Source organism: Triticum aestivum, chromosome 5B (assembly GCF_018294505.1).
Source record: "Triticum aestivum cultivar Chinese Spring chromosome 5B, IWGSC CS RefSeq v2.1, whole genome shotgun sequence".
Classification (NCBI taxonomy): domain Eukaryota; kingdom Viridiplantae; phylum Streptophyta; class Magnoliopsida; order Poales; family Poaceae; genus Triticum; species Triticum aestivum.
In genome coordinates, this window is record NC_057807.1 from 713,472,064 (window position 1) to 713,544,152 (window position 72,089).

A 72,089-nucleotide genomic window follows, 5' to 3' on the forward strand; every position below is an offset into this window, starting at 1 on the left:
CTTGATCTCGTGGTAGATCTACTCTTGTACTACCCATATCATCAATATTAATCAAGCAGGACGTAGGGTTTTACCTCCATCGAGAGGGCCCGAACCTGGGTAAAAACATTGTGTCCCTCGTCTCCTGTTACCATCCGCCTAGACGCACAGTTCGGGACCCCCTACCCGAGATCCGCCGGTTTTGACACCGACAGTTAGGGTTACACAGAGTCGGTTACAATGGTAGGAGATCTACATATCCGTATCGCCAAGCTTGCCTTCCACGCCAAGGAAAGTCCCATCCGGACACGGGACGAAGTCTTCAATCTTGTATCTTCATAGTCCAGGAGTCCGGCCAAAGGCTATAGTTCGGCTATCCGGACACCCCCTAATCCGGGACTCCCTCACACGTGACGAAGAACCTTTGCGTGAACCTGCTAGGCTTCTTGGGCGTGTATGGGAAGACAAAAGATACACCTGAGGCACGGGAGGACCTGCAACGCTTGCACGAAAAAGAGGGCATGCCTCTGAAGCAGTATGAAGGTCATGCCAGCTACGCTCTTACGAAAGAAGAGAAAGAAATCTTCTTTGAATGCCTACTCAGTATGAAGGTCCCGACTGGCTTCTCGTCGAATATAAAGGGAATAACAAATATGCCAGAGAAAAAGTTCCAGAACCTATAGTCTCATGACTGCCACGTGATTATGACGCAACTGCTTTCGGTTGCATTGAGGGGGCTTCTACCGAAAAACGTCCGATTAGCCATTGTGAAGCTATGTGCATTCCTCAATGCAATATCTCAGAAGGTGATCGATCCAGAAATCATACCAACGCTAAGGAGTGATGTGGCGCAATGTCTTGTCAGTTTCGAGCTGGTGTTCCCAACATCCTTCTTCAATATCATGACGCACGTCCTAGTTCATCTAGTCAACGAGATTATCATTCTGGGGCCCGTATTTCTACACAATATGTTCCCCTTTCAGAGGTTCATGGGAGTCCTAAAGAAATATGTCTGTAACCGCGCTAGGCCAGAAGGAAGCATCTCCATGGGCCATCAAACGGAGGATGTCATCGGGTTTTGTGTTGACTTCATTCCTGGCCTTAAGAAGATAGGTCTCCCTAAATCGCGGTATGAGGGGAGACTGACTGGAAAAGGCACGCTTGGAAGGGACTCAATAATATGTAGGGACGGATATTCTTGGTCTCAAGCACACTACACAGTTCTACAGAACTCTACCTTGGTGACCCCGTATGTCGATGAACACAAGAACAGTCTGCGCTCCAAACACCCGGAGCAGTGCGACGGCTGGATTACATGTGAACACATCAGGACTTTCAGTAGTTGGTTGGAAACACGTCTCAGAGGTGACAGCACTGTTTGTGATGAGTTGTACTTGTTGTCTAGGGGACCATCTTCGACTGTAATGATTTGGAAAGGATACGAGATAAATGGGAATACATTTTACATGATTAACCAAGATCAAAAGAGCACCAACCAAAACAGCGGTGTCCGCTTTGATGCAACAACCGACAGGGGAAAGGACACATATTATGGTTACATAGTGGACATGAACTTGACTACGGAGTAGATTTTAAGGTCCCTTTGTTTAAGTGCAAATGGGTCAATCTGTCAGGAGGCGGGGTACAGGTAGACCCACAGTATGGAATGACAACAGTGGATCTGAAAAATCTTGGGTACACTGACGAACCGTTCGTCCTAGCCAATGATGTGGCACAGGTTATCTATGTGAAGGACATGTCTACCAGAGCGACAAAAAGAAAAGATAAGGAAGTGAATACATCATACGATGAGCCAAAGCGCCACATAGTTCTTTCAGGAAAGAGGGACATCCTGGGAGTGGAGGGCAAGACAGAAATGTCTGAAGAGTATGAAAAGTTTCATGAAATTCCTCCCTTCAAAGTCAAGGCTGACCCAAGCATCCTGATAAACCATGAAGATTATCCATGGTTACGGCGCAATAAGAAATGACACAAGCAAAGAAAAAGTGAAGACTTTCTCCCGCAACTATTATGATGATACAATGCCAACTTTGTAACAGACGAGTATGATACCATTGTCCGTTTTGTACATGCACATGCTATGCCAACTTTTTTAGAGTTCATTTGAAAACTATGAATTTAGGTCGAATTTTCAAAGAATTCAAATTTTAACTATTCAAATTTGAAAACTAATGGCACAAACAGAAAGTTTATAATTTTTCTAAAACTAATGGCACTAACAAAAAGTTTATAATTTTGCTGACCTAAAAGCAAAAAGAATTAAAAAATAAAGCAAAAAACCAAAAGAAAATAAATAATGCAGAAAACAAAACAAAAAAAACTGGAAAAAAATAAAAATAGCAACAATAAGTATTCTGTTGTAAGTAGAAACAAAATAAAATAAATAAAGCAACAAAGAAAACAAAAAAAGTGTTTTCAAATTTGAAAACTAATGGCACTAACAGAAAGTTTATAATTTTTCTAAAACTAAAAGCAAAAAAAAATAAAAATAATGCAAAAAACAAAAGAAAATAAATAATGCAGAAAACAAAACAAAAAAACTGGAAAAAAATAAAAATAGCAACAATAAGTATTTTGTTGTAAGTAGAAACAAAATAAAATAAATAAAGCAACAAAGAAAACAAAAAAAAGTGATTTCAAATTTGAAAACTAATGGCACTAACAAAAAGTTTATAATTTTTCTAAAACTAAAAGCAAAAAAAATAAAAATAATGCAAAAAACAAAAGAAAATAAATAATGCAGAAAACAAAACAAAAAAACTGGAAAAAAATAAATATAGCAACAATAAGTATTTTGTTGTAAGCAGAAACAAAATAAACTAAATAAAGCAACAAAGAAAACAAAAAAAACAAAAAAAGTGCCACCTAATGGGCCCCCACGGCCTGAATACGACTAGAAACCCTACCATGGGTCAGGATTCAGGCCCGCGGGAGGCCCAGTAGGCCCACAGGCACACATTGCACGGTTAGGCCCGAAAGCCTGCTTTAGAGAGGAGCTCGAGAGGGAAGGCGCACTAGACCTTATAAACAGGTGCGACTCCCTCTCAACTAGCAAGGTGGGACTAAACATCTGGGCGTGGGGCAGCACAAGGCCTTTGGTCCCGGTTGGTGGCACCAACCGGGACTAAAGGGGGGCATTGGTCCCGGTTGGTGGCACCAACCGGGACTAAAGGGGGGCACTGGTCCCGGTTCGTGGCACCAACCGGGACCAACGGCTTTGCTATATAAGCCAGCACTTAGGAAATTTCAGATTCCCCTCGCCAGTTTCCCCTGACGACGCTGAGCACATCGATGCCGCCAGGCTGCCCCGACGCCGCCCGCCGCCCCCGCCGTCGCCGTCGCCCGCGCCCGTCGTCGTCGTTGCCCGCGCCCTCGCCGGCGTCGCCCCCGCCGTTGCCGTCGCCCGCGCCCGCCGTCGCCGTCGCCCGCGCCCTCGCCGCCCGCCGCCCCCGCCGTCGCCGTCGCCCGCGCCCTCGCCAGCCGTGCCCGACGCCGTCGCCGCGCGCCGCCCCTGCCCCGCGCCATCGCCGCCCCGGTCCGCGCCTCCGGCACTACGGTCTGGGCCGGCCGCCTCCTCATATATGCATTTTTTCATATATATATGATGATGATGATATGATGATGTTGATGATATGATGATGTTTTTTTCATATATGCATTTTTTTTCATATATGTATTAATTTTTTAAGGTGTTAGTAGATATCGATTTTAGGTTCGTGCATTTTATCACTGATTTTAGGTTAGTTGATCGATTTAGTGCATTTTATGTTTGTTGCATTTTAGGTTAGTGCATTTTATGTTAGTGGAGAGGAAAAAGTAAAATAAGGAAAAGGAAGAAAAGAGGAAGGAAGAAGAAGGAAGAAGAAGAAAAAGAAGGAGAGGAAAAAGGAAAATAAGTAGAGAAAGAAGGAGAAGAAGAAGGAGAAGACGAGGAGAGGAAGAAGAGGAAGAAGAAGAAAAAAGAGGAGAAGAAGAAGGAATAGAGGAGCTTCTTCTCCTTTTTTTCTCCTCTTTTTTTTTCTTCTTCTTCTTATTCTTAATTTTTATCGGGAACGAGGGTGTCGAGGATCGCCGAGGGGTCGAGGGTCGGGAACTAGGGTAGAGGGTCGAGGGTCGTTAAGGGGTCAAGGGTCGAGGGTTTCAGGGTTGAGGGTTCGAGGGTTCTATAGGGTCGAGGGATCGAGGGTCGAGGGTTCCAGGGTCGTCTAGGGGTCGGGGGTTCCAGGGTCGTCGAGGGTTCGAGGGGTCGAGGATCGCCGAGGGGTCGAGAGAGGTTTCCTAGTGTCAAAGTATTGAAGAAATCCATGGCTTTATCATTAGCCGGAAGTAACCAGGGCATGATGGTACGAAGTCCTCCAAAGTTATTCTGGAATGGAGTCCCGGATAGGATAATTTGCCTTTTTGTACGAATTTCAGCAAAGGCCTTCCAAATAACGATATTCGGAAGGTTCTTGCTGAACTTTGTACCAAAAAGCGAATTATCCTATCTGGGACTCCGTTCCAAAATAACTTTGGAGAGCTTCGTACCATCATGCACCTATTACTTTCGCCTAATGATGAAGACATGGTTTTGTTGAATCCTTTGACACTAGGCAACCTCCCGACCCCACGGCGATCCTCGACCCCTTGACCCTCGACCGCTCGGCGATCCACGACCCTCTACCCTACCGCGGGCGTCGATGCCCACGTCACTTGCGGGACATAGATGTTTGTTCATATATAATGTAGATGTCTATGAATGTATGGAATGATATCGATGGATGTATGTTATCGGGGTTGAGGGTCGTCGAACATGAGAGGAAGAAGAGGATAAAAAAATAAGAGGAAGAAGAAAAAAAAGAAGAAGAAAGAATAGAGGAGTTCTTCTCCTCTATTCTTTCTTCTCCTCTTTTTTTTTCTTCTTCTTCCTCTTTTTTTATCAGGAACGAGGGTCGTCGAGGGTCGCCGAGCGGTAGAGGAAACCCTAATTAAATAGCAAGTATCGTCGGTGTGAGATACATGTGGCCGTCGGTGTTGGACACTACATCCACGTCCCACAAGTGACGCGGGCGTCGATGCCCATGTCACTTGTGGGACATAGATGTAGTGTCGTCATTGTGGTTGTCGATATACCCCCTCCCGATAGCTTCATGTATTTTTAAGAAGGAAAAAACAAGCATATTATTTTCCCATGTACGTATGTCGTTGTTGTCGATATACCCCCTCCCGATAGCTTCAACGCGTGGGGGGTGGGTGGGTCGATATTACCCCCTCCTTGAAGCGTTCTCGAGGCCACCCCTAACCCTTGAAGCGTTGTCGAGGCCACCCGAAACCCTAGAGAAGCAGCGTTGAGGCCACTAATTAATATGATTCTTATTGTGATTAGCTAGCTAGTTCTATGTTTGCCACTAATATATCCATATCTGTCATGTTTGAATAATAATTTCCATGTTGTAAATATTTGTAGAAACTTTGGACACCCCGTCCCGAGACGAAGCACAAGAAGCGTTGTTGAGGGACATAATCGCAGAAGGAAGTGATGTCGTTTGCTCGTTGATGTTTCTCAACGACACCGATGGTCTGGAAGGAGAGGGTGAAGAAGCAGCTGGCTATGATTATGATGGCTCCGATGACCCAATGCCGGTGGAAGAAGGAGAGGGTGAAGAAGTAGACCGTGAGGACGGCTCCGATGATCACCGAACCGAGTCCGGCGAGGTATATATATTAGTTAAGCCTGTGCTGACTAGCTAATTGATGCATTCATTGTTTTGGTATGTACACATATTAATTAACTCTCGTCTTTGTTTCCTTTTTCTAGCCCTCCGGATCGAGCACAACTTCGGTAAAGAGACGAGGCCCGAAGAAAAAGTTGAGCTCGGATGAAAGGTTTGAGATCATAGCAATCGTGCGCGACGGCCAACCGATTGAACCCATCCGGACAAAGAAGGCATTTGTTGCTCAGTGTGGGGTTCTGGTTAGGGACAAGATCCCGATCAGCATCCAGCAATAGTATAAGCCTAAGAACAAAGACCCTGAGGTGTCTTATGTCAATGATCTGCAAAAAAATGATCTTTGGACTGAGCTGAAGTCAAATTTCACCCTACCGCCAGAGGATGATCCGGAGAAGCCAATTAAAGAGCCATTAATCAAGTCTTTTGCTCTTAAGAAGATGGCAGACCTATTCAAGAATTGGAAGAAAGACCTGAATAAGTTTGTCGATAAAAAAGAGACACCAGAATTCAAGGGCAAATATGAAAAGATCAGAGATGACCGGCCCGCATTTGTGGCCCACAAGACATCGGAAAAGAGTAAAAAGATGTCGGCGACAAACAAACAAAATGCTGCGAAGAAGAAGCTTCACCATCGCACAGGGTCAGGTGGCTACCTCATAGCCCGGCCTAAGTGGGCCAAGGCTGAGAATGATCTGCTTGATAAAGGGATCAAACCAGAGACAATGAACTGGCCAGACCGTTGCCGGACTTGGTTCTTCGGGGCTGGCGGAACCTTGGACCATGTATCAGGGAAGTGCATTTGGACGGATGAACAATTGGACATACCAGTCAAGAGGCTTCAGCAATATATCAAAGCAGCGCAGCAAGGGACGTTCGTTCCTGACAGAGAGAACGACGAGCTCACAATGGCCCTCGGGAATCCTGAGCACCATGGACGGACACGAGGCACGCCAGGCTCCATTTCGTGGAAGGCTGGGTTTCCGGATGCAGGCGGTTACATATGCCAGGAGAGGAGGAAGAAAGTGTAGTAGACCAAACTGCAGGCGCTGCATGCAAGGGTACAAGCAATAGAGGAACGAGAAGCAAATCGCAGCAAACGACCTGCCGAAGCTTCCCCCGAAGCTACCCCGCCATCTCAGCGGAGAAGCAGCGTGGCTTCCACCGAGCTGCTTCAGCCGGAGCATGCCTTGACGGCTCCTGCCAGCTATCCCGTGGATGCTATCATGGAGGCTCAAAATTGCCAGCTTATGGTGGAATGGATGAATTTGAAGGTCAAGGCGGCTGTTGGCTCTGTTTATGCTACTAAACCCGATGCAACTTTTCACTGCCGGCCGATTCCAGAAGGATATGCTAGGGTGATGGTGGATGAAATAACGGAGGGATTTGAGGACCTCCGGCTTGACCACCCTACCGGTGAAGGGCAGACTCGGCTGGGTTCTGCTCTGAAGACTCCATGCCTATGGTGGAAGGATCTCATCAACCTTCCGAACTGGACGCCTCCGCCTCCTCCTCCTCCTCCGGCGAGTCAGGGCACTCCGCCTCCTCCACCGCCTCCTCCTCCGGCGAGTGAAGATCAGGGCACTCGGTCGGCTCCTTCTCCGCCGCGTGGCGGCACTCCGCCTCCTTCTCCGCCTACGTCGGCGCGCCCGAGCAGCCAGCCTCCTCCTTCTCCGCCTCGTCAGCAAGGGCGGAAGAGACCCGCCGCCGCTCCGGCTGCTCCGGCGCGTCGTAGTCCTTCTCTTCCGCCTCGTAAGCAAGGAAAGAAGACATCCGCTCCGTCTGCTCTACCGGCGTCTAGCAGTAGAGCCAAAGGCGGGAGGACATACAGATTCGGTCCTTCTCTGAAGACTCCAGAGAAGTTACCGTACGAGAGGACCCGGAGGAAAACGCGAAGATCGCGCGACCGAAGTGAAGGACTTCTTTGAAGGGTTGAAAGCAAAGAGACATCCACCTCCGGAGGAGAAGGTAGATCCGGTGAAAGCGAAGCGCACTCTGGCTGCCCTGACAAAACCACCCAAGTCTCCGCCGAAAGGCAACTATGAGCGCATTATTGGAAAGGCATTTGCCGAAGTGGAGAGTTCGGGAAGTACTAAAAGTGATCAAAGGATGAAAGAACGACGAGCTGGGAAACAAATTGCCCAGCTCGGCGAACAAGCGAAGCAATCGTGCCCCCCGCTCAAGGTGCCTGCTAGCGACATCGTCGATCCGAGGATGGTGCCCGGTTATAGCAATCCTGGAGATTACCTGCCCGACGATGTACATTATGATTTCTTGGAGGTGCAGATACAAAGATACGAGTACGGGAAGCCTCTCGTCAAAGATGAAAGATCTCTATCAACGATGATGCGAAGATTGCATGATTGGTACATGAAATTCTGCAGAGAGTCTGAGGGGAGGAGTACTTTGTATGTGAGAGTTAAAAAGGAGCATGACCTCGTTGGAATTGAACTGTTGCCTATTCCATTTGAGGAGTTCTATCAGTTTTTCAATCAATTGGCCCTCGATAAAGCAACGGTCACCTGCTACTGTCTGTAAGTAGTACTACTTTTGTCATTAAGTCTCTCTATATAACTCAGCTCTTTCATTGCATGTATTTATAATTATCCTCACTATATTATGCAGATTGAAGATCGCCGAATTGAAGAAAAGACAAGTGGGTGATATTGGGTTCATTAACACATATCTCATAGATGCAACTGAGGTTGAATTTCATGCCGAAAATACCGAGGCCAACTTGCTACAATCGTTGGTAATAAATGAACACAAAGATATAATACTCTTTCCTTACAACTTCAAGTGAGTGTTACTGTCTTGTGGCATATTCGGTTTCCCTTATTAGTCCAGGTTATAGTAATGTAATATTGATGAGTTATGCATGCGTGCGCAGGTACCACTATATTCTCCTAGAGATTAAGCTTGAGCAGGGAGTAGTAACTGTCTTAGACTCCAAACGAAAAGATCCCAAGGAGTATGCGGACATGACTGAAATGCTCGAGAAGTAAGTTAAATCGATCATTATCCACCATATCAGCAACTTTGTTCATTTCTGATATCAAGTAATTGTTTTCTTTGTATGGCAGGGTTGGAGAAAATTCACCAAAAAAAGCTCCGGGACTGCCGAAGAAGCTGCAATTTAGACACCCGAAAGTAAGTACTATAGTAGCATATTCCACGCATCTCCTAGTGATTCAAGCGCTAGTTTCATCAATAGCATTTAGCATGCTTGCTAATTATCAGTTTAATTGACCTCTATTTCTTGTAAAGTGGTTGTGGCAGGAACAAGGGAATGATTTCTGTGGATACTACATTTGCGAGTCCATCCGCCACACGACCTGTGAGCGGGGCTACTCTGACAAACAATATGAAGTGCGTAAATAACAATATTCACAATTTTATTTTATTACCATCATTTGTGTTGAGTTTCATTCATTCATATATATGTATTGTCCCCCTTCTTAAAATTAGATGTTTCGGATGCGGGATGAACTCCTAGCACCAGATCGCCTGCGAGCAATTCAAGAGGAATTGGCGGCATTCTTTCTTGACCACGTGATCGCTGAAGACGGAGAATACTATGTGGACCACGCGTCCGTATGTTAGGAGATTATATTTGTAAAAGATAATTATTGTATATATGTAGCCGGTAGTGTCGGATAGATATACGAGAACTTGTTGTTCGACCAATCTCTCGGAGAAGGAGAGGTGGTCGATATCACTTCTCTCTGTATGCATATATGTTCATGACGATCTTCTGTTTCCTTCGTTTGCTTACTAGCTAGCTAGCGTGTCTAGCTAGTCCTCTCTATACGTATGTATAGTACGTAGCGTCGACCAAGCACGGACAAAAGAGAGGACACTTCTCTCTATTAATTAGCTAGCTAACACAATATATGAAACACCTAAATTAACCCCCCAAAACCCCCAACCCCCCCCCCTTTCAAAAAAAAACCCAGCCACAGAAATGCTGATGCGTGGATGCCTATTGGTCCCAGTTGGTGCCACCAACCGGGACCAAAGGCCCTCCTGCCAGGGCTGAGCGCACAGGCCACGTGGAGGCCCATCTGTCCCGGTTCTGGATTGAACCGGGGACTAAAGGGCCAGGGCATTAGTACCTACCCTTTAGTCCCGGTTCAGGAACCGGGACTAAATGCCCTTACCAACCGGGACAATAGGCCCTTTTTCTACTAGTGAGAATATTCCGCGAATATACTCTTTTACGGATTCGTTTGGGGGCCGGGGTCTGCATCTGTGCCAGCCCGCGCCGGCCGCAAAAACTGTTTTGCGTGAACTGCAAACGCGTTTTGCAGGCTGGCGTTTTGCAGGGTCTGCTAGAGTTGCTCTAAGTGTCGTTGTGGCCTGATGGTTGGCACTTGTACACGATGCCATAGTATCAAACTGGGGCTTTCCCTTTTCAGCAAAACCTTTTGTCATTTTAATTTCTATTTTTATTCATGCAGTACGTGTTAAATAGCTTTAACTGTGCATTTTAGCATCAACTGTTAGTTTTTTTTTTTGAGGAAGCATCAATTGTTAGTTGGTCTCATGGCTCTCTATGCTAGGCGGATCGTGCTAGCTCCTCGGTTTGAATCCCATCATGCGCTGCAGCTTCTTTCATATTATTTGATGATTTTTTGTGTAAAAATAAATAGAATGTATGGGTCCTTTCTTACAAAAAAACAGCCTCAGCCACTGACGGTCAGTGGCCCTGCCACGTTGGCACCCGTAGGGATACACTTGGAAACACCGTATATGAACAAGATGACAAGTTAGATGACCAGAAACACGTATTTTATAAGTTTATACACTAAACTGAACATTGTGTGCAAGTTCTGTGACTTCTAGTGTATTTACCTCTTTCCTAATATCTCTATTCATGCTTTTGGCATATATATAAAAAGAGAATACTACCATTGTATATACATTTGACAGTTGTTTAATAAAGAGAAGACGATTGAAATCCCCGGCAAATATAAATAAAGAGAAGCTCTTTTTCAACATCAATTTTCATTTTCATTTTTTGCATTCACACGATGATGATGGACGGACCGAAGTCTTACGGGTTCATACACACGGAAAACAACAGGACAGTAGTATTGATTACTTTGCTGCTACCTACCACGACAGTAAATTTGGTGCCAAATAAATGCATAATAGGCTATTGCGAGTTTCCAAGCTGTTTCTCAAGTCATTCGCATTCACACAGCTGCTGCTCCATTCCATTTGGAAACAGTGACTTGTACAGTACTTAATCTGCTGCTTGAGTTCAACTTCAGCAAAGATTCTTCACCTATGAATTCGTTACAGCTTCACTGGCCCGCCAGAGGTGGTGGTTCAATTCATGGTTGTGATGTGCGGTCGTCCATGATTTTTCCTGCCAGACATGGAATAAATTCTGCCATATACTCCCTCTCTCTCAATTTACAGGGCGTGCGCGTACCCCTAGGTCGTTAATTTGACCAACCTAATACAAGTCATATATTACAAAAAATATACCAATATAAACTTCACATGTTCTATTTTCAAATGATATAATTTTTGTGTTATATAGTTTATATTAGCGTGATCAAATTGGCAACCTAGGTATACGCGTAGGACTTGTAAACTGAAACAGAGGGAGTACATGTGATCAGCACGACTCAGTCATCACTCACACTCGGTGAGAGGACGATGAGCTTTAATTTGGTTTGGAAGCCATCAGCAACATCTCACTGTGCTTCAAGCTTACCTGCGCGTTCCTAGGTACAATAAATGAAAGGGATGTATAGAGAGCCATTAACCAAGGAGTTATTATATCTTTTCAACACTGCCCCTCATTTCGTCCTTCTAGAAGCACTGTGCACACTCAGATCATATACAAACTGGAAGTAGCTAATCCGACACCCTATACGCCCGTGGACAGTGACCGGACGGGCATCAAAACTTGGCATTTGCAACCACGGACTCTATTTTCAAAATATCAAATCCATGCAAACACATGCACTTCGATCATTTTGGACAAACATAGCTTTGGTGCACAAAAATACAAAATAGTTCCAACTTAATAGTACATGATCTAAATATAGTTCAGACATAAATATTGTTCATAGTTCATAATTGATAAATTAGAGGCAAAATTTACTGATTTCCGGTGTGGACCCATATATGCTCCACATGATCATCCAGAAGTTGCATATCAACATGTTGATCTCGTAGTTGCCGATGCATCTCTAGAAAGTTGGCCATGCTCTCTGCCTCTTGTTCCGGGAGATGGACCTGAACAATGGGATTCTTGAAATCATGCATGCGTGCTGCCCCTTCACCGTCATCCTCGACAATCATGTTGTGTAAGATTTACACAACATGTCATGAGCTGCCAAAGTGTATCCGCTTCTCACATCATTGCAGCACCACGAACAATACCCCAACGAGCTTGGAGCAATTCAAACGCCCTCTCCATATCCTTCTTAGCTGCCTCTTTGTGTCATGGGTTTTTCACTGTAGATGTCCTCATGAAAGGACTAAGTCCGGAGGCCTTGAACGGGGTTGATCGGGACGAAGAACACAAGTTTACCCAAGTTTGGCCTCTCGTGTTGGAGGTAAAAGCCTACGTCCTGCTTGTTTGATATTGCTTGGAGATCTCGATTACAAGGATGCGGAATCGCCAACCTAGCTTTCGAGAGATTACAACTTAAGTCTTTCCGTCCTAAGGGCTCCCCTTTATAGGCCGAGTCCCTAGGTTTACAATAGGTTCCGGGTCATACCACAACCCGTGTTCTACTCTGCTCCTTATCTCCCAAGTAAGAAGAATCTTCATCTTTAGGCCTTCGTCAAGCCGCCCAGTGAAACATCTCCACGAGCCAGCCTCCATCTAGCCACGCTCTGGCCAGTGTTATTTTGCACCAAAACACGTTATTAGGAATTTCACGTGGGTTTCCTAATATCTCTATTCATGCTATGTAAACCCTTTTGGCGTATAAAAAGAAAATACTACCATTGTATATACATTTGACAGTTGTTTAATAAAGAGAAGATGGTTGAAATCCCCTGCAAATATAAATAAAGAGAAGCTCTTTTTCAACATCAATTTTCATTTTCATTTTTTGCATTCACATGATGATGATGGACGGACCGAAGTCTTACGGGTTCATACACACGGAAAACAACAGCACAGTAGTATTAATTACTTTGCTGCTACCTACCACGACAGTAAATTTGGTGCCAAATAAATGCATAATAGGCTGTTGCGAGTTTCCCAGTTGTTTCTCAAGTCATTCGCATTCACACAGCTACTGCTCCAGTCCATTTGGAAACAGTGACTTGTACAGTACTTAATCTGCTGCTTGAGTTCAACTTCAGCAAAGATTCTTCACCTATGAATTCGTTACAGCTTCACTGGCCCGCCAGAGGTGGTGGTTCAATTCATGGTTGTGATGTGCGGTCGTCCATGATTTGTCCTGCCAGACATGGAATAAATTCTGCCATATACTCCCTCTCTCTCAGTTTACAGGGCGTGCGCGTACCCCTAGGTCGTTAATTTGACCAACCTAATACAAGTCATATATTACAAAAAATATACCAATATATACTTCACATGTTCTATTTTCAAATGATATAATTTTTGTGTTATATAGTTTATATTAGCGTGATCAAATTGGCAACATAGGTATACGCGTAGGACTTGTAAACTGAAACGGAGGGAGTACATGTGATCAGCACGACTCAGTCATCACTCACACTCGGTGAGAGGACGATGAGCTTTAATTTGGTTTGGAAGCCATCAGCAACAGCTCACTGTGCTTCGAGCTTACCTGCGCGTTCCTAGGTACAATAAATGAAAGGGATGTATAGAGAACCATTAACCAAGGAGTTGTTATATCTTTTCAATACTGCCCCTCATTTCGCCCTTCTAGAAGCACTGTGCACACTCAGATCATATACAAACTGGAAGTAGCTAATCCGACACCCTATACGCCCGTGAACAGTGACCGGACGGGCATCAAAACTTGGCATTTGCAACCACGGACTCTATTTTCAAAACATCAAATCCATGCAAACACATGCACTTCGATCATTTTGGACAAACATAGCTTTGGTGCACAAAAATACAAAATAGTTCCAACTTAATAGTACATGATCTAAATATAGTTCGGACATAAATATTGTTCATAGTTCATAATTGATAAATTAGAGGCAAAATTTACTGATTTCCGGTGTGGACCCATATATGCTCCACAAGATCATCCAGAAGTTGCATATCAACATGTTGATCTCGTAGTTGCCGATGCATCTCTAGAAAGTTGGCCATGCTCTCTGCCTCTTGTTCCGGGAGATGGACCTGAACAATGGGATTCTTGAAATCATGCATGCACGCTGCCCCTTCACCGTCATCCTCGACAATCATGTTGTGTAAGATTTACACAACATGTCATGAGCTGCCAAAGTGTATCCGCTTCTCACATCATTGCAGCACCACGAACAATACCCCAATGAGCTTGGAGCAATTCAAACGCCCTCTCCATATCCTTCTTAGCTGCCTCTTTGTGTCATGGTTTTTTCACTGTAGATGTCCTCATGAAAAGACTAAGTCCGGAGGCCTTGAACGGGGTTGATCAGGAACGAAGAACACAAGTTTACCCAAGTTTGGCCTCTCGCGGTGGAGGTAAAAGCCTACGTCCTGCTTGTTTGATATTGCTTGGAGATCTCGATTACAAGGATGCGGAATCGCCAACCTAGCTTTCGAGAGATTACAACTTAAGTCTTTCCGTCCTAAGGGCTCCCCTTTATAGGCCGAGTCCCTAGGTTTACAATAGGTTCCGGGTCATACCACAACCCGTGTTCTACACTGCTGCTTATCTCCCAAGTAAGAAGAATCTTCATCTTTAGGCCTTCGTCAAGCCGCCCAGTGAAACATCTCCACGAGCCAGCCTCCATCTAGCCACGCTCTGGCCAGTGTTATTTTGCACCAAAACACGTTATTAGGAATTTCACGTGGGTTTCCTGATATCTCTATTCATGCTATGTAAACCCTTTTGGCGTATAAAAAGAAAATACTACCATTGTATATACATTTGACAGTTGTTTAATAAAGAGAAGATGATTGAAATCCCCTGCAAATATGAATAAAGAGAAGCTCTTTTTCAACATCAATTTTCATTTTCATTTTTTGCATTCACATGATGATGATGGACGGACCGAAGTCTTACGGGTTCATACACACGGAAAACAACAGGACAGTAGTATTAATTACTTTGCTGCTACCTACCACGACAGTAAAGTTGGTGCCAAATAAATGCATAATAGGCTGTTGCGAGTTTCCAAGCTGTTTCTCAAGTCATTCGCATTCACACAGCTGCTGCTCCATTCCATTTGGAAACAGTGACTTGTACAGTACTTAATCTGCTACTTGAGTTCAACTTCAACAAAGATTCTTCACCTATGAATTGGTTACAGCTTCACTGGCCCGCCAGAGGTGGTGGTTCAATTCATGGTTGTGATGTGCGGTCGTTCATGATTTGTCCTGCCAGACATGGAATGAATTCCGCCATATACTCCCTCGCTCTCAGTTTACAGGGCGTGCGCGTACCCCTAGGTCGTTAATTTGACCAACCTAATACAAGTCATATATTACAAAAAATATACCAATATATACTTCACATGTTCTATTTTCAAATGATATAATTTTTGTGTTATATAGTTTATATTAGCGTGATCAAATTGGCAACCTAGGTATACGCGTAGGACTTGTAAACTGAAACGGAGGGAGTACATGTGATCAGCACCACTCAGTCATCACTCACACTCGGTGAGAGGACGATGAGCTTTAATTTGGTTTGGAAGCCATCAGCAACAGCTCACTGTGCTTCGAGCTTACCTGCGCGTTCCTAGGTACAATAAATGAAAGGGATGTATAGAGAGCCATTAACCAAGGAGTTGTTATATCTTTTCAACACTGCCCCTCATTTCGCCCTTCTAGAAGCACTGTGCACACTCAGATCATATACAAACTGGAAGTAGCTAATCCGACACCCTATACGCCCGTGGACAGTGACCGGACGGGCATCAAAACTTGGCATTTGCAACCACGGACTCTATTTTCAAAACATCAAATCCATGCAAACACATGCACTTCGATCATTTTGGACAAACATAGCTTTGGTGCACAAAAATACAAAATAGTTCCAACTTAATAGTACATGATCTAAATATAGTTCAGACATAAATATTGTTCATAGTTCATAATTGATAAAATTAGAGGCAAAATTTACTGATTTCCGGTGTGGACCCATATATGCTCCACAAGATCATCCAGAAGTTGCATATCAACATGTTGATCTCGTAGTTGCCGATGCATCTCTAGAAAGTTGGCCATGCTCTCTGCCTCTTGTTCCGGGAGATGGACCTGAACAATGGGATTCTTGAAATCATGCATGCGCGCTGCCCCTTCACCGTCATCCTCGACAATCATGTTCTGTAAGATTTACACAACATGTCATGAGCTGCCAAAGTGTATCCGCTTCTCACATCATTGCAGCACCACGAACAATACCCCAACGAGCTTGGAGCAATTCAAACGCCCTCTCCATATCCTTCTTAGCTGCCTCTTTGTGTCATGGTTTTTTCACTGTAGATGTCCTCATGAAAGGACTAAGTCCGGAGGCCTTGAACGGGGTTGATCGGGAACGAAGAACACAAGTTTACCCAAGTTTGGCCTCTCGCGGTGGAGGTAAAAGCCTACGTCCTGCTTGTTTGATATTGCTTGGAGATCTCGATTACAAGGATGCGGAATCGCCAACCTAGCTTTCGAGAGATTACAACTTAAGTCTTTCCGTCCTAAGGGTTCCCCTTTATAGGCCGAGTCCCTAGGTTTACAATAGGTTCTGGGTCATACCACAACCCGTGTTCTACTCTGCTGCTTATCTCCCAAGTAAGAAGAATCTTCATCTTTAGGCCTTCGTCAAGCCGCCTAGTGAAACATCTCCACGAGCCAGCCTCCATCTAGCCACGCTCTGGCCAGTGTTATTTTGCACCAAAACACGTTATTAGGAATTTCACGTGGGTTTCCTAATATCTCTATTCATGCTATGTAAACCCTTTTGGCGTATGAAAAGAAAATACTACCATTGTATATACATTTGACAGTTGTTTAATAAAGAGAAGATGATTGAAATCCCCTGCAAATATAAATAAAGAGAAGCTCTTTTTCAACATCAATTTTCATTTTCATTTTTTGCATTCACATGATGATGATGGACGGACCGAAGTCTTACGGGTTCATACACACGGAAAACAACAGGACAGTAGTATTAATTACTTTGCTGCTACCTACCACGACAGTAAATTTGGTGCCAAATAAATGCATAATAGGCTGTTGCGAGTTTCCAAGTTGTTTCTCAAGTCATTCACATTCACACAGCTACTGCTCCATTCCATTTGGAAACAGTGACTTGTACAGTACTTAATCTGCTGCTTGAGTTCAACTTCAGCAAAGATTCTTCACCTATGAATTCGTTACAGCTTCACTGGCCCGCCAGAGGTGGTGGTTCAATTCATGGTTGTGATGTGCGGTCGTCCATGATTTGTCCTGCCAGACATGGAATAAATTCTGCCATATACTCCCTCTCTCTCAGTTTACAGGGCGTGCGCGTACCCCTAGGTCGTTAATTTGACCAACCTAATACAAGTCATATATTACAAAAAATATACCAATATATACTTCACATGTTCTATTTTCAAATGATATAATTTTTGTGTTATATAGTTTATATTAGCGTGATCAAATTGGCAACCTAGGTATACGCGTAGGACTTGTAAACTGAAACGGAGGGAGTACATGTGATCAGCACGACTCAGTCATCACTCACACTTGGTGAGAGGACGATGAGCTTTAATTTGGTTTGGAAGCCATCAGCAACAGCTCACTGTGCTTCGAGCTTACCTGCACGTTCCTAGGTACAATAAATGAAAGGGATGTATAGAGAACCATTAACCAAGGAGTTGTTATATCTTTTCAACACTGCCCCTCATTTCGCCCTTCTAGAAGCACTGTGCACACTCAGATCATATACAAACTGGAAGTAGCTAATCCGACACCCTATACGCCCGTGAACAGTGACCGGACGGGCATCAAAACTTGGCATTTGCAACCACGGACTCTATTTTCAAAACATCAAATCCATGCAAACACATGCACTTCGATCATTTTGGACAAACATAGCTTTGGTGCACAAAAATACAAAATAGTTCCAACTTAATAGTACATGATCTAAATATAGTTCAGACATAAATATTGTTCATAGTTCATAATTGATAAAATTAGAGGCAAAATTTACTGATTTCCGGTGTGGACCCATATATGCTCCACAAGATCATCCAGAAGTTGCATATCAACATGTTGATCTCGTAGTTGCCGATGCATCTCTAGAAAGTTGGCCATGCTCTCTGCCTCTTGTTCCGGGAGATGGACCTGAACAATGGGATTCTTGAAATCATGCATGCGCGCTGCCCCTTCACCGTCATCCTCGACAATCATGTTCTGTAAGATTTACACAACATGTCATGAGCTGCCAAAGTGTATCCGCTTCTCACATCATTGCAGCACCACGAACAATACCCCAACGAGCTTGGAGCAATTCAAACGCCCTCTCCATATCCTTCTTAGCTGCCTCTTTGTGTCATGGTTTTTTCACTGTAGATGTCCTCATGAAAGGACTAAGTCCGGAGGCCTTGAACGGGGTTGATCGGGAACGAAGAACACAAGTTTACCCAAGTTTGGCCTCTCGCGGTGGAGGTAAAAGCCTACGTCCTGCTTGTTTGATATTGCTTGGAGATCTCGATTACAAGGATGCGGAATCGCCAACCTAGCTTTCGAGAGATTACAACTTAAGTCTTTCCGTCCTAAGGGCTCCCCTTTATAGGCCGAGTCCCTAGGTTTACAATAGGTTCCGGGTCATACCACAACCCGTGTTCTACTCTGCTGCTTATCTCCCAAGTAAGAAGAATCTTCATCTTTAGGCCTTCGTCAAGCCGCCCAGTGAAACATCTCCACGAGCCAGCCTCCATCTAGCCACGCTCTGGCCAGTGTTATTTTACACCAAAACACGTTATTAGGAATTTCACGTGGGTTTCCTGATATCTCTATTCATGCTATGTAAACCCTTTTGGCGTATAAAAAGAAAATACTACCATTGTATATACATTTGACAGTTGTTTAATAAAGAGAAGATGATTGAAATCCCCTGCAAATATAAATAAAGATAAGCTCTTTTTCAACATCAATTTTCATTTTCATTTTTTGCATTCACATGATGATGATGGACGGACCGAAGTCTTACGGGTTCATACACACGGAAAACAACATGACAGTAGTATTAATTACTTTGCTGCTACCTACCACGACAGTAAAGTTGGTGCCAAATAAATGCATAATAGGCTGTTGCGAGTTTCCTCTGTAGTACTCCCTCCGTCATGGTTTAGAAGGCGCGCTTGGAAATTCTCTGGGACCTAGGTGGTTATCTATTGGTTGTGAGATGAGCTAAAAAATAGCATTCACGCTACGCATGCATATAGAAATAGTACTCCGAAGTACTAATTAGCTACTAGAAATAAATGCAATGCGCCCTAAACCTTGTCTATTGTGGAAACACACGCAAATTTAACTGCGCCTTCTAAACCGTGACGGAGGGAGTACTATAAATAAATGTTGAGTGAATACGCTCACCGTGGCAATTGTGTCACAGCAATCAAACGCAGCATAATCCCTCCCACCAAGAGTTGGCTTGGCTACCGTCAAAAAAAAAAAGAGTTGGCTTGGCTGGGAGCAGCCATGAGCATGCTGGGGAGTGTGATTGCAGGTGCCGTGGGGAAACAAATCTTGAGCAAGCTTTCGTCCGAGATCACTTTGCAGTGCGGGTACAGAGAGAAGGTGCTGGAGATGGAGGAGAAGATGAAAGGTGTCGAGGCCTTGCTAGGCGATGCCGACGACAGGTCTCGTCGACAAGGCCAAGGTGGTGGAAGAGTGTTTCAGCGTTGGCTTACCAAGTTTAAGCATGCCGCCTACGACATGGAGGACGTGCTGGATGAGCTGGACGCCAACAAGCTCATCAACAATACCCAACCCAAGGTAACTAACTCCTCTCCTATCTCCATATGCGACTTCCCATCTACGCTGGCGTACGCCGCTCCTGTTCTTCTTCTTCTTCAGTTCAACCCAAGGCTCCCGTTCTTCTTCTTCTTCTTCTTCTTCTTCTTCTTCTTCTTCTTCTTCTTTGATGTGTTGTGATAGATAGCGCATCAAGGGAGATGGGTATGAGACCCACATGAGTCCGGCAGGCCAGCGCAATCAGAGGACGATAAGCCGTCTCGTTCCTCTCTTCCATGCCACTAAAAACTAGTCTATATTATTTTCCTGCTATTGTTCTCTTCTGTAGTAGCTTTTTAAATATAGAACAATGCATGTGCATTGCAACAAGATATAAATATTCTACTACTGTTAGCTTGAGATTTAACTACTCAATTAACGTGGTTGTGCAAATAAATTTTATTATATCCTGCCCGTGATTGTACAAAAATGTTTACCAAATCATGCCGGTCATTATGTAAAAAAAAGTGTTTGGTAAGTAAGCTAAGGTGAAATTGGTGCACAAGGTGAGTAAATTAAGTTGATTGGCTAGCGTACGAGGAAGGTGCCAAATAAAGGGTGCGGTTGGACTAAAAACCGGTTGAACCAAAAAAAATATCAGTGAAAGGACATGGTGGGAGGAGGGGAGTTATTTACCCAAAACCACCACACTTGGGGTTAGGGTAACAACTTGGTACCACATCAGGGCACAAAAAACCACCGGTTCTGCGCCTAATGTGTAACGCGGAGCACTGATGCTCGAATTTGGTCGCCAAAACAGCGAAACCGAAGGTGGGGCCCGCCTATCGGGCTGACATGGCGTGCTTGAGTGGACAATTTGCTGAGTTGGACAAGGGCCCCACCTGTCAATGACTAGAATGTTTATCTTTTATCACTTTTTCTTTTTATTTCTCTCTCCAATTTTCGCATGGGCATTTCAACAAACACGTTATGGGTGTGTCTTCATCGACGCCACGACCAAGTGAGGCCGTGCAACAGCGCACCGGGGAACGGGTGATGCAGCTGCGACAAGGAGAAGCTCGGGCGAAGCCCATGGTGGTCTTCTCTGGCTGCGAAGGCGACGGTGGGCTCAGGAGCAGGGGAGGCCGATGGCGGACTCGCGACCGCGGCAGGACATGCCCTCCATGGCGCGCGGCCAGGGCCTCCCTGTGCACCGCCGCCGGCCACCGGGTACAATAGCTCCAGCAGTGCCGACGCGTGCTCCATCTTGGCACCCACCGGGCCCGACGCCGCAACCGCCTCCATTAGCCTTAGCCCGAGCAGGATCTCCCGCGTAGGAGACACCTAGGGGGCGACCCGATGCTTCTAGTTCACCGCCAGCCACTGCTCGTGGCGTTAGCCACTGCTCGTGCCGTCAGCCACTGCTCGCGCCGCCATTTCACCGCCAGCTCGGGCCGACAGTCACTGCTCGCGCCGCCAGGCAATGGTCGATGCAGCTCACTAATGCGTTCTTCCAGGGAAACATCTGGCGCGGCTCAACGCGGATTTTTGGTGGCCGGGGCGGCGGGGCTGCTCGTCGGTGGTGGGGTATCTCGCCGAGGTTGGGCTCCGGCGGTGGTGCGGGATAAGGCAGTGGTGGGAGGTGGTGGATTGGAGGGAGAGAGGGGAAGAAGAGAGAGGCCGACAGATGGGGCCTTCGGCCACCTCAGCAAATAATCTACATAGGCACGCCACGCCAGCGCGACAAGAAGGCCCCACCTGTCGGTTTTGCTGTTTTCGCGACCAAATTCGAGCATCAGTGCTCCGCATTACACATTAGGGGCAGAATCGATGGTTTTTTTGCCCTGGCTCAAATGTGGTATCAAGTTGTTAACCTAGCCCCAAGTGTGGTGGTTTTGGGTAAATAACTCAAAGGAGGGGGAACTGGTTGATGAAGTGTTTTGCTGACTGGAGAAGGAACGCTAGTTTCTTTTCATTAGTACTAGGACAGTCCATGCGTTGCAACGGGATATAAATTTATGTGTCCATATTAATGTGATGGTGTACATAAATGCTTATCAAATCACGCCCGTGATTTACATTATAGTTTGATGAGAAATTTGGTAAGTAAATTAAAGTGAAATTGGTTCAGAAGGTATAGTAAATTAAGATGATTGATTATCATACTGGGAATGTTGACCAAAGGGGTGGCGGAAATAAAAATAAATAATGGAACCTTACATTGTTTGTAAGTAGTAGAGGCTATGCTAACAGAAAAAAAATTAGGTCAGAATAGAATAGTACATGAACAATAAACTTTTTTATAGAACCCGAATTAGTCTTGTTGCCAAGAGCTACTCAGATGTTCAAATAATCTGAAATTTGAAAAGGATCTCACGCACCAAGTTATCTACCATGCAAAAAAAATGAAATTTTATGAATTTTTCTAGTATTTGTTTTGTTTTTTTTTAGCATGGGTGTTGATAAGCCTAGGAACCGAATCACTGCTCTCTCCCGCCCGCCCCAACTTTTATAAAGCAGAGGCTCCCGTACATAGGTTCTGCCTGCGTGATATACGAAGTGATAAGGGCATGACGTAATAATTTTTAAGAATTCATTGAGATTTTGATTCTTCTATATGTAATACTCCCTCCATTCCACAATGTAGTGTCTATAGATTTTTTTGAAAGTCAAACTTTATCAACTTTGACCAAGTGTATAGAGAAAAACTCTCTACACCTACAATACCAAACATGTACATTCTGAAAATATAACTTATGATGTATTCAATGATGTGCATTTGGTATTTCTAGATGTACCTACTTTTCTCCATAAATATGGTCAAAATTTTGTAATGTTTAACTTTTGAAAAAAATCTATAGGCACTAAATTGTGGAACGGAGGGAGTATGTATAAACAGATATGGTTCAATCATTTCATTATCATGTTTGGAGCAAATGTCTTTGTATATCTGATTATGCCATAACCCATCTTTATTATACCTTCCTTGACCAACTGAACATGTTGACTTCGCAATGTTCGCGTAGAGCACAGGACACCCCGTGCCCTCACGTCGGGCGACTCGGGAATGTTCACTCCAAGGCCCCCCCCCCCCCCCCCCCCCCCCCCCCCCGGCCGCCTCCCACTGCATTGCCACCGCCACAGCGACCCCTCCCCCTCCCAGATCTGTTCTGGCCCGGGGCGTCCCCTTTCTGCTGCTGCTTCTCCCCTGCTCGCTGGCGCGGCGGTGCGGCCTTGGCCCGCGGCAGCTCCTCCCTCGCCCCCTAGGACCCCCACGACTCGACGGCACAACATCTCTCTTGTTGCTGCTGCTGGTTGAGCGTTCGTGGGATGCTTTCGGCCGGGATGGCGGCGACCGGCCCTGCCTCGGGGCATGGCGGTGTCTCCGACGACATCGTCTTCCGGGCTGCATTGGCGGCTACAGCGAGATGGTTATGTGTGCTCACGGTGGTCTTTCTTGGCGGGCGTTTGGCTCTTCATGGTGGTTTCCTTGCCGGCGCTGCCTCGGTCCCGGTGGCCCTGGACCTGCATCCTCCAGCGTCCACGGCTCGTCAGCGTCCTCTGCCGGCGTAGTTCCTGCCCCGGCGCTGCGGGTGCTGCGTCCCTTCCAGCTCCTTTGGTCGTTGGTGGTTCGGTGACTCCGTACTCGGCAGCCCGGATCTGCGCTCCTTCTCCGGTTCCTTTGCTTGCCGGCGTTGCCGGTAGTTGCCACTTCCCTCACATCTCGGCTCTCTTCTCCACTGCCTCGACCCCGCCCACCTTGCCGCCTTGTAACTTGGCCTAATCCAAAGCTCGCATCTTTTCAACATCGCCAAGTGCCACCCTTCGACGGCAGATGCAGCCCTACCCCTCCTGTGGTGGCGGTCTTGACGAGTGGCCTGACTTCATCATCTTCGGAACCATGCTTCAGCGGCATTGGGATTGCTTGTACATAGGCCGGGGAGAAATCCCTGCTTGGCTTACCGATGCTGGCAGCGGCAACACCCACGGGTATCGTTTCCCTTCTTGGAGGCACTGCCATGGCCTTTATACGTACCCCTTTTCGAGCATGGGGAAACCGCGGGTCCGGTTCTTCGGACCGGATGGCGGCGGCACCTCCAGGTCGTTTCCCTTCTTGAGGGCGCTATCTTGTTTGCTTGAAGCGTCCCTATATTTGGTTTTCGAGATGCTGGATGTCGCACTGGTCCGGCTTGCCTCCTCAGTTCTAGGCTTCATGGGTTTAGCGGTGTTTTTTTTTTGTTTGGGCCGAGCATCCCTTGTCTCTGCTCCGGGTGCCATGCTCATGCCTTTGCGTTCGTGTCATGTGTTGTACCTCTTCTGTACTCAGTCTGCTTTCTCCTATCAATGAAATGATATGCAAACTTTGCGTATTCACGAAAAAAATTATCCCTTCCTTTTTTTGTAACTAACATGCATCCATTTTCTTCATCCTCGCAGCGGATGAGAATCTGAAACAAATCCTACAAAAGATGTGCTTGCAGCCTAAACTTGACTTCAACTTTTATATTTGCAGGTCAACTTGTGGTTTTCCAAACACAATCAACTCTTGCAGCGGGTAACAATGCCCCACAAGATGAAGAACGTGATGAAGAAAATAGACAAAATTGAAAAGGAGGGTGGTAGGGTGCTCAACCTTGTCCCTCAAGAAGCAAGGGGAGAAGGGAACAGAAATCAGGAAACTTTTGCAGCCAACTGGAATGGTGTTGGCATGCACACTAGAATGGTGGGGAGGGATATGGAGAAGGAGAAGATAATCAGCCTGCTACTCACAAGTGAAGCTAACCAGGATATCTCCATCATTTCAGTTGTTGGACTTGGTGGCATAGGCAAGACCACATTGGCTGAATCGGTTCTTGCAGACAAGAGGGTCAGTGTCTTTGACGCCTTAGTCTGGGTCCATGTGTCCAAGGAATTTGATTTGCACAAAATTGGGAGTGCCATCCTAAAAAGCTTGGTTAGCAACATCAACCTTAACAATTGTACTATGCAGTTTCTGTATGATAATCTGAGCAAAGAACTTGCTACTAGAAGATACTTGATTGTTCTGGATGATCTCTGGGAAGAAGACGCAGATAAACTTGAAAGTTTGAAGCGGATGTTACAGCATGGCCGCAAGGGTAGCAGGATTATAGTAACGACCCGAAACCAAAGCGTAGCGCAACAACTGCAAACTAGTTTTCTTGTTCTTGCGGCCAAGGCTCACGAAATCAACTTGGATGTTTTAGAACCTGGTGACTGTTGGGAATTAATGAAGCAAAAGGCATTCGGGCCTGATGATCATGACAGTCGCTTGGAAGAAATTGGAAAGCAGATTGCATGGAAGTGTGGGGGTTTACCGCTCGTGGCAAATGCTCTTGGGCAAGTAATGTCGGAGCTAAGGACCGTGGGGGCATGGGAAGATATAAGAGACTCCAAGGTTGATCTGGGCTTGAAAGGACATCAGAAAGAAACATTAGAGAGGCTAATGCTGAGCTATTACTACATGAAGATAGAATTCAAAATGCGTTTCACGTACTTGGCAGCCTTCCCCAAGGGCTTTGTCATGGATAGCAATCGTCTAATCCAGCAATGGAATGCCCTTGGATACATTTATCCAGAGTATGATGGTCAAAAGTGCATCAACTACCTTTTGGGGATGTCTTTTCTTCGGATTCCAGGGTCCTCTTCGGTTAGTACCCATTGACACCATTTCTCTTGTATGGCTATTTTATTTTTATGATTATGTTTTTTCAACTTCATAGCCAAGAGCACACTTTCACAAATTATATTCTACGATGGCTCTAGAAAAGGAACTATAGTTTGGTTTTAATTCCTCGTAATGCATGAATATGTCCATTTCTTAATTTATATTTATGTTTAGTACTAACAAGTTTCTATTTGTACTTAGTAGTCTATTGTTTGACTATGTTGGGTTTGCATATTATTTTTGTTTGAGATTCTTTCTTGTCCTTCGAGTCCTAGATCTAATGTATAGATTATGTGCCACAAAATTAAAATCTAAAATTTAATCAATATTTCTATCGAAATAATTTATTTATTTTCTTGATTTTTAATCAGAAATGTTACATTTATTTTAGACTCTTCGCTATAGATCTCTCAAGTAACATCACATATTGATGATTCAATGCTAGTTAGAGCCTGCCAAATTATGTGCATGGTACTATAGTTCTCTTGTGAGAATTTGTGGCATTCCTTGCAACCTGCCGCTTTTGTTTTTCAAAAAGGAAGATACATTTCTCTCCGTGCAACCCGCTAAATGAATATTAATTTAATAATTGTAGAAAATGTCATTTGCAATATCTGCCAGCATAACATTTCAACATAATAGTTTCACGGGAACAAACTTGGATCGACTTAAAAGTTCACAAACTTATTACAGAAACAAAGAAAATTACAGTTAAAGCACATTTGGTGGTCGTGTGTGTGACTATGACGACTAGTCCCTAAGCTCTACCCATGGCCCTTTAGTCCATATTCTTCAAGGTCTTCTGCTAGGGAGCCCACAGCATTATTGTGCCTCCAGTACAAGAGTGGAGAATATAGGGGAGAGGGTTGAGGGAGCATGGGAGGCTAGGCTCCAGGAGATGGATTTAAGTTTAGGCCTTCAAGGTTTCAAAGGAAGGCCCACATGTCCGGTGCCTCTTGGCGGTGGTGTCGAAATGGAGTAGAGAGGAATAAATGCCAACAGATGGTTTTTGTTCCTTTATGTGGTTTACATGAATTTGGTCTTAGATGGTTTGAGCACCTTCTCTCTCGAAGAGGCCTTGCCAGCCCCCAGATTACCATTTGGCTTCCATTTCCCCTCCCGGAGCTGTACGAATGCGAGGTCTCCCTACCACCTTTGGAGCGGGGCCCATCACCACCCTGGAGGCCTTGTTGGCGGTGTAAAGTGCATGCATGGGTGAACTTCTTGCGGTTAGAGTTAGGAACCCCAGTGCCGCCTAGGGAGTGGTTCTTTTAATAGCCACTCTTCATAATTTTTAGTTTGTAAGCAAGTTATCTAATTAGTTCAAACTTACTGAACTCGTTAGTAAATAAGTCCAGAAAATTTTCAAAAAATTAACAAAACATATGTGGAGAAGTATGTATAAAAACTGCACGTATACAACAATATGCATTATTAGCTTTACATGCTTTATTAGTTATCCAAATTTTAACGGCTTAAATACAATACATGAAAATCGATGGTTTCTGGTAAAAATTTGTGCCCAAGATAATTTTATTGTATGAGAGCTCCACAAGTTTTGAGAAAATTTTAATTTTACTACATCTTAGTGTCTTCTCTTAACTTTATTTTAACATTTCCTCTTCTCAAGGGGTTTTACATTTCTCTTTGTATTACTATTGATAGCAGTCATATGTGCAGGTTAGTCCAAGTCCATTGCATTCCAAAGCTCCTCCAGAACTCGTCATGCATGATTTGGTGCATGATCTTGCATCAATAATTGTTGCTGATGAATTAATTGATCTAGATGGAACCAAAAGCACCACCTGGAATAGAGCTCGTTACTGCCGACATGCGCAGTTAACAAACTTCAAGAATGATCCTAAAGTTTTCAAATATATTCCAAACAAGCTTAGATCCCTCCACTTTAGAGATTTGGGGGGACTGCAACTCCCGAAAAAGGCATTTTCTCGGTCCAATTACATACGTGTCTTGGACCTAAGTGGACATTCAGCGAATGGCCAATCTGCTCCAAGTAGCGTGATGCTGCCATCTTCCATTTGTCAGTTGAAGCTACTTAGGTATCTGTCGCCTCAGAAAACTTTGCTATTTGGACCTATCTGGTAGTAGCAAGCTTAGTAAGCTACCTGCATCACTAGGGGAGCTTTCCAAACTATTTTTCCTTAGTCTATCCGGGTGTTGTATACTCCAAGAGTTGCCCGAATCAATCTGTGACCTTACATGCTTGCACCACCTAGACATGTCAGATTGTTGTGCTCTTCATAAGCTCCCTGATAGATTTGGTGGCCTTCATAAACTCTCATTCCTAAATTTGTCAAGTTGTTCAAAGATCGCCAAACTACCTGACAATGTTAGATTTCCGTGTTTGGAGCATCTGAACCTATCAAGTTGCCATGAGCTAGAAAACCTGCCTACTGATTTTGGTCACCTTAGGACACTAGAGTTCTTGAACCTCTCTGGTTGCTACAAGGTATCAATGCTGCCAGGATCATTCTGCCAACTTACTCATTTGAAATACCTAGATCTTTCAGACTGTCATAACCTCAAAGAACTCCCCGAATGTTTCGGTGACCTCTCCAAGCTTGAAGATTTGAACCTAACAAGTTGTGCGAAGCTCAGACAATTGCCTGAGTCACTATGCAAGTTGTCTAAGTTGAAGTGTCTCTATTTGTCATACTGTCTGAGACTAAGTGAGCTCCCCTCCTCTTTTGGTGACCTTAAGATTCAAATACTGCACATGAATGGGCTTACGGAATTACAGGGCATCCCTGATAGCATCACTCGCATGACTAGTCTCACCCAGTTTCTGGTTGATAGTCTAGCGCCTGAATTGTTTGAACAGGTCCTCCCCATTAGAACACGTCTAAATCTTGTGGGCACAGTAACGCATAAGGTACATGAGATAGAGAGTAGAGGATGCAGCAGTATAGTGGATCTGGTGGGACTGACTTGTTCAGAGCTGATACTTGTCAGCCTTCAGAATGTCAGGAATCCGGAAGATGCAGGCAGAGTCAAACTGCGTGACAGATCAGATATTCGAGTACTAAATCTTATCTGGGAAAACGAAGGAGGTAAATCTGTGCTGGACAGGCTCGTACCTCCTCGGGGTCTTGAACACTTTTGGCTAGGAGGGTACACGAGCAAGGATTTCCCTGACTGGATGTTTGACATCCCGTCCTACCTCCCTTTTCTCAGCGAACTGACTCTTGATGGTTTGGAAGCATGTGATTGTCTTCCACCATTTGGGGCACTGCCAAAATTAAGAAGGTTGGTTCTGAAGAACATTCCCAACATTAGGAAAATTGGTAAGGAATTCTATGGAGAGGCTGGACCTTGTTCGAAACTGAGAGTAGTGCTATTGGGGTGGATGGAGAATTTGGAGGAGTGGTGGACAACAAAGTCAAGTGAGGAAAACGAAGAGTTTCTAATCCCTAATTTGCATCAGTTATTGGTAACGGACTGCCCAAAATTGAAGTTCCTGCCATATCCCCCAATAAGTATGGATTTGTGTTTGAGCAACAGCGAGACGGTTTTGCCAGAACGAGGATTCGGAAAGCTCTCGTCTTCCATTCGTCCTTCTAAGATGGTTCTAGATAGTTGTAGCTTCTCTCAAGACAAGTGGAGTAGACTTGAACACTTTCCCACCCTTGAGATATTTATTGTAAAATTCGTTAGTGGCTTGAGGACTTTGCCAGAGGTCATGCGATGCTTCACCTCTCTCACTGAACTAAATTTGATGTCGTTGAACGATCTAGAGACACTCCCAGTATGGTTGGGCCACCTCGGTTCTCTACAAGAACTTAGGATCGAAGATTGCCCCAACCTGACATGTTTGCCTGAAAGCACGAAGAACCTCACCGCTCTTAAAAAATTGTGGCTGGTAAAGTGCTATGGCCTCGAGATATTACCAGAATGCTTGGGAGAGGTGACTTGTCTAGAAGAACTTGCCATCGGCATTTGCCCCAACATAACATGCTTGCCTGAGTGCATACGGAGTCTCTCTGCTTTGAAGCTACTCAGAATTGCTCTGTGTCCAAGTCTGACTGCGAGCTGCCAAGGGGAGGATGCCCACAAGATCTGCCACATCCCTACAGTTGAATTCATGTAAGTCGTCACTTATGCAGAGCTTGTTCTCTGAGGTCATCGTTACTCCAACCTCCAAGTGGCTACATATATACATGGTGGCGTGGTGCTCTACTCTATACTCCATACGAGGGATCGGAGGTGCTAGAGTTGGTCCCGGCATCTGCTGCAGAGGAGGTGAGTGGCCTGGAGCCTATTTTTCAAGTGTTGGATTATACCATGCATTACCACTTATCCTTTCTTTCTGTACAGTTTTTCAAGGGAAGAATTGTACGTAGTTGCTTTCTTTTTTTCGGAAACATGTTGCAGTCTTAGTCTCAAAAGTATTACAGCTCACACAATGATGCATGGTTTTGCTTCTGCCAGAGGAGATTATTCGCCATCAGCTCTGACCCGTAAGCAAGATAATTTATTTCAGCTGATCCATTTTTTCTAGCAATGCATCATTCATTCATGTACTTATGTATTTTTTTTGTCTATTGTATTACCGCCTTTACTTTGTATACTTGTTAACGTGGCTATTGATTGTGTTCCAGTTTCAGATAGCGCACATCACCGCTCCTGCACATCTCAGTTTGCTGACGAGAATCTTGAGTTGCTGTGAAAGCATAGAGAGTTTCCCTGCTTTGAAGCTAGTAAAAATTGTTGAGTGCGAGCGCGAGGTGCATGCCAAGGGGAGGATGCTCATGCATAGTCTGATTCAGCTGTGCTAGCTGTTGTACAGTACAAAATTGGTGGTCTCTGATGCGTGCAGAGCTTGCTCCATGTGGATACCAGGAAGCTGTCCTCTGCTGCTGCAGAGGAGGTAAGCGGCCTGGATTATACTATGCATTTGTACCTTTTTTGTTCCTTTCTATACAAGTTCCCCAGATATATATTTTTTCAAGTTCAGTTTCTAAATGTTCAGCTTACTATAAGAAAACAACAACTATATATATTTAGCCTGATACTGAAAAATGCCTGTAGGACCAGAGCAATGAGAATTATGCATGCCTGGGGGCCGAGTACTGAAACTAGTGAACCCAGCTACATACAATCTTGCACGGAGATTGCATGCATACAGGTTTAGGTGTCATTGGCACTCACAGGTAATGGATGATTTGGTGTTTTTGAAGTTACCTTAGATAGAGTGCTTTGTTCATACTCTGTCTGACCCAAGTTCATTTATTCTACTCTACTTATTGGATTCTGCAGTCCCAGTGGTGAATTGAATTTCACAGCTGATTCAGAGCAAACAAACAGTACTGAAGCAATTGTGTTGATATGCTGAAAGGTCAGTACTTGACACTTTGTTCTCATATTTGTGTTTTCCCTACTTATACTAATATAATGGTCAAAAGTGTTGTACGTACTTGACACTTTGTTCTCATTTCATTTTTGGGGTTTCCCTACTACCTAATATAATGCTCAAAAGTGTTGTGCACAGTGCACTGAAACATACTCCCTCCGTCCGGAAATACTTGTCATTGAAATAGATGTATCTAGATGTATTTTAGTTTTAGATACATCCATTTTCATTCATTTTGATGACAAGTATTTCCGGACGGAGGGAGTACATTGTAATCTCTCTCTGAATTACTCGAAGCTGTCTGTCGCCACATTCCTCTTAAAGCACCAGCTGATATAATTGTGTTGCGTGTTTGCAGAATAGAATATCGACCTAAGTGATGGCTCGCAGTGGGATGTCCTTCCTTCCTTCCTTTAACCAAGACAAGAGAAGTGGGCTTTAATTTGTGGATGCAGCAGCAGCAGCAGCCAACAGAGCAGAGCATTCCAAGAAGAGAAGGGACATCCAAAGGTGCGAGGTGGTTATTGGGATTCAGCTTCAGCCTCGCACCACTTGACAAGAAATTTTTGTGTATTCGCCGGCCTCTGTAAATTAAATTGGTACGGTAGAATTGTGTTTTTTTTTCTTCTTCCCAGCAGTGTTCCGATCATGATTTTGTTCCGTGACCTGATCGACGCTGCCAATGTTGTTGGGTGTAACTGTCGTTAGCACAATGCATTCACTCTTGCTTGATGTCTAAGAAAGACTTGGCAGATTCACATGTGAATCTGATATTGAAGGCAAAAGTTGTGTGGTTAATTCCTCACTGGCAGCAATGTGTCTGCCTTCAGATTTGGGGCTTCTCCTAGCTTGCCATCAGCTGCAGCAGCAGTAGAGGATTTGTGTGCTTTAAAGGATCTCGCTGTTAATAAATCTATGTACATTTGAAACTTGTTGTTTACTACTGTATCTTTGTATGGTCATCTGTTTTGAATATGAGCATCCTTGTGCAACTTGAGTCAGCCTTTAATCAGTGATGCGCGCCTCTCGATGTACAAATTCAGTGTTACACAGATTTGATGGATTGGCTTTTGATTGATTATTGCTGGGAATGAGCACATTCATTGGGATATAATAATATCCGGCCGGGATGGATAGCATCTGCTTTTGTTTTTCAATCATCAAAATAAATAAATCAAGGTACACTTGAAATTTGCTATCTAGTACTTTCTTTGTATGGTCATTATGACTCATCTGCACATTCAGTCAGCCTTTAATCATTGATAATGCCTTTCAATGTTGATTGTTACAGTTTCATCAGGCCAGACCACAAGGGAAGAGATGGAACTATTTCGTCAGTCACATTCTGCTGTTGTTAGTGCTTGCAGAGATCCAACTATTTTCTCCATGGGACAAGCTTGAGCCAGCTAACTGCTGACAGATAGTCAAGGGGATTGGGGGTGTGATTGGGGAAGCAGATAGCTGCTGGGGATGCAGAAAGGAATGGGTGCTGCTTCTGCCCGCTGTATATTCCCCGTAAGTACTTTACGGTGATTAATTTCAACTGAATCACTTTTTGGGCAGTACGTGCCACTGCTATGCTCTCCTCTGTTTTCTTCTTGTAATTGAGCAAACAAAGCGTCAAAATTATATCTTCAGTTTCAGTCTTTGTGAAAAATCAATCCAACCACCAGTAGTGTACTCCTCGATCTGAGATGATTCATTTTCCGTATATGCGGTGCACTTCTGTTGGTACATACTATCTGATATGCTAGGTTTTTTTATGGAATAATACTGGAATTGCTTGAACCATATGTCGTAGCCTAGCCTTGTGGAGGGTACTTACTTGTTCATCTAGTTTTTTTAGGGCAAAAGGGCCACAGCCCCAGTTGGTCCATTAGTTACTAAGAATGAAACTTGACAGGTTTTACATCGTTTGTTATTACAGCTCCTGTTTGTTTCTCAAACTTTGCCAAACAAGAAGAACTGCTAATGTAGCAACAGAGAGATGAAAAAGAGTATATCAATCCCTTACTGCACCTTCCATATACAAATTAACATGATGATGTTAGTTTCGTCTTGCGATTTTATTGAGAAAGCCGTTTGCTGTTTCCTGGAGTATTTTCTTTGGATGGCTAACTTAATTGGTGATGACACCAATCCTAGATTTTTTTTCCTTTTCCGAAAAGGGGGAAGACCCCCGGCATCTGCATCATCATGATGCACACAGCCAAGCCTAGATACAAGTCATTGTTCTTGGTTAAATAATGCATTGTGGATTGATAATGGCGCGTCATGCCTCTGTTGTTTGAGATGCTACGCGAATTGGACTTTCCACCTCTCCGGCGTGTGCTAATCTATATTTACAGCTCCGGTTTTGCTGTACTAATTAACTATGCTAATTTTGCATTTTTTTCTTCTATACATACATTTCAAAATGGTTTAACTGTATATGCATCTTGGAAAAAATGTAAATGTGTTACATAACCTGTTCAAATAAAAAATGCAAAATTTTGTCGATGTGAGTTTTAAACAAGCATTCTCGTCTTTTCTTTTAATCTATTTTTAATCTACCTATGTCTCGCCTGTAGCAAGTAGAAGGGCGAGATCGCCCACGCGCGGCCCTACATGGGCAAGCCCGACAACGCAACATGGTTTTTCTATTTTTTTCTTTTCCCTTATATATATATTTCAAAATGGTCTAAATTTATATGAATTTTGAAAAAAATGCATAAACTGTTACATATCTAGTTAAAGTAAAATGCAATTTTTTATATAACTTTTAAAATAAGTGTTCTCGTAGCTTTTAACATGTTCATTAAATCAAGAAAATATAGTGTTTATGTTTTCTCTCTCTAAATGCTCATGTATATTTTAAAAAGGATCATATTCATGCATTGTCAAATAATGTCCACTTTATCATGTATTGAAAAAGATATTCACACATAATCAAATAATTTTTATTTAATAAATTTTTCTAGCTATTTAAAAAGAATTAATCATCATTTATTTAAAATAAGTGATGCGTCAACTCACAGAATGTGCATCGTTTGATGCATAGGCTCAGCTAGTTCATTTATCCTATCTACAAGTACTCCCTCCGTCCGGAAATACTTGTCATCAAAATGAATAAAAGGAGATGTATCTAGATGTATTTTAGTTTTAGATACATCCCTTTTTGTCCATTTTGATGACAAGTATTTTCGGACGGAGGGAGTACCAATCAAAGTCACTGGGCTTAATTCAGAGCAGGGTTGAGCATATAGGTCACTGTGCATCTGACTACCATTTGTCACGGGTTAGGCCTTTGTTTTTTTTGCATGCCTTTGTGCATTGCAGGGCCCAAAGAAAAGACGGGAACTCCGATATGACACACACTGTAGCACGTGTTTTCCCAGTAATTTAGTTTTCTTTTGCCAAAAGCACGCACGTTTTCGAAATTGTGAAAAACAAAACGTGAATATTTTAAAAATGTCCAACATTTTTTCAAAACAAAATTTGTTCTTAAAATTTCTGATCACTTTTTGAAAAAATACAAATATTTTTCGAGATTTCCATACAATTTTTAAAGAATGGGAACTATTTTTTATATCACGGACATGTTCTGAAAATACGAATATTTTGTAATTTGGACAAGTTTTTTTAAAATTTACGAAGTTATTTTTTGCAATTACCCTACATTTTTATAAAAAAAGGAACAAAAAACAAGTTCAAAAAACCGGAGCGGATGGACATGGTACCCATGCAGGAACCCGAAACACTTGCGCCTGCTCAATAAAAGTTTTCTGAACCTAATTCTTAACCTTGTGCTTGCTCAGTAAAAATTTGTATAAGGGTGTATAAATACAGTATAAATATGAAAAAAAGAAATACACATTAATAGTAATAGTAGCATGGGGTAACAACCAGCTCTGCTGCTATTTAGTAGTAGTGTGGGTCCTACCCCACACTATTGCTAACACAAGTAGTAGTAGCGCTGAGTCAGGCCCCCTCTACTACTAAAAGTTAGATGCAGCGCGATAGCTGTAGCGCCAGAGGCCATTACCCCCACGCTATTGCTACGGCGCGGTGATGGTAGCCTTGGAGAAAGAACGAGGATGGCGGCGGTGCTGCTCTGGTTGGACGGTAACGGTGTCATGGACTAGGGGGTACTAACCTGGTCGGCCTGTGCTCCTCGGATTGGGCCGATGGGACTTCATGCATTCTCAAGAGGGACTCCGGAGGCAGTGCGTAGGAGGCGTGATCGAGACTACCTTCACCGAGGACTTGTCGTATACTCCAAGATATCTCCTGCCGCCTTATGCCTAGATACCGACCTTGTAACCCTAGATACCCTACTGGGCGTATATATAAGCCGTGGGGTTTAGCCCGTAGAGGGGACATCAGCGCAGCATTATTCACCTAGCCTTAGAGTTAGACCACATCTTATGATCCTGAGGTAGATCAACTCTGTACTTGATACATCTCCATAATATAAACAAGAGCATGACGTATGATTTTACCTCCATTAAGAGGACCCGAACCTGGGTAAAACATCGTCTCTACGTTCCTGTTATCATCTGCCCGTGATCCACAGCTCGGGACCCCCTACCCCGAGATCTGCCGGTTTTGACACCGACACTGATGCTGATGCTTTCATTGAGAATTCTGAGGTGAGATCGATAGAAGGATCGATGGAATAAATACAAATTGCTTATGAAATAGAACATAAATACGCTTGCAACAATACGTCAAGGAAGCTACAAATTAGTTCGCACCATGTGCCATGCGTTAATGTATAATCCAACTTAAAGCTAACTGAGGAGAACCGAAATAAGCATACATAGCTCTTTGAATCTCTGACAGAGATACCTGTTCAGAGAAGCATTAGTGTCAAAATTTCAAAGTTCAAGGATAACCAAGTGAGTTTTTAGCATTACCAACTACCAAGCTTCTTTGCAGGTTTGTAGTGGTGTCTTCAGTATTAGCTGAGATAGTTATCATATACTGGATACATGCTGCACAAGAGTGATCATAGGGCATCCTACTGAATCTCGAAAATCTCAAAAACAGGTTCTGAAGACTACTTGCAATATTAACTAAATCCAACTTTTGATATTTTTTCTTTGCTAATGATAACCGGCTATAGGGCATCGAGAGATCTGCCTCGCCTGTATCCAGAGATTCTACTAGTCCAATGACGTAAATTGCTTGGCCTGACGAAGAACTAATCCAAAGTACCTCCTAATAATGTTCTGCTGATGCATTATAAAATGGAGCTACAAATGAATATAGGTTTTATGTGTGGAGGTGGGGGGGGGGGGCATGTGCCCCCTTGTCCATATTCAGCAAATATGAAAGTTATCACAAAAAGGGGGCATTGCCCTCATAAATGGGGTTACATATTGGCACGGTGTTGTGAAGCACAAGGCACATACTTTCTTTTTGCGTGGTGCTGTGAAGGACAAGGCACGTACTGTAATTCCTATAAATAGTGTTTTGTTAATGTGAAAATACACAAGAGTGCTCGTCCGCGCCAATGAGACGCTATTGATTCCATTCAATTGATTCCAAGACAAGTTCAGATTTATCAATCCATCAAGAGACGCTATTTCCTCTAGAATTTTACCGTTTAAATAGTTGCATGAGAAGTCAATGCTCGATATCTCCAAAACACCATTGCCTTTGTATTTAAGTTCTTGCCTCTTGATGACTACCGACATATCGATTGATGAAAATCGAAAAAAATCAATGCTGGCGTCAGGTTCCTGTACGTATGGCTTAACTGTTAGATTTGATAGATGATGAGGTATGGAACCTGATACTTCATTAGCTGCCAGATTCAGATGATAAAGATTTTCGAGACTTGTGATATTATTCGGAATATGCCCATAGAACATGTTGTTGCTCAGCCGTAGAAACCGTAGTTCCTCCAAGTTCCCAATCCACATTGGCAATGTTCCTGAGAATTTGTTCCTTGCCAGATCTAAAAAAGATAGCTCTGTGCAACTTTCTAGAAATGATGGAAACTTGCCAGAGAAGCTATTATTACTTAACAACAAAATTTGCATGTTTCTTGTTCTAAAACGTTGAGGAAGTTCTCCTTCAAGAAGATTGCTGGCCAAATCGAAGAAGGATAAGTTCAATTCACATAAAGACATTGGAATCTAACTTGTGATGTAATTGGAAGATAGAGCTATCCAAGACAAGTGTGGACCCCCAAAATTTGATGGCAGGGGTCCTGATAAAGAGTTTCTTGATATGTCCAATCTGACCAGATTTCTGGTCAACTGTGGTATTCTACCAAATATATTGTTTGAACCAGAATATAGAGATCCCGGTGACATGTTACCCATATTTTCTGACAAGGTACCACTTATTTGATTATTGGAGATATCCAAGCCTATGACCTTTGAAAAGGCACTAGAGAACCAATCTGGAAACCTATCGGTTATTCCTGTGCTTGAGATATCAAGGAAAGTAAGATCCACTTGCCACTTAAGCCATGCAGGAAACAGAGGCCCCATCTGGCAAGATGCAAGATGCGCTTCTTGCAGTCTAAATGGAGGAACCCAATCTGAACCCACCATAATGTCTAATTGATTATCAGATAAGTATTGTTCTGTCGGATCATTCAAGGTTAAGATCTCTAAGCTTTTTAAACCATGAAAGTGTTCTTCTGTAATCAAACCATCCAAGTGATTGTTACTTAGATCCAACAATAGTCAAATTTGTGAGAATGCCGATTTTAGATGTGTGACGCCCCGATTCAATCATACACTAATCATGCACGCAAATGTGTACAATCAAGATCAGGGACTCACGGGAAGATATCACAACACAACTCTAAAAAGTAAAATAAGTCATACAAGCATCATATTACAAGCCAGGGACCTCGAGGACTTGAATACAAGTGCTCGACATAAACGAGTCAGCAGAAGCAACAATATCTGAGTACAGACATAAGTTAAACAAGTTGCCATAAGATGGCTAGCGCAAACTGGGATTCATATCGAAAGAGGCGCAGGCCTCCTGCCTGGGATCCTCCTAAACTACTCCTGGTCATCGTCAGCGGCCTGCACGTAGTAGTAGGCACCTCCGGTGTAGTAGGAGTCGTCGTCGACGGTGGTGTCTGGCTCCTGGGCTCCAGCATCTGGTTGCGACAACCAGGAAGAAAGGAAAGGGGGGAAAAGGGGGAGAAAAGCAACCGTGAGTACTCATCCAAAGTACTCGCAAGCAAGGATCTACACTACATATGCATGGGTATATGTGTAAAGAGGCAATATCGGTGGACTGAACTGCAGAATGCCAGAATAAGAGGGGGATAACTAGTCCTATCGAAGACTACGCTTCTAGCATCCTCCGTCTTGCAGCATGTAGACGAGAGTAGATTGAAGTCCTCCAAGTAGCATCGCATAAGCATAATCCTACCGGGCGATCCTCCCCTCGTCGCCCTGTGGAAAAGCGATCACCGGGTTGTCTGTGGAACTTGTCTGGGTGTGTTTTATTAAGAATCCGGTTCTCGTTGTCATAAGGTCAAGGTACAACTCCGGGTCGTCCTTTTACCGAGGGACATGGCTATTCGAATAGATAAACTTCCCTGCAGGGGTGCACCACATTACCCAACACGCTTGATCCCATTTGGCCAGACATACTTTCCTGGGTCATGCCCGGCCTCGGAAGATCAACACGTCGCAGCCCTACCTAGGCACAACAGAGAAGTCAGCACGCCGGTCTAAATCCTATGGCGCAGGGGTATGGGCCCATCGCCCATTGCACACCTGCACGTTGCGAGGGCGGCCGGAAGCAGACCTAGCCCCCCTTATACAAGAGCAGGCGTTCCAGTCCAATCCGGCGCGCGCTGCTCAGTCATTGACGTCACGAAGGCTTCGACTGAAACCACGACGTCGAGTGCCCATATCTTTCCCGCGTAGTTGGTTAGTGCGTATAGGCCAGTGGCCAGACTCAGATCAAATACCAAGATCTCGTTAAGCGTGTTATTTTGAAGTAACCGCGGACACCGACCAGGGCCAGGCCCACCTCTCTCCTAGGTGGTCTCAACCTGCCCTGTCGCTCTGCCACATAGTAACAGTCGGGATGGAGCCACCTGTCCTTCCAGCCCCCACATCGGAATCACTTGCGGGTACTCAACAAGCTGACCCGACTTTAGTCACCATCTGTATAGTATATGTATGTATAGTATATACCCGTGATCACCTCCCGAGTGATCACGGCCCGATAGTATAGCAAGGCAGACTGACAAGAATGTAGGGCCACTGATGATAAACTAGCATCCTATACTAAGCATTTAGGATTGCAGGTAAGGTATCAAGAACTGTAGCAACAATGACAGGCTATGCAACAGAATAGGATTAACCGAACAGTAACATGCTACACTACTCTAATGCAAGCAGTAGAGAGAAGAATAGGCGATATCTGGTGATCAAAAGGGGGGGGCTTGCCTGGTTGCTCTGGCAAGAAGGAGGGGTCGTCAACACCGTAGTCGAACTGGGGGTCGCCGGCAGTCTCGGGGTCTACCGGAAAGAAGTAACGGAGGGGGAACACAATAAATAACAGAGCAATCAAAGCATCACAAAACATAACATGACAAACGCGGTGCTAGATGTGCCCTAACGCGGTAGTAGGTGATATCGGCAAAGGGGGGAAACATCGGGGAAAGTATTCCCGGTGTGTGACGTTTTCGGAGAGATGAAACGGAGGTGGATTGTTGCATGTTCGCTGTGCTAGGGATGTGTGGCTGACGAACGGAGACTGTATCCGTATTCGTCTCGTCGTTCTGAGCAACTTTTATGTACAAAGTATTTTCATCCGAGCTACGGATTAATAAATATGATTTTCCAAAGTTTCAATAATATTCTGGAATTACTTAATTCGAAAATTTAAATAGAAAATCTTTTGACACAAGGGGCTCTACTAGACGGTGTGTATGGCAGTGGGGCCATAGGTTGGGTTTGACCCAGTCAATTTGACTGGTCAACAGAGGGTTTGTGGCCAACATGTAATAGGAACATTAGTAACTAGGGATTAAACTAACAAGGTCCCACACGTCATTGAGTGGTCTTTTAACTAAAAGGATTTTAGTGCGTGAGCAGAGAGCATCGGCAGCACATAGTAGCAGCAGTAGTAAGCAGAGCAGCAGCAAGGGCGGTAGGCAGAGCAGGGGCCGCGGGCGGCTGCGGGGGCGCGCCTTGGACGCAGCCAGGGCGAGCGCCGGGAGCGGCGGACGCGCGTGCAGAAGGGCGTGGTGCAGCGGCGAGTGCGACGGACGCAGGGCTGTGGTGGCGCCAGGGGCTCACGAGCACAAAGCGCCGGACGCGGCGACGGTGAACACGGGTTTGCTCGGGCGCACCGCTATAGCTCAAAATTGAGCGAACCTAGAGGCTAGTCTGCACCTACATGGGCATGGGAGCACTCCTGTGTGCCTAGCTGGCCCCGGGACGGCCTGTAGCCACGGCGGGGAGCACCACAGCGGCGGCGCGTTTTGACCGGAGCAAACGAAGACGACGACGGGACTATGACTATGGATCGAGAGCGGTTACGAATGGGGAAACCTGGAGGAGAAGTTCACCAAGGAGCCGGGGACGTGGTCGGGGAGGCTGGGGAGCGAGCTCAGCGTGGTGAGCGCACGCTCACCGCGAGTGTGGTCGCGGTGTCTACAGGCATGACGGCGATGACGGCACGGGCTCGAAGAAAACACGCCTACGGCGAAGATCAGGAGAAGGTCAGGGAAGAGGGGAAGCTCACGTTGTGGCACACGAAGGCCGTTGGGGGGGCTTAGTAGCGTAGGAGCGGCGAAACGGGGCGACGGAGAGGGCCGGCGATGGAGGCCAACGGCGCCGGGGAAGAACACAGCGACGTAGGCGACGCAGAGCAGCTCCACCGGCCGGCCGCGGTTGCGCAGAGGACGAGGATGACTTGGGAAAGCCGTCGGGTAGCTCGAGGCGGCTGCTGGCCTTGGCCACGGCCGGCAGGGGCCGCCGTGTTCGGCGAGGCGAGCCCAGAGGGGTAGGTGGAGAGGGGGAACGAGAGGATGAGGTGGCCGTGTGACGCCCCTGATTCAATCGTACACTAATCATGCATGCAAATGTGTACGATCAAGATCAGGGACTCACGGGAAGATATCACAACACAACTCTAAAACATAAATAAGTCATACAAGCATCATAATACAAGCCAGGGGCCTCGAGGGCTCGAATACAAGTGTTCGATCATAGACAAGTCAGCGGAAGCATCAATATCTGAGTACAGACATAAGTTAAACAAGTATGCCTTAAGAAGGCTAGCACAAACTGGGATACAGATCGAAAGAGGCGCATGCCTCCTGCCTGGGATCCTCCTAACTACTCCTGGTCGTCGTCAGTGGGATGCACGTAGTAGTAGGCACCTCCAGTGTAGTAGGGGTCATCGTCGACGGTGGCGTCTGGCTCCTGGACTCCAGCATCTGGTTGCGACAACCAGAAAGAAAGGAAAGGGTGGAAAAGGGGGGAGAAAGCAACCATGAGTACTCATCCAAAGTACTCGCAAGCAAGGAGCTACACTACATATGCATGGGTATATGTGTAAAGGGTCATATCAGTGGACTGAACTGCAGAATGCCAGAATAAGAGGGGGATAACTAATCCTGTCGAAGACTACGCTTCTGGCAGCCTCCGTCTTGCAGCATGTAGAAGAGAATAGACTGAAGTCCTCCAAGTAGCATCGCCAAGTAGCATCTCCAAGTAGCATCTCCAAGTAGCATCTCCAGTAGCATCGCATAGCATAATCCTACCCGGCGATCCTCCCCTCGTCGCCCTGTGGAAAAGCGATCACCGGGTTGTCTGTGGAACTTGGAAGGGTGTGTTTTATTAAGTACCCGATTCTAGTTGTCATAAGGTCAAGGTACAACTCCGGGTCGTCCTTTTACCGAGGGACACGGCTATTCGAATAGATTAACTTCCCTGCAGGGGTGCACCACATAACCCAACACGCTTGATCCCATTTGGCCGGACACACTTTCCTGGGTCATGCCCGGCCTCGGAAGATCAACACGTCGCAGCCCCACCTAGGCACAACAGAGAGGTCAACACGTCGGTCTAAATCCTATGCGCGCAGGGGTCTGGGCCCATCGCCCATTGCACACCTGCACGTTGTGTACGCGGCCGGTGAGCAGACCTAGCAACCTCCATTACAAAGGAAGTTGCATTAACGCAGTCCAACCCGGCGCGCGCCGCTCTGTTGCTGACGTCAAGAAGGCTTCGGCTGATACCACGACGTCGGGATACCCATAACTACTCCCGCGTAGATGGTTAGTGCGTATAGACCAAATGGCCAGACTCAGATCAAATATCAAGATCTCGTTAAGCGTGTTAAGTATCCGCGAACGCCGAACAGGGCCAGGCCCACCTGTCTCCTAGGTGGTCTCAACCTGCCCTGTCGCTCCGCCACAAAGTAACAGTCGGGGGCCGTCGGGAACCCAGGCCCACCTCTACCGGGATGGAGCCACCTGTCCTTTCAGCCCCCTTATCAGAATCACTTGCGGGTACTCATCGAGCTGACCCGACTTTAGTCACCATCTGTACAGTATGTATGTATAGTATAGTATATACCCACGATCACCTCCCGAGTGATCACGGCCCAATAGTATAGCAAGGCAGACTGACAAGAATGTAGGGCCAATGATGATAAACTAGCATCCTATACTAAGTATTTAGGATTGCATGTAAGGTATCAACAGATGTAGCAACAATGTCAGGCTATGCATCAGAATAGGATTAACGGAAAGCAGTAACATGCTACACTACTCTAATGCAAGCAGTATAGAGGAGAATAGGCGATATCTGGTGATCAGGGGGGGGGGCTTGCCTGGTTGCTCAGACAAGGAGGGGTCGTCAACTCCGTAGTCGAACTGGGGTCGCCGTCAGTCTCGGGGTCTACCGGAAAGAAGTAACGGAGGGGGAACACAAATAAATAATAGAGCAATCAAAGCAACATAAAGCATAACATGGCAATACGCGGAGCTAGGGGTGACCTAACGCAGTAGTAGGCAATACCGGCAAAGGGTGGAAACAACCGGGAAAGTATCCCCGGCGTTTGGCGTTTTCGGACAAATGAACCGGAGGTGAAATGTTGCAGGTTCACTATGCTAGGGACGCGTGGCGGATGAACGGGCTGCGTATCCGGATCCGTCTCGTCGTTCTGAGCAACTTTCATGTAGAAAACGTTTTCATCCGAGTTACGGATTAATTTCTATGATTTTCTAAAGTTTTAAAGTTCTTCTGAAATTCCTTGATTTATTATTAATTCGAAAATAAAAAGAAATTGCTATGGGTACCCAGGGAATGTAGCCAGGGTGTTGCATATTAGGCTGGTAGGTGGGGTCATTGACTGAGTTGACCCAGTCAAAAGTTGACTGGTCAAGAGGTGAATAGTGATGTGGGTCCCGCTTGTCATTTACTCTAGCTTAATTAGATTAGTCATTTTCTTTAATTAATAGTGGGGCCCTATGCCATAGTGTAGTAACTAACCTAGCTAGTATTACTAATTAGTCCCTAATCTAATTGCACGGCCGGCCAGTGATGGTTGTGCACACAGCACACCCACGCACGTAGCATAGCCACGGCCATGTCCATTAGCAGCAGCAAGCAGAGGGCAGCAGAGGGCAGCAGCCGCACCTAGCAGCAACTAGCGGCAGCAGCACATCAGCGCAGCAACTAGCAACGGCAGTACAGCAGGTAGCAACAGCGGCTAGCGAGCAGCAGGGGAGGAGCAGTAGCAGCTTGCAAGGCAGCACGAACCAGTATGCGGGCGGGCGACATGCAGAGGACAGGGGGCGCGGCATGGGCGCTGAGGCCGCACGCGCGGGCGGGCGCAGGGCAGGCCGGGCGCGCGGGCAGCAGGAGCAGCTCACGCACACACGTATGTATGCGTACATGCGAGCTCGGGTGTGCTTAGGGACGGCAAACGGCGACCGAATCGAGATGGGGGAAGAAGGGATCCGGAGGAGTTGCTCACCGCGAGTCCATTGGCACGCTCGGGGAGAGTCGGGGTGGACCGGAGAGGCGGTGGTGATGGCGAGACGGCGACGGCCGGACGAAGAAGACGAAGACTGCGTCGGCTACGCAGCTCCCCGCCTCGTTCCAATGCCCTGAACGGACGCGGTAGCGCGCGGCCAACCTCCAAGATGTGCTCCCGTACGCCGGAGAGGCCGGTGAACGCGTCAACGACGGCGAGGCAGCGGTGACCGTGTGAGCTTGCGAGCTCAAAATCGAGCCAGAGGAGATGGGGGACGATGGGGATCGAGGGGGGAATGAATGAGGGCGAGCTAGGGTTTCTGGGGAACGCCTTAGTAGGCCGAGGGAGGGTGCGGATGGCCGGCACGTGGCCCTGGCGCCATGGATGGCCGGCACGCACGGTTGCGCCTCTCTGCGAGAGGTAGAGGAAAAGGCCGGTCAGTTGGGCTGGGCCTGGTACAGTGTTAGTACTGGGCTTAGTGAACAGGTGGGATTTCCCCCTTTCTTTTATTTTGCTTTCTGTTTTTTTTCTTTTCTTTTTACTTACTTTACCTTTACTGTTTTCTATTATTTTCAATATAATTTAGTTTTAGTAAAATATAAAGTTAGTTCCTAATTAGTGTTACTACATATTCTAATGCCACAAAAACTTGGGCAACTAGATAAAATAGTTTAATATTTTATTAATCATAAAAGGCATAAAATTAATTGTTTTGCTACTGTTTTATTTACTTTGGGACAATCAAACACTTCCAAAGAGGTTGGTTTCTCCACCATAATTACATAAACATTATTCGTCTCACTCCGTACATTTTAGTTTTAATATTTGAAAACTTTTGTTGTTTGCCAAATTTTGAATTTGAATTTTAATCGGTTTCGAACTAACGCGGGATTAGCGACAGTAATTGAAGTGACGTGGCATCATTAGTAGAGGTTACTGTAGCTTGATTATCCGGGCGTCACAGGCCGCGAGTGGGTGAGAGTGAGGAGGCCGAGGAGGCGGGAATGGGATCAAGGAGACGAGGGGGCGCCCTTATCCCCTCGTCGGGGCACGCCGGCGAGGTGGTTCGATGGGAGCCCCGCCCCTTAGCGACGGGCATTTCCTATTTGGCGCTGCAGACGCCGGTTCTAGCTCGGTGCTAGCTGGGCCGGCCATTAAAACAGTTAGCGTTTTGCTTCTGCTTTTTAAAAAGTGCAAAAAAGAGCATGATTAAAATAGTTGAAGTCATGATTAATTACGAAAAAAAACTATTGTCGTCGTTGCGTACCGCATGAACATCGAAGGTCTCCTCGAGCTTAATGCTGAAGCGCCGATCTTCGTCCAGCTCAATGAACCAGTCGCAGATACCTCGGTCGTCGTGGAACCAGTCGCACTCCCCCGGGTGGTTTTCGTCGTCCGAGTACGACATTTTCAGCCTATGTTCATAATTCAAATATTAAACTAGATTATTAATCACGGGTTGACTATCGGTGATGTAACTCCTCCTTTCATTCCCGAGTGCATTATTGCACCAAATTGTCTAGCACACGGGAATGAAGGAGAACTTATCCAATATGAGCATTCAATAAGCAAAACCAAATCATAAAATAAATAAAGTACTATTCAAATTAGCATGCATTCAATAATTATAAGCAAAAGTACATCATCTCTTGGTGTCCGTACATTGTCGAATATTATCACTAATATAGCATCACTAATACAACTAGAACCGTAGCGTCCGACGGGTATCGACGCGGGCGGTGGACACCCAAAGATAAGGAACCATGACAGGATCATAGCTCCAGTGAGATCCCTGAAGAACCTGCCAGGTATTGTCGAACCTGCCCTCCAATGCAACCATGTAGCGACGGACGTGCTCGTCCTGCTCGCTGACACGGTGACGTACCACCTCCGCGGTGTCCGGAAGCCTCGGCACCGTCACTTGCCCACGCGACCGCCACCAAACAAAGATCGGGTCAACAACGGGCTGCCTCCTCACCAACCTACGTCCCCCGAAAGGTAGCACCTCCCAATACCAGCCCGGCGGAGCCCAGTCCCGAACATGGCCCTGATCAAGCAGGCCTCCACCGCCGAGTCGACGACGACGAGGATGCGGGATAGGCATCGCCGACGTCGATGCGGAACTACTTCTATATATAGTTAAATAAAGTAGTTTTATTAATTAAATCAACTATCTAGTTCAACTACTAATTAAGCACTTACTATAAATAAATAAAGTACTACTTACTAAAAACAAACTACTTCTATATATAGTAAAATAAATTAGTTTATTAAATCAACTAGATAGTTCAACTATATATATATGAAGCACTTACTATAAATAAAATAAAATAGTACTTACTAAAAATGAACAAATTAATTACACAATCTAAATTACAGAATATGAACTACATATCTAAATTACACCACATCTAATCTAACAAAAAGATCTAACAAAAATAATATCACCAAACATGCATATTCAACAATAATATCACCAAAAAAATTTATTAACAGAAAAAAAATCTAACATAATATGAACAAATTAATTACACAATCTAAATTAAACAATATGAGCTACACATCTAAATTACTACACATCTAATCTAACAAAACAAATCCATTAACAGAAAAAAAAGTCTAACATAATATGAACAAATTAATTACACAATCTAAATTACACAATATGAACTATATATCTAAATTACTACACATCTAATCTAACAAAAAAAATCTACTAACAGAAAAAAATCTAACATAACATGAACAAATTAATTACACAATCTAAATTACACAATATGAACTACATATCTAAATTACTATAAATCTAATCTAACAAAAAAATCTATGAACTATACAAAAAAATCTAACAAAAATAAAAGAAAGTTGCTCACGGCCGGCGACGGCGACGGCGAGGTGCAGCAGGGCGGGCGGCGACGTCGGGGCGGCAGGGCGGGCGGCGATGGCAGCGGGGCGGGGCGGCGATGGTGTCGGGGCGGCAGGGCGGGCGGCGATGGCAGCGGGGCGGGGCGGCGACGGCGTCGGGGCGGCAGGGCGCGCGGGCGGCGACGGTGAGGTGGCGGCAGGGGACGACGCGCGGCGTCGGGAGGAGAAATCGAAGTTGGGGCGGGGCGACAGTGCTACTTATATAGCAAAGGCTTTGGTCCCGGCTCGTGGCACAAACCGGGACCAATGCCCCTTTTTTGTCCCGGTTGGAGCCACCAACCGGGACCAAAGGCCTCTTTTCGGCAGCCCAAAGGGCGGGAAACGAAGACCTTTGGTCCCTGTTGGTGGCTCCAACCGGGACAAAAGAGGGTCATTTGTCCCGGTTGGTGCCACCAACCGGGACCAAAGAGCTGGATTGGTACCGGTTGGTGCCACCAACCGGTTCCAATGCACCTCTTTCTGCAGCTGTTTTTAATTAGTCCCACCTTGCCAAGCGAGAGGCACTCGCAGCGGTTTATAAGCCCTGAGTGCAGAGACGATGAAGAAGAGGCTCAATGCTCACCTGCACGTTGCTTAGCTTCAAGCCTTGAGGATTAGGGTAGACTGCACAGTGCTGTGTGCAGTGCACTTTACACTATTCCGAAAGGTTTGAAGCTAATTAACAAGCATTGCGCCTCTTTTTTAATTTTAATGACTTATTACAACTCAGAAATAAAAAGAAAAAAATAAATATAGCAGAAAAGAAAAAAAACCTATATAAAAAACTACTCAAAAATAAATAGAAGCAAAAATAATTGTGATTAACTTTACTAAAAAAATGAGCATAGATGCTTATTTTTAATGACTTATTACAATTCCGAAATAAATAGAAGAAAAAATAGTTGTGATTAACTTTATTAAAAAATGAGCATAGATGCTTAATTTTAATGACTTATTACAACTCAGAAATAAAAAGAACAAATAAATATAGGAGAAAAAAAAACTATATAGAAAACAACTCAGAAATAAATAGAAGCAAAAATAGTTGTGATTAACTTTAATAAAAAAATGAGCATAGATGTTTATTTTTAATGACTTGTTACAATTCAGAAATAAATAGAAGAAAAAATAGTTGTGATTAACTTTACTAAAAAATGAGCATAGATGCTTATTTTTAATAACTAATTACAACTCAGAAATAAAAAGAAAAAATAAATATAGCAGAAAAGAAAAAAAACTATATAAAAACTACTCAGAAATGAATAGAAGCAAAAATAGTTGTGATTAACTTTACTAAAAAAATGAGCATAGATGCTTATTTGTAAAGACTTATTACAATTCAGAAATAAATAGAAGAAAAAATAGTTGTGATTAATTTTACTAAAAAATGAGCATAGATGCTTATTTTTAATGACTTATTACAACTCAGAAATAAAAAGAAAAAAATAAATATAGCAGAAAACAAAAAAAAACTATATAAAAACTACTCAGAAATCAATAGAAGCAAAAATAGTTGTGATTAACTTTACTAAAAAAAATGAGCATAGATGCTTATTTTTAAAGACTTATTACAATTCAGAAATAAATAGAAGAAAAAATAGTTGTGATTAACTTTACTAAAAAATGAGCATAGATGCTTATTTTTAATGACTTATTACAACTCAGAAATAAAAAGAAAAAAATAAATATAGCAGAAAAGAAAAAAAACTATATAAAAAACTACTCAGAAATAAATAGAAGCAAAAATAATTGTGATTAACTTTACTAAAAAAAATGAGCATAGATGCTTATTTTTAATGACTTATTACAATTCCGAAATAAATAGAAGAAAAAATAGTTGTGATTAACTTTATTAAAAAATGAGCATAGATGCTTAATTTTAATGACTTATTACAACTCAGAAATAAAAAGAACAAATAAATATAGCAGAAAAAAACTATATAGAAAACAACTCAGAAATAAATAGAAGCAAAAATAGTTGTGATTAACTTTAATAAAAAAATGAGCATAGATGTTTATTTTTAATGACTTGTTACAATTCAGAAATAAATAGAAGAAAAAATAATTGTGATTAACTTTACTAAAAAATGAGCATAGATGCTTATTTTTAATAACTTATTACAACTCAGAAATAAAAAGAAAAAATAAATATAGCAGAAAAGAAAAAAAAACTATATAAAAACTACTCAGAAATGAATAGAAGCAAAAATAGTTGTGATTAACTTTACTAAAAAAATGAGCATAGATGCTTATTTGTAAAGACTTATTACAATTCAGAAATAAATAGAAGAAAAAATAGTTGTGATTAACTTTACTAAAAAATGAGCATAGATGCTTATTTTTAATGACTTATTACAACTCAGAAATAAAAAGAAAAAATAAATATAGCAGAAAAGAAAAAAAAACTATATAAAAAACTACTCAGAAATGAATAGAATCAAAAATAGTTGTGATTAACTTACTAAAAATATGAGCATAGATGCTTATTTTTAATGACTTGTTACAATTCAGAAATAAATAGAAGAAAAAATAGTTGTGATTAACTTTACTAAAAAATGAGCATAGATGCTTATTTTTAATGACTTATTACAACTCAGAAATAAATAGAAAAAAAATAAATATAGCAGAAAAGAAAAAAAAACTATATAAAAACTACTCAGAAATCAATAGAAGCAAAAATAGTTGTGATTAACTTTACGAAAAAAATGAGCATAGATGCTTATTTTTAAAGACTTATTACAATTCAGAAATAAATAGAAGAAAAAATAGTTGTGATTAACTTTACTAAAAAATGAGCATAGATGCTTATTTTTAATGACTTATTACAACTCAGAAATAAAAAGAAAAAAATAAATATAGCAGAAAAGAAAAAAAACTATATAAAAAACTACTCAGAAATGAATAGAGTCAAAAATAGTTTTGATTAAATTTACTAAAAATATGAGCATAGATGCTTATTTTTAATAACTTATTACAATTCAGAAATAAATAGAAGAAAAAATAGTTGTGATTAACTTTACTAAAAAATGAGCATAGATGCTTATTTTTAATGACTTATTACAACTCTGAAATAAAAAGGAAAAAAAATATAGCAGAAAAGAAAAAAAACTATATAAAAAACTACTCAGAAATGAGCATAGATACGCTTATAGAGAAAATTCAACCTAAATTCATAATAAATTTCTACTAACTTCAAAGAAATTCAGGATGAATTTAGGTTAAATTCCCTGTATAAGGGCATCTATTTTCATTTTGGGAGGAGCTCAACAAGGCAGAGAGGGAGGGGCTTATAAACCGGTCTGATTCCCCTTCGGTTGGCGAGGTGTGACTAAACTCTGGCCGCAACGAGGACCAACCCTTTAGTCCCGGTTGGTGGCATGAACCGGGACTAAAGGTCAGCCTTTGGACCCGGTTCATGCCACCAACCGGGACCAATGGTGGTGGGCCAGGAGCGAGGCCCATTGGTCCCGGTTCGTCCCACCAACCCGGACCAAAAGGTCCAGACGAACCGAGACCAATGGCCCATGTGGCCCAGCCGGCCCCCGGGGCTCACGAACCGGGTCCAATGCCCCCATTGGTCCCGGTTCTGGATTGAACCGGGACTAATGGGCTGGACCGGCCTGGACCATTGGCCCCTTTTCTACTAGTGAATCAACTAGCATACTAAATCAACTAAACAAAAATGTTCTAAATCAATTAAATCAACTAAATCATATCAACTAAATCAAAATGTTACATATGAACTAGCCTACTAAACCCAAATGTAGCAGGGAGAAGGGGTTGTGGATGGAGGAGGGAGGAGGGAGAAGGAGGGGTGACTCGATGAGGGAGAAGAGAGTAGGACGGAGGAGGAAGGCGGAGTGAGGAGGGGCCGGCCGGCGGCGAGTGGAGGGAGGACGGAGGAGGAAGGCGAACCGAGGAGGGGCCGGCGAGCGGCGAGTGGAGGGAGGACGGAGGAGGAGGCCGGTACCGAGTCTAGCGAGGAGGAGGAGGTAACGGCGGCGCGGAGGGAGGAGGGGCGACGGGGGAGGACCGGCGTGGGGGGTTGAGGGGGAGATGGAGTGAGTGTGAGTGTGAGTGGATCGGATAGATGAGAGTGGGGTGTGGGAGATGGAATGGCTTAGCAGTAGCGCGCTATAGAGAAAGGCGCTACTGCTAAACGACCTAGCAATAGCGCCTTTCACAAAGAACGCGCTACTGCTTTGTGTCCGCATGTAAAAATAGACATAAAAAATACATCGATCATCAATGATCTTTTTGTGTACAATCTGATTTGTCAATATGAGTCCTCACCGGTTTAGGAACCAATGAAGACTCATATTGTGGCCACAAATTCTACACATAGAGTTCAATGAAGACCAAGTGCTTGTGAAAGTTTGAGAAGTAACATGTTTAAGGTGGTAGAAACTCTCTTCACGGAGTGAGGTGGGACTAAATTTTTGTAGTAAACTTAGCAGTAGCGGTTATTGTGGAAATGCGCTACTGCTATGATCCGTATTAACACGCTGCTGCTAGCCTCACGGCGACGTCGTGGCAATGTAGCGCGTCTCAGAGCAGGCGCGCTACTGCTACATTTATTTCAGCAGCGAATTTTGTATGCGCGCGCTACTGCTACGTAGCAGCAGCGCCTTATTTTAAAGCGCGCTGCTGGTAAGATTCTGTGTATAGGCTTTTTCCTAATAGTGATACCTTGCGTGATCGTAGGATTTTTTTAAAATTGCATGCTACGTTCCCCAACAGTCGTCGTGCTAAGGCCTCGTAGAACCGACGCGCCAGAACAGCAACCGCAGCCGATGAAGAGTGTAGATAAGAAGGATCCAACCTGAAGACACACGAACAAAGACGAACGATGAACATATCCGAGCAAATTCACCAAAGACAAATTCACTGGAGACTTGCCTTCACACGCCCACCGACGGTACTAGACGCATCACCACAACAGGAGCTAGGCGGGCAAATCTTTATTCCATTTTCATGGAGACGCCGCCGTCTCGTCTTACTGAGTAAGACACAAACCCTAACAAATCTTGGAAAAAGACGAACCCCCACTCCCGCCGCTGTAATCGCTTAGAGTAAAAAGAGGAATTAGGGGCAGGGATGAGATGAGTAGGGAAGAGAGAGCGGTGGAAGATGCGACGGCTTAATCAGCCCGAACGCCGGACAACAATGACGTGGCAACGAGAAAAGCTTCAAGATGCATGTTCGAGCCGAAATCCCAGATTCGAGTCGTTCGGCACTTATCTATTTCGTGTTTTTTATCAATTTCAGTTTGCACTTGCACAAGTCAGAAAACATGATGGGAGGGTTGTTCTCAGCGGTGACTCGAAAATAACCAAACTGATTAAACAGAAAATAGTTTTTGTGCCAAATTCATACACATGATTTTTTACTATGTAAAAGCATCTCCAACAGCCGCGCTAAACTAGCGCCGCGCCGCAAATTAGTATGTTTTAGCGCGCGCGCGGCGGGTCGCTCCAGTGGGCGCGCAAAAACGGCGTGCGCGCTATAATGAGTTGGGCGGCGGTCGAAAACACTGTCCCGCGCGGTGTATTTTGGGCGCCCGCTACAGCGCGCGGCACACTCGAGCGCTCGCGCCGCACTCTCTCGTCTCCTCCTCCTACGCCCCGCGCGCGCCGGCCCCTGTGCCCTGCCACCCACCCATGGACGCGCACACCGGCACCCCGCTCACCCCGTTGTATAGCTACGACCCCCCCTCCCCCGCCGCCGCCGGAAACCCTAGCGCGGGAAGCGTTGGCGTCGCCACCGCCGGAGCTCCGCCGAGCGTCGGCCTCGCGCGCAGCCTCTTCTTGCCGCCGCGGATGACCACGGCGCCGGGTGGCGTCGCGCCGGCGCCGTCCCATGCCGCCGCCGCACCGTCGAAGGTCCCCAATGCGGCGCGACCGAAGAAGGGCAAAACATCCGCGAAAAAAACAAGGCGACGGACGGCTCCGGCAGCACGAAGGCGAGGGGAAAGAAACTTGCAGGGCGTTCGACGGCCGCGGCGGCTACCGAAGCGCCGGCGAGCTCACTCGTTCAGCCGGCCGCCGACGCGCACCACGTGTTCGACGAAATGCCCCCAAGGTGAAAAAATTTCTAACTTTTCTTTTCTTCTTATTTTTTCGATGCATCATCACATATAGATAGCTTATTTGCATTGTTCAGAAAACTTTGTAGTCTCAACGGTGATGCATACATGTCCACTATGGGTGTTGGGTCCAACAATTCGCATTGGTCTCAAACCAATGACATCCATTTCGAAGACCATGAGTTTGAGGTGGACGAGGAGGGTGAGGGAATTGTCGAGCCGCCGAAAGGAAGAGCGGGCAATTACTCCACTAACGATTACAAGTTACTATGCTATACTTATTTGCAAGTGTCGAGGGATCCATCCATTGGAGGTGATCAAAGTAGAGACGCGTATTGGGGGCGAATGAAAGAACACTTTGATGCTCACAACGTTAGTGGAATTGGCCGCTCCGAGAGATCACTTCGGTCCCGATTGTCGACAATCAACTCGGATTGTCAAAAGTGGGCGGCCGCACAAAAGTCAGTGGACAAGATTAACCCAAGTGGCACAAATGAGGATGATCGAGTAAGTGGCATCTCATATATGTTCATCATACTTGTTTTTGGTGACCGAAGTGCTAACTTGTTTTGTTTTTCTTGTAGTACAACATTGCACAAAACTTGTTCAAAGAAGAGACAAGGACAACCAAGAAGAGGAAGATCAAGAAAGGCAGGATCTTTACCTTACCTCATTGCTATGAAGTGTTAAAGGATGATGAGAAATGGAATAAGCGTGATGGTTTGGAGGATTTGCATTTGAGCAACAAACGGAAGCGAGCAATTGAGATGAATGATGATGAGGAGGAGGATGATGCATCAAGTGATGACGGCAAGAGAAGCCCCACAGCCAACTCGGTTTCATACTCGAAGACAAAACGACCGGATGGGTGCAAGAGAGAAAAACCGAAAAGAAGAAGAGGAAAGGAGATGATGAGCTCAAAAATGCTATGGAAGCAATTGTCAACGCAAGAAGACAAGCCAACGAGGTGAGGAAAATGGCAAGGAACCAAGATGCCGCGGCCGAGGAGAGGAGGTTGGCGGTCGAGGAGAGAAGGGTGGCGGCCGAGGAGAGGAAGGTGGCTTTGGAGGAGAGGAACGTGAGAAATGAGGAGCGAACTAGATTGTTGGAATGGGAGAAGCACTTGTTCTTCTTGGACACATCCAACTTCAATGAAGCGCAAAAGGAATATGTCAATCTTGGCCGTGAAGAAGTGTTGATCCAAAAAAGAGCCATGATCCGCATGAGTGGTGGTGGCCTCGGCGGCATGGGTGGCGGTGGCTTCGGCGGCATGGGAGGCATGGGTGGCTTCGGAGCCATGGGAGGCATGGGTGCACCTCCGGCCGTCATGGGAGGCATGGGTGCACCTTCGACCGCCATGAGAGGCATGGGTGGCTTTGGATCACCCTCCGACGCTATGGCCGCCATGGGAGGGATGAGTTTTGCTTCTCTCATGGGAGGCATGGGTGCACCACCGGCCGTCATGGGTGGAATGTCTTTCGATGTGCCTTCTCACGCACATTCCCATGAAGATGCCGTTGAAGATCTTGCCAACACCGTCGGAGCTTCACGTGATGCGGTGCGTGATGAGGAGAGGGAGGAAGATTCATCTTCGGAGGCGGAAGAATCGTCTTCAGAAGATGAGGACGAAGACGAGGAAGATGATTGATGTGTCTTTCATATGTCTTGAATTTAAGTTTGCATTTGAACTTGGTTGGATGAACTTGTGGGCATGATTTTGAACTTGTGGGCATGAACTTTTATTCATCAACTTGTTTGTGTCAAATTTCACATGTTCATTGCATTTTGATAAATGTTTCAAACTCATTTTGTGTTCAAAATATCATATATTTTATATGCCGGCGAGTCGCGCACGTTCTATTTTTGCGCGTTGCTGGAGCGGCGTGCGCTGCATTTTAGCACGGCTGCTGAAGCCAGCGCTGACGACCGCGCTAAACATGCCAAAGCGTGCGCGGCAAACAAGTTTTTTACGCGCGGCGCTTAGCGCGGCTGTTGGAGATGCTCTAATGAAGGCATTCATAAACATTACTACTTCCTCTGTAAATAAATAGAAGAGCGTTTATATCACTCAGAGAGTACGGTGGAGTGCAGACGTACGGTGCATTTGGATTTATTGAAGCAAATTATTATTCACCAATGGAAAAGACGAAGCAACCAAAAAAAAGATGATTCATTCGTCAGAGCCTGAAGTGGTGGAGTGCAGAGGTACCGTCGAGGCCCTTGGCCCTGTACTCCCGCAGCAGCTCCTCCACCGTCGTGCTCCTGTACCGCGCCTCCTCGCCGTCGGTGACGATTGGCCGTAGCACTATCTTGGACGCGACCGCGCCGGGCGTCCCGAAGAAGCAGGCCACCGACAACCTCGGCCCGGAGCTCTTGGCCACCACGCGGTGCTCCACGCTGTTGAACCTGTCGTTGGACATGAGCTGCAGGTGGTCGCCGATGTTCACCACCAGCGCCCCCGCCACCGCCGGCACGTCCACCCACTTGTTGCCATCGAGGCCTTCCACGAGCACCTGGAGGCCGCCGATGGCGTCCTGGAGGAGCACGGTGAGGAAGCTGGGGTCCGAGTGCCTGGTGGTGCCCAGCGTGAGGTGCGGCTCCGGGCACGCCGGGTAGTAGTGGCCGGCGATGTTGAGCCCTTGCAGGCACGCGGTGTCCTGCTCCAGCTCCAGGTATCCGCCGCGGTGGTGGTGGAGGCCCAGTGCCTCCGACAGCAGCCCGAGAAGCGTGCGGCTCAGCCGCTGCACGAGCCTCACGTACTCCGGCACGATATCCCTGCACGCCGGCGGGATCTCCTCGGGCGACGGCGGCTCCGGCGCCATCTCCAGCAGCAGGGTGTCGCGCCAGTTGGCTGCCGGCGACTGGAACAGGTCGAAGTTGGAGTTGAACCGGACGCGTCGGCGCTGGTCCCGGGTGTAGTACGGCGCCCTGGCCTCCGCCGGCTCCTCGTTGAAGCGCCGCACCGCCGCCAGCATCTCGCACATGGCCTCCTCCGGCACGCCGTGGTTCAACACCTGGAAGAAGCCCAGCGTCTCGGCGGCCGCCCTCACCGCCCCGACCACCGAGGCCCGCCCGGACGGCGTCATGAGGCCAGCGAGGTCGATGATCGGGATCGTCAAGTGATGGGTTGGTGTGTTGTCGGGCGGGTGGTGGAAGATGGCGGGGACGGCGGAAAGGCCCGCGTCGACGAGGCCTTTGACGCCAGCCTTGGTGTCGTCGAACGCCTTGAGCGCGTGGAGGCGGTCTGTGCTGCTCCTGGTGGTGGTGGACATGTCGCCGGCAGCCGCCCGGAATAGCTCTGTGATGTGTGATGGAGGGTTGCCAATTTCGCGGTGGCCGGGTCGGTCCGGCTGATGGTTGAGGTATATTTAGACGGTACTAATCTGTTGACGATGATATGTTTATATAAGTATATTTATTAAGTACAATTATGAATGTTTGCTTTGATTTGCTTGGGTACGATGATGGTGATATGTTATCCGTGATCTCATTAAATACAACTCTTGACATCTACTTATTCTGAGATGATCAGGTAAAATATGATGATCCCCCTGGCTGTGATCTAGGTGTATTAATTAATGGACCTGGCTAGGTCTCAGTCGAGGACGAGACTTGCCTGCTCCCCTCGCGTGCTCCCATCCATGCTCCCGCATACGTGCCTTGATTTGATTGGAGCAAAATAAGGCCCGGCCCCATCCCCTTAAAATCAGGTGGGGAGATGATTAGATTAGAAAGGAAAAAGGAAAAAAGACAGCCGTAGGATGAGGTGGGAGCACGGATGGGAGCATAGGAAGGGAGCAGGCAAGCCGGATCCCTCAGTCGACTAAGAAATCGACTGAAATTTAGCAATCCCACTAATTAATAGTATAGTCATGAACATCTATTGATTGTGACTAATTCAAAAGGGTGTGTCTAGTTTTTCTTTTCTTACCACATGTGTCACATTGTGTCTACTTCTCATCTAGATGAAATTTAAATAAAGGAAATATGCTATCTATGTGTCGGCCGGCGGATCTTTTAGATCTGGCACCATCCAGTGCCTATCATCATTCTTCACTGTCGTCACTTTTGCAACATAGACTATGTCCCATAGTCCACTTTTACAACATAGGTTGGATTGCGGTTTTTCTTTTGCAACAGAGGTTGGGTTGCATATTATTATTTTTGTAGCAGAGGTTATGTTGCAGAAATTTTCCACCCGCATAGTCGCACCATCGTGTTGTGCCACTGCAACATTCTCCATGTTCCGAAAACAAGAATGCTGTTGTACCACACGCACACGTTTTAGAAGTCGCCATTATCATCGAAGCACTGACCCATCTTCAGGAGAGATATCGGCAGCGTCCTTGCCAGTCCGGACATCCGTCGACGCCACCACGGCGCCCAACGGCACCACCGCCCTGCGCTCATCCGTCCAGAAGCGAAGACTCTGGAAGATCTGTCGTGTGTAGCACCTGCCAACCAGGACTCAGCGTAGCACTTGTCGGTCAGGCATGACTTGACAGCTCCACTGAAGCTCCGTGCAACATGAAGCTGCTTCACCTCCCGCCTCTGTCTTTCGGTGCTTCTCCACAAACGATACTCCCAAGAGATAAATGGAACCGTAGTACCGCCATCGTCCGATCTGGAAGACTAGATCCTAGGGTTTCCCCTGAAGCAGCACGAGTGGGTCGACAACAGTTACACGATGATGCCTTAATCAAGGTAACGACGCAAAAACGCCGTCATCGGCAACTATGTCTCCCCGACTCGTAGCCGGGAGTAGACGACGGATCTCGAGATCCGACCACCCAGCCGCAAGCCGATCACCTGTGACGAAAGAGATGACCACCACCGCCGACTGCACCGGTCAGAACAGATCTGACCGGAGGTGCCTCATGGAGCATGACTATGCTGGTAAATTTTGATTTTGGAGGGGACGACAGTGCAGGGGCAGCTATGCATGCTAATGATAAAGGGAAGGAGGACATAGCGAGCCATGTCCCTTTGGTAGAGCCGGCCAATACTAGTCCGGTTACTGTTGCTGTTATGGCTGCAAATTCAGGTACCCTCGGGTTAGACGGCAAGACAAGCAATAAGTTCAGTCCAACAGCGGGACATGATGGAGGCGGGACCTAAAACTTGCAATGCCAAAGCCCTTGTCCCGGTGGACTTCCCCCGTCTATGTTTCCCCGAGAGAAGATAAGAGGAAGCTAAGGATGGTATCTGACAAAGGAGATGGCAAGACAGAGAAAGACAAAACAGGCCCCTAATGCAAGATCGGTGACCTCCCTCGAGGAGGATCGCCGGGCGCAATGAATCTCGTCTGTTGAAATTGTTGTGGTGTGGGCAAAGGAGCGACAATTTGAGAGCTTCCCGATCTCTTTTGACGGAACCTTGTCAGAAGGTGGGGAGCTCCCGAAGCATTAAGAAGAAGAGAATTGGTCCAGTTAATAAGGGAAACCGGGCCCAAAAACCGTACATGGCACGGTTAATCAAGGAAAACCGGCGAAGACCACACACACCCTACTAGAACTCAAGGAACATCGTTCGAGCCAGATACAAGATTGACTAGGCCCAAAACCATCGACAACACAACATACCCAACAAAATCAACCTCTGCAACCTCAAGGACACGCCTGCAACCAGATGTGCACTCGCGCCTAACCTTCAGAAAAAGGCTATCACACATTAACCTCCACCAAGGCACGAATTTCTTGGATCACCGTCGACGTGAGCGGTTTCTTGTACATCTGCAAATAAGACTTCATCTTGTCTTGCACATCCTCCTCAGTGACTTTCTTAGACGTCGTTCCCTTCGGTAGCTCCCCAAAGGCCTCCCCAACCTATATTCAGCACGCTTGGCAGTCGGGATGTCGCAACTTTTGTTCTTCTTATCCAATATGCCTCTCGGAACAAGTAGATGCAACTTCAATGTGCACATGAATCGGTGCTTCGAGCAAGGACCGCGGCGCTGTGCAACTGAAACTACTTAGGAACTCATCCAGCAAGGTGGTTGAAGCTGGACCTTGAGGCATGCCAATGTCACCAAGTAGCTCCTCGGACCCCGAAGACATCGTATTGGTAGTGCCCCCTGAAAAAAGGATCACTAGAGAGGAGACCAAGGGAGGCACCTTTGCAGCCAAACCAGCGGGCAAAACCTCTGCTCCATGTCCTTGCTTTTTTTTTTGCTTGCTTTGACTATCTCCTCAACCATTCCTTGCTCCTCCTCATGTTGCTTGCTTTGAGAGCTTCCCGATTTCGCGAAGCAATTTGCCGGTTGTACTTTGCATAGGTGAAACGTAGATATCTATAGTACATGTCGAGAGTTTAGCTGGGGTTTGATAATGCTTATGCTGTGAGTAGTTCTGACCGTAGCAGAGGACTCGGTCTTTCCAGTTAGTTGAGGCAACAAAACATTGTCGCAATCACTTACGCAAGAGCTCATCTTGAGGGATAACACTCGCCAAGCGGGACAGAAGTATTCCATTCATCCTGCATTTCTTTTCCTGTTGAAAGTTTGATTGTTGGTTCTCCGATGACACATGTAATGACAGTTTCAAAATCTTCCATATGTCATGGCGAGTATTACCACCGTACATGTGTCCCGGTTGAAAATGGACCCTTTCCAGGTCTCCCAGCGAGTAAATTTGAAAAACGCCATGAAAACTGACCGATGGTCATGGTAGACGCAACACAAGACTTGTTAATTGGCGCTAAGTAGGTCTGATCGCCCAAAGATCATACTAGTTTAATAGACGCTCGCTTCAATCCCTACGCGGTTATACGTGCCTTTTCAAATCTTAGCACATCACTACATTATCTTTTTGATTGACGTCACATTAAGACTGTATATATTACACAGGTAGGATAAGCGAGCGGTTGTTCATATATGTTGTTTCCGTCGTCACATTAGTGTATCACTTCCCCTTCGGTAGACCCCTTCAACACAAGAACGGCTAAGATTGTCCCATGCCCCTTCATAACAGAGGGCACAATGGGCAAAAATCGAAAAAGAGGCCGCCGCCTGCCGTCCCGCTCGTAACGTGTACGTATACGTATACGCTTTTGTTTTTTTCGGCCGGGTCGCCCCGCCAGCGCGCCCACCCCCACGCCCACGTCCGACGCTAATTACGCGCGGACAGGCATGCATGCATGCATGCATGGCGCGGTTACGGGCCCCGCTGCCGATTGCCGCGCTGCGGCCTAGCGCGCTGCACCTCCGTTGTCGCCGCGCCGCCCGCTTCCGCCTCGCCCGCCGCGCCTGGGCCTACGGCGCTGCTCAGCTGCCGCCTCGCCTAGCTTCGGCCGCCCCCGCTTTCGCCTCGGCCTGCGGCGCCCGCTTCCGCCTCGGCCTGCGCCGCGCTGCCGCCTCGCCTCGCGTCGGCCGCCTCCGCTGAGGCGCTGCCGCCTGGCCCCCGCTGCCGCGCTGCCGGCTGCCGGCTGCCGCCTCGCCTGCCCCGCTGCCGCGTGCCTCGACGCCTATCGTTGGCCGCGCCCGTCCAACGCCCCCGACGAGTCTCTCCCTCCCGTAAAACCGCCCTAGACCCGCGCTAGCCTCACAGAAATCGCCCCCGGCCCTGCCTCTCCTCTTATTAACCGCCCCGACCCTGCGATCTCCGATCGATCTCCGGCGCCGCGGCTCTCTCCAGCGCGATGCCTCGTGGACGCGGATGCTTCGGCCGGTGTTGGTTTGGCCGGGGAGGCGGCAGTGGAGGCGCAGGGAGCAGTCGCCGGGCTGGAGGCGGCGGTGGAGGCGGCGGCAGCGGCGGTGGACGCATCGGCAGCGGTGGTGGACGCGGCGACGCGCCGGGCGGTATGTGGCCCTCTATCTTCATCGGGCCGCAGACCGTGGATATCTACCGGCACGGCATCCCCGTGCCGCCGTCGTGTCGCCTAGCACACGGCTGGCACGTGACGAGCGACGGCTATGCCACGCCTGGGCCGGCACAACCCGGTCCATTGAACCCCGAAGGTCGCCTCAACTGCAATTGCACCAAAGTGTGCATACATGTGGGCACGGCCTATGTAGGGCCCCACGCAAGGTTGGAACGAAAACGGAAACAAGACGAACGTTGTGTCACGTCCGTCCAGTGTTTTTTGGCAATTTCACCGGGAAAATCCTAGGAAAAGCATCGAGCGCCGGAAAATATGCAAATTGTCATGGGTGCTGTCGACGATGATGCCAACGTGTGGAAAAAGTTTCGTGCAATTCGGCGGAGTGAAAAATAAAACGTAGTTGGGAACCTCCCTCCAGCAGAACGAACCGGAGGTGGTTGCACTAGGTGTACGTGATCGCATGCATGCAATTGCACCAAATGTGCGTACATGTGGGCACGGCCGGCGTAGGGCCCCACGCAAGGTTGGAACGAAAATGGACACAAAACGAACGTTGCGTTACGTCCGGCCAGTGTTTTTGGGCATTTTTACCAGGAAAATCCTAGGAAAAGCATCGAGTGCCGGAAAAATATGCAAATTGTCCATGGGTGCTGTCGATGGTGATGCCAACGTGTAGAAAAAGTTTCGTGCCATTCGGCAAAGTGAAAAGAAAAACGTAGTTGGGAACCCCGCCCCCTCCGGCAAAACGAACCGGAGCTGGTTGCACTAGGTGTACGTGATCGCATGCATGCAATTGCACCAAAGTGTGCATACATGTGGGCACGGCCGACGTAGGGCCCCACGCAAGGTTGGAACGAAAACGGACACAAAACAAACGTTGCGTCACGTCCAGCCAGTGTTTTTGGGCATTTTCACCGGGTAAATCCTAGGAAAAGCATTGAGTGCCGGAAAAAAATGCAAATTGTCGTAGGTGCTGTCGACAGTGATGCCAACATGTGGAAAAAGTTTTGTGCCATTCGGCGGGGTGAAAAAAAAAACGTAGTTGGGAACCCACTCCGGCAGAACGAACCGGAGCTGGTTGCACTAGGTGTACATGATCGCATGCATGCAATTGCACCAAAATGTGCATACATGTGGGCACGGCCGACGTAGGGCCCCACGCAAGGTTGGAAGAAAAACGGAAACAAACGAACGTTGTGTCACGTCCGGCCAGTGTTTTTGGGCATTTTCACCGGGAAAATCCTAGGAAAAGCATCGAGCGCCCGAAAAATATGCAAATTGTCATGGGTGCTGTCGATGATGACGCCAACCTATGGAAAAAGTTTCGTGCAATTTGGCGGAGTGAAAAATAAAACGTAGTTGGGAACCCCCCTCCAGCAGAACGAACCGGAGCTGGTTGCACTAGGTGTACGTGATCGCATGCATGCAATTGCACCAAAGTGTGCATACATGTGGGCACGACCGACGTAGGGCCCCATGCAAGGTTGGAACAAAAACGGACACAAAACGAACGCTGTTTCACGTCCGGCCGGTGTTTTAAGGCATTTTCACGAGGAAAATCCTAGGGAATGCATCGAGCATCAGAAAAAATATGCATACTGGCGTGGGTGCTGTCGAGGGTGATGCCAACGTGGCAGAGTCAAAAAAAGTAGTTGGAAACCCCCTCTGGTAGACAGAAAAGAAGCTCGTTGCACTAGGGGTACGTGATCGCATGCATGCAATTGCACCAAAGTGGGTAGACATGTGGGCACGGCCGACATAGGGCCTCACGCAAGGTTGGAACGAAAACTGACACAAAGCAAACGTTGCGTCACGTCCGGCCAGTGTTTTACGACATTTTCACGGGGAAAATCCTAGGAAATGCATCAAGCGTCGGAAAAATATGCAAATTGGCATCGGTGCTGTCGAGGGTGAAGCCAATATGTGGAAAACGTTTCGTGCCATTTGGTGGAGTAAAAAAAAAGTAGTTGGGAACCCCCCTCCGGTAGACCGAAAAGAAGCTCGTTGCACTAGGGGTACGTGATCGCATGCATGCAATTGCACCAAAGTGGGCAGACATGCGGGCACGGCCTACGTAGGGCCCCACACAAGGTTGGAACAAAAACGGACACAAAACGAATCTTGCGTCACGTCCGACCAGTGTTTTAAGAAATTTTCACGGGGAAAATCCTAGGAAATGCATCGAGGGTCGGAAAAATATGAAAACTGGCGTCGGTGCTGTCAAGGGTGATGCCAACCTGTGGAAAAAGTTTCGTGTCATTTGGCCGAGTAAAAAAAAAGTAGTTCGGAACCCCCCTCCAGTAGACCGAAACGAAGCTCGTTGCACTGGCGTTACGTGATCGCATGCATGCAATTGCACCAAAGTGGGCAGAGATGCGGGCATGGCCTACGTAGGGCCCCACGCAAGGTTGGAACGAAAACGGACATAAAACGAACGTTGCGTCACGTCCGGCCAGTGTTTTACGACATTTTCACGGGGAAAATCCTAGGAAATGCATCGAGCGTCGGAAAAATATGCAAATTGGCGTGGGTGCTGTTGAGGGTGATGCCAACCTGTGGAAAGCGTTTCGTGCCATTTGGCAGAGTAAAAAAAAGTAGTTGGGAACCCCCCTCCGGTAGACCGAAACGAAGCTCGTTGTTGGAAATATGCCCTAGAGGCAATAATAAAAGTATTATTATATTTCATTGTTCATGATAATTGTCTTGTATTCATGCTATAGCTGTATTATCCGGAAATCGTAATACACGTGTGAATACTTAGACCACACTATGTCCCTGGTAAGCCTCTAGTTGACCAGCTCGTTGTGATCAACAGATAGTCATGGTTTCCTGACTATGGACATTGGATGTAGTTGATAACGGGATCACATCATTAGGAGAATGATGTGATGGACAAGACCCAATCCTAAGCATAGCATAAAAGATCGTGTAGTTCGTTTTGCTAGAGCTTCGCAAGTGTCAAGTATCTCTTCCTTCGACCATGAGATCGTGTAACTCCCGGATACCGTAAGAATGCCTTGGGTGTGCCAAACGTCACAACGTAACTGGGTGACTATAAAGGTACATTACAGGTATCTCCGAAAGTAGCTGTTGGGTTGACACGGATCGAGACTGGGATTTGTCACTCCGTATGACGGAGAGGTATCTCTGGGCCCACTCGGTAATGCATCATCATAATGAGCTCAATGTGACCAAGGTGTTGGACATGGGATCATGCATTACGGTACGAGTAAAGTGACTTGCCGGTAACGAGACTGAACAAGGTATTGGGATACCGACGATCAAGTCTCGGGCAAGTAACGTACCGATTGACAAAGGGAATTGCATACAGGGTTTTGATCGAATCCTCGACATAGTGGTTCATCCAATGACAACATCGAGGAGCATGTGGGAGCCATCATGGGTATCCAGATCCCGCTGATGGTTATTGACTAAGAGAGTCTCGGTCATGTCTACATGTCTCCCGAACCCGTAGGGTCTACACACTTAAGGTTCAGTCACGCTAGGGTTGTAGGGATATGTATATGCAGAAACCCGAATGTTGTTCGGAGTCCCGGATGAGATCCCGGACGTCACGAGGAGTTCTGGAATGGTCCGGAGGTAAAGATTTATATATGGGAAGTCCTGTTTCGGGCATCGGGACAAGTTCCGGGGTTATCGGTATTGTACCGGGACCACCGGAGGGGTCCCGGGGGCCCACCGGGTGGGGCCACCCATCCCCGGGGGCCACATGGGCTGTGTGGGGGTGCGCCTTGGCCTAATGGGCCAAGGGCACCAGCCCCACATAGGCCCATGCGCCTAGGGTTCAAGGGGGGCAAGAGTCCTAGGAGGGTAAGGCACCTCCTAGGTGCCTTGGGGGGGAGGGAAACCCCCCTAGGCCGCCGCACCCCTAGGAGATTGGATCTCCTAGGGCCGGCCACCCCCCCTTGGCACCCCTATATATAGTGGGGGGAGAGGAGGGACTTCATACCTTGAGCCCTGGCCTTTGGTTGCCTCCTTCTCCCTCCCCAACACCTCCTCCACCTCCATAGTGCTTAGCGAAGCTCTGTCGGAGTACTGCAGCTCCACCAACACCACGCCGTCGTGCTGCTTCTGGTGCCATCTCCCTCAACCTCTCCTCCCTTCCTTGCTGGATCAAGAAGGAGGAGACGTGGCTGTTCCGTACGTGTGTTGAACGCGGAGGTGCCGTCCGTTCGGCGCAGGTCATCGGTGATTTGGATCACGTCGAGTACGACTACATCATCACCTTGCAAGCTTCCGCACGCGATCTACAAGTGGTATGTAGATGCAAACTCTCTCCCTAGACTCGTTGCTAAGATGAACTCATAGATGGATCTTGGTGAAACCGTAGGAAAAATTTTAGTTTTCTGCAACGTTCCCCAACAGTGGCATCATGAGCTAGGTCTATGCGTAGTTCTCTTTGCACGAGTAGAACACAACTTTGTTGTGGGCGTGGATTTTGTCATCTTACTTGCCTCTACTAGTCTTTTCTTGCTCAACGGTATTGTGGGATGAAGCGGCCCGGACCAACCTTACACGTACACTTACGTGAGACCGGTTCCACCGACTGACATGCACAAGTTGCATAAGGTGGCTGGCGGGTGTCTGTCTCTCCCACCTTAGTTGGAGCGGAATCGATGAACAGGGCCCTTATGAAGGGTAAATAGAAGTTGACAAAATCACGTTGTGGTGATTCGTAGGTAAGAAAACGTTCTTGCTAGAACCCAATTGCAGCCACGTAAAAGATGCAACAACAATTAGAGGACGTCTAACTTGTTTTTGCAGCGATTGATCATGTGATGTGATATGGCCAGAAGTTGTGATGAATGATGAATTGTGATGTATGAGATCATGTTCTTTGTAATAGGATTCACGACTTGCATGTCGATGAGTATGACAACCGGCAGGAGCCATAGGAGTTGTCATTATTTTTTTGTATGACCTGCGTGTCATTGAATAACGTCATGTAAACTACTTTACTTTATTGCTAAACGTTAGTCATAGAAGTAGAAGTAGTCGTTGGCGTGACAACTTCATGAAGACACGATGATGGAGATCATGATGATGGAGATCATGGTGTCAAGCCGGTGACAAGGTGATCATGGAGCCCCGAAGATGAAGATCAATGGAGCTATATGATATTGGCCATATCATGTCACAACTATATAATTGCATGTGATGTTTATTATGTATTATGCATCTTGTTTACTTAGGACGACGGTAGTAAATAAGATGATCCCTTATAAAATTTCAAGAAGTGTTCTCCCCTAACTGTGCACCGTTGCTACAGTTCGTCGTTTCTAAGCACCACGTGATGATCGGGTGTGATGGATTCTTACGTTCACATACAACGGGTGTAAGACAGTTTTACACAGCGAAAACACTTAGGGTTAACTTGACGAGCCTAGCATGTGCAGACATGGCCTCGGAACACGGAGACCGAAAGGTCGAACACGAATCGTATAGAAGATACGATCAACATGAAAATGTTCACCGACGATGACTAGTCCGTCTCACGTGATGATCGAACACGGGCTAGTCGACTCGGATCGTGTAACACTTAGATGACTAAAGGGATGTCTAATCTAAGTGGGAGTTCATAATTTGATTAGAACTTTATTATCATGAACATAGTCTAAAACCTTTGCAAATATGTCTTGTAGATCAATGGCCAACGCTAATGTCAACATGAACTTCAACGCGTTCCTAGAGAAAACCAAGCTGAAAGATGATGGCAGCAACTATACGGACTGGGTCCGGAAACTGAGGATCATCCTCATAGCTGCCAGGAAACAATATGTCCTAGAAGGACCGCTAGGTGACGCTCCCGTCCCAGAGAACCAAGACATTATGAATGCTTGGCAAACTCGCGCTGATGATTACTCCCTCGTTCAGTGCGGCATGCTTTACAGCTTAGAACCGGGGCTCCAAAAGCGTTTTGAGCATCACGGAGCATATGAGATGTTCGAAGAGCTGAAACTAGTTTTTCAAGCTCATGCCCGGGTCGAGAGATATGATGTCTCCGACAAGTTCTACAGTTGTAAGATGGAGGAAAACAGTTCTGTCAGTGAGCACATCCTGAAGATGTCTGGGTTGCACAACCGTATGACCCAGCTAAACATTAACCTCCCAGATGAGGCGGTCATTGACAGAATCCTCCAGTCGCTCCCACCAAGCTACAAGAGCTTTGTGATGAACTACAACATGCAAGGAATGGAAAAGACCATTCCTGAATTGTTCTCGATGCTGAAGTCAGCAGAGGCTGAAATCAAGAAAGAACATCAAGTGTTGATGGTCAATAAGACCACTAAGTTCAAAAAGGGCAAGGGTAAGAAGAACTTCAAGAAGGACGGCAAAGATGTTGCCGCGCCTGGTAAGCCAGTTACCGGGAAGAAGTCAAAGAATGGACCCAAGCCTGAGACTGAGTGCTTTTATTGCAAGGGGAAGGGTCACTGGAAGCGGAACTGCCCCAAATACTTAGCGGATAAGAAGGCCGGCAACACCAAAGGTATATTTGATATACATGTGATTGATGTGTACCTTACCAGTAATCGTAGTAACTCCTGGGTATTTGATACCGGTGCCGTTGCTCATATTTGTAACTCACAGCAGGAGCTGCGGAATAAACAGAGACTGGCAAAGGACGAGGTGACGATGCGCGTCGGGAATAGTTCCAAAGTCGATGTGATCGCCGTCAGCATGCTGCCTCTACATTTACCTACGGGATTAGTTTTGAACCTCAATAATTGTTATTTAGTACCAAGTTTGAGCATGAACATTGTATCTGGATCTCGTTTAATACGAGATGGCTACTCATTTAAGTCTGAGAATAATGGTTGTTCGATTTATATGAGAGATATGTTTTATGGTCATGCTCCGATGGTCAACGGTTTATTCTTAATGAATCTCGAGCGTAATATTACACATGTTCATAGTGTAGATGCCAAAAGATTTAAAGTTGATAACGATAGTCCCACATACTTGTGGCACTGCCGCCTTGGTCACATTGGTGTCAAGCGCATGAAGAAGCTCCATGCCGATGGACTTTTAGAGTCTCTTGATTATGAATCGTTTGACACGTGCGAACCATGCCTCTTAGGTAAAATGACCAAGACTCCGTTCTCCGGAACAATGGAGCGAGCAACCAACTTGTTGGAAATCATACATACCGATGTGTGCGGTCCAATGAGCGTTGAGGCTCGCGGAGGATATCGTTATGTTCTCACTCTCACAGATGACTTGAGTAGATATGGGTATGTCTACTTAATGAAACACAAGTCTGAGACCTTTGAAAAGTTCAAGGAATTTCAGAATGAGGTGGAGAATCAACGTGACCGAAAGATAAAATTCTTACGATCAGATCGTGGAGGAGAATACTTAAGTCACGAATTTGGTACACACTTAAAGAAATGTGGAATCATTTCACAGCTCACGCCGCCTGGAACACCTCAGCGAAACGGTGTGTCCGAACGTCGTAATCGCACTCTATTGGATATGGTGCGGTCTATGATGTCTCTTACCGATTTACCGCTATCATTTTGGGGATACGCTCTAGAGACAGCTACATTCACTTTAAATAGGGCACCGTCTAAATCCGTTGAGACGACACCGTATGAATTATGTATTGGAAAGAAACCTAAGCTGTCGTTTCTAAAAGTTTGGGGATGCGAAGCTTATGTCAAGAAACTTCAACCTGAAAAGCTCGAACCCAAGTCGGAAAAATGCGTATTCATAGGATACCCTAAGGAAACTATAGGGTATACCTTCTACTTAAGATCCGAAGGCAAGATCTTTGTTGCCAAGAACGGATGCTTTCTGGAAAAAGAGTTTCTCTCGAAAGAAGTAAGTGGGAGGAAAGTAGAACTCGATGAAGTACTACCTCTTGAGCGGGATAGTGACGCAGCACAGGAAACCATTCCTGTGATGCCCACACCAACTGAAGAGGAAAACCATGATAATGATCAAGGTACTTCGGATCAAGTTACTGCTGAACTTCGTAGGTCCACAAGGACACGTTCCGCACCAGAGTGGTACGGCAACCCTGTCCTGGAAATCATGTTGTTAGACAACAATGAACCTTCGAACTATGAAGAAGCAATGACGGGCCCGGATTCCAACAAATGGCTTGAAGCCATGAAATCCGACATAGAATCCATGTATGAAAACAAAGTATGGACTTTGACAGACTTGCCCGATGATCGGCGAGCGATAGAAAACAAATGGATCTTTAAGAAGAAGACGGACGCGGATGGTAATGTAACCATCTATAAAGCTCGACTTGTCGCTAAGGGTTATCGACAGGTTCAAGGGATTGACTACGACGAGACATTCTCTCCCGTAGCGAAGCTAAAGTCCGTCCGAATCATGTTAGCAATTGCCGCATACTATGATTATGAGATATGGCAGATGGACGTCAAAACAGCATTCCTTAACGGGCATCTTAAGGAAGAACTGTATATGATGCAGCCGGAAGGTTTTGTCGATCCTCAGAACGCTAACAAAGTATGCAAGCTCCAGCGATCCATTTATGGACTGGTGCAAGCATCTCGGAGTTGGAACATTCGCTTTGATGAGATGATCAAAGCGTTTGGGTTTATGCAGACTTATGGAGAAGCCTGCGTTTACAAGAAAGTGAGTGGGAGCTCTGTAGCATTTCTCATATTATATGTAGATGACATACTCCTGATGGGAAATAATATAGAATTTCTGGACAGCATTAAGGCCTACTTGAATAAGTGTTTTTCAATGAAGGACCTTGGAGAAGCTGCTTATATATTAGGCATCAAGATCTATAGAGATAGATCGAGACGCCTCATAGGTCTTTCACAAAGTACATACCTTGATAAGATTTTGAAGAGATTCAGAATGGATCAGTCCAAGAAGGGGTTCTTGCCTATGTTACAAGGTATGAGACTGAGCTCAGCTCAGTCACCGACCACGGCAAAAGATAAAGAAGAGATGAGTGTCATCCCCTATGCTTCAGCCATAGGATCTATTATGTATGCCATGTTGTGTACCAGACCCGATGTAAACCTTGCCGTAAGTTTGGTAGCAAGATACCAAAGTAATCCCGGCAAGGAACACTGGACAGCGGTCAAGAATATCCTGAAGTACCTGAAAAGGACAAAGGACATGTTTCTCGTTTATGGAGGAGACGAAGAGCTCGTCGTAAAGGGTTACGTCGACGCTAGCTTCGACTCAGATCCGGATGACTCTAAGTCACAAACCGGATACGTGTATATGTTGAATGGTGGAGCAGTAAGCTGGTGCAGCTGCAAGCAGAGCGTCGTGGCGGGATCTACGTGTGAAGCGGAGTACATGGCAGCCTCGGAGGCAGCACATGAAGCGATTTGGGTGAAGGAGTTCATCACCGACCTAGGAGTCATACCCAATGCGTCGGGGCCGATCAAACTCTTCTGTGACAACACTGGAGCTATTGCCCTCGCAAAGGAGCCCAGGTTTCACAAGAAGACCAGGCACATCAAGCGTCGTTTCAACTCCATCCGTGAAAATGTTCAAGATGGAGACATAGAGATTTGCAAAGTACACACGGATCTGAATGTAGCAGATCCGCTGACTAAACCTCTCTCGCGTGCAAAACATGATCAACACCAGAACTCTATGGGTGTTCGATTCATCACAATGTAACTAGATTAGTGACTCTAGTGCAAGTGGGAGACTGTTGGAAATATGCCCTAGAGGCAATAATAAAAGTATTATTATATTTCATTGTTCATGATAATTGTCTTGTATTCATGCTATAACTGTATTATCCGGAAATCGTAATACACGTGTGAATACTTAGACCACACTATGTCCCTGGTAAGCCTCTAGTTGACCAGCTCGTTGTGATCAACAGATAGTCATGGTTTCCTGACTATGGACATTGGATGTAGTTGATAACGGGATCACATCATTAGGAGAATGATGTGATGGACAAGACCCAATCCTAAGCATAGCATAAAAGATCGTGTAGTTCGTTTTGCTAGAGCTTTGCAAGTGTCAAGTATCTCTCTCTTCGACCATGAGATCGTGTAACTCCCGGATACCGTAAGAATGCCTTGGGTGTGCCAAACGTCACAACGTAACTGGGTGACTATAAAGGTACATTACAGGTATCTCCGAAAGTAGCTGTTGGGTTGACACGGATCGAGACTGGGATTTGTCACTCCGTATGACGGAGAGGTATCTCTGGGCCCACTCGGTAATGCATCATCATAATGAGCTCAATGTGACCAAGGTGTTGGACATGGGATCATGCATTACGGTACGAGTAAAGTGACTTGCCGGTAACGAGACTGAACAAGGTATTGGGATACCGACGATCAAGTCTCGGGCAAGTAACGTACCGATTGACAAAGGGAATTGCATACAGGGTTTTGATCGAATCCTCGACATAGTGGTTCATCCGATGACAACATCGAGGAGCATGTGGGAGCCATCATGGGTATCCAGATCCCGCTGATGGTTATTGACTAAGAGAGTCTCGGTCATGTCTACATGTCTCCCGAACCCGTAGGGTCTACACACTTAAGGTTCAGTCACGCTAGGGTTGTAGGGATATGTATATGCAGAAACCCGAATGTTGTTCGGAGTCCCGGATGAGATCCCGGACGTCACGAGGAGTTCTGGAATGGTCCGGAGGTAAAGATTTATATATGGGAAGTCCTGTTTCGGGCATCGGGACAAGTTCCGGGGTTATCGGTATTGTACCGGGACCACCGGAGGGGTCCCGGGGGCCCACCGGGTGGGGCCACCCATCCCCGGGGGCCACATGGGCTGTGTGGGGGTGCGCCTTGGCCTAATGGGCCAAGGGCACCAGCCCCACATAGGCCCATGCACCTAGGGTTCAAGGGGGGCAAGAGTCCTAGGAGGGTAAGGCACCTCCTAGGTGCCTTGGGGGGGAGGGAAACCCCCCTAGGCCGCCGCACCCCTAGGAGATTGGATCTCCTAGGGCCGGCCACCCCCCCTTGGCACCCCTATATATAGTGGGGGGAGAGGAGGGACTTCATACCTTGAGCCCTGGCCTTTGGTTGCCTCCTTCTCCCTCCCCAACACCTCCTCCACCTCCATAGTGCTTAGCGAAGCTCTGTCGGAGTACTGCAGCTCCACCAACACCACGCCGTCGTGCTGCTGCTGGTGCCATCTCCCTCAACCTCTCCTCCCTTCCTTGCTGGATCAAGAAGGAGGAGACGTGGCTGTTCCGTACGTGTGTTGAACGCGGAGGTGCCGTCCGTTCGGCGCAGGTCATCGGTGATTTGGATCACGTCGAGTACGACTACATCATCACCTTGCAAGCTTCCGCACGCGATCTACAAGTGGTATGTAGATGCAAACTCTCTCCCTAGACTCGTTGCTAAGATGAACTCATAGATGGATCTTGGTGAAACCGTAGGAAAATTTTTAATTTTCTGCAACGTTCCCCAACAGCACTAGGGGTACGTGATCGCATGCATGCAATTGCACCAAAGTTGACAGACATGCGGGCA

The 72,089-nt window shown here is 46.0% G+C and overlaps 1 protein-coding gene and 1 pseudogene across 1 annotated transcript; one reads left to right on the forward strand and one right to left on the reverse strand.

Moving 5' to 3' along the window:
* The first annotated feature begins 19,424 nt into the window (after nt 1–19,424).
* LOC123114507 (putative disease resistance protein RGA3) lies at nt 19,425–31,816 on the forward strand (annotated as a pseudogene).
* A 23,053-nt stretch (nt 31,817–54,869) lies between these two features.
* LOC123114510 (1-aminocyclopropane-1-carboxylate oxidase homolog 1-like) lies at nt 54,870–56,108 on the reverse strand. Its single transcript, XM_044536012.1, has one exon. It carries the CDS (start codon nt 56,052–56,054, stop codon nt 54,960–54,962), a length of 1,095 nt encoding a protein of 364 aa, XP_044391947.1. The 5' UTR covers nt 56,055–56,108; the 3' UTR covers nt 54,870–54,959.
* Between the last annotated feature and the right edge of the window lie 15,981 nt (nt 56,109–72,089).

Coding starts and splice junctions, on each gene's coding strand:
- LOC123114510 (XM_044536012.1), bottom strand. CDS start 56,054: ATGTCCACCACCACCAGGAGCAGCACAGACCGCCTCCACGCGCTCAAG.